This window comes from Periplaneta americana, chromosome 2, assembly GCF_040183065.1.
Source record: "Periplaneta americana isolate PAMFEO1 chromosome 2, P.americana_PAMFEO1_priV1, whole genome shotgun sequence".
Taxonomy (NCBI): Eukaryota; Metazoa; Arthropoda; class Insecta; order Blattodea; family Blattidae; genus Periplaneta; species Periplaneta americana.
This window is the reverse complement of record NC_091118.1, coordinates 174,958,645-175,011,154: the sequence shown is the minus strand read 5'-3', so window position 1 is coordinate 175,011,154 and position 52,510 is coordinate 174,958,645. Positions and strand designations below refer to the sequence as shown.

Here is a 52,510-nt window from a genome sequence, read left to right as displayed (position 1 = left end):
AAGACTGCAGCCATTAGGCCTTATGTACAGCTTCTGTATCAATTGTAATTGCTTAGTTTCTCTAACCTGGCATCCAACACCTAGCAAAGTTACGTGCCATGAACGTTGAGAGTGCAAAAGACGACATTGGTTTGGCAGCTTACAAGCAGTCATTCATATTATGTTTTTTCTATAATTCAGAAACAGCATGAAAAAACCCTCAGATACTCATAAGCATTATATACAAAATATTGCTTCATCGTCATGTTCTTTTATGAGGAATATTTCACTTAATTTTTTTTCCCCCCTTCCTCTTCTTTTTTCTACGAATGAACGTAATTGTTTCTTTCACATGTTACGGAGAATTTACTCAAATTTGACAGGGTTATTTAATCTCATTGTACGTATTTAGAGAAGATCTCGTAATGTAGTTACAAAAATTCAAGTATTTTTAAATAGAGAATCGAAAATTATAAAGAAATTATTGACAGAAGCAAAGATTTTGAAATGTTGCAAAATATTTAAGGTTTTTCAGGATATAAAGATTCTAAAAACTGCTTTCAGTATTTGCTTATAAGGAATCTCATATTTAGAGTTAAATTTAGAAGTATATTGTTCAAATTGTATTTGCTCAAATGTAATTTTAAGTCGTAACATATTTAAAACTTTCAGAATGAAAAAAAAAAGTATTTAAATTTTCTGAAAAATTGTAATATTACACTTGCATTGTTATACTAGTTTATAATAGCACAATATTCTTTGTGAAATATCTGGTATACAGTAAAATTGTAGGCATCATCATATTCGACTTATTACCAGATGAGTTTCTTCCCAAGTTCGTAACAGTTAATTTAACATTGAAAAAGTTAAACTTACATCTTCATTTAACAACAGTAGCAATAACTGTAGGAAAGACGAATAATTAATGATTTATTTGTAAGTTTTTCATGTTCAGAATCGTGTGGTCAACTAGTGTCGAAAACATTTGTTTATTTTAATGTAAAAGTCCAAGTTTTCAGTAATAATTGCAAATAAAGAGCATTTGGCCCAAGATTCTGTCTCGTTCATGAATGCAGAACATATATTAAAATATACCAATTCAGACAGGGAAAATATAAACAAGACAAGAAAGAAAATAATATTTCTATTGTCTTATTAATTAGTCGTGTAGTAGTTATCCTATTTTCAAAATTAATTGGGATTAAGCAACATTACTAATCTTACAGTAAATGTTGAAATGTTTTGAAATAAAGTTAATGATCTATTATTGTAATCACACACACACACACATATATATATATATATATATATATATATATATATATATATATATATATATAGAGGCATATATTGACATGGACTATATTACAAGTCAAAATTCAAATGGGTTCTTCAAGGAAACTTATCTTACACTGATCTTTACTTTCGATTTTAATAGAGATTTTATTTTTATTATATTGTGTTTGAAACACCTGTGTCAGAAATTGTTTTCAATAATGTAATACAATACTCCATCAGAGTAAATAAAATTAATAATATGATGACCTAATTCTTACATTGTTAAACATTCAAATAATTATGTAATATTTCTGTATTTTCTAAGAGTAACTGTTAAGTAAAGTATCGTAAGTATTTTTAGGTTGGTAATGAAAGATGTAATACATATTTTATGTTGTGTCCCCCCCCCCCCCCATTTTCGCGTAAAATCTCTAAAGATATCGTCTTTACATGTTGAATATAATTTTCGCGATAATGTAGTTAAAGATTTAAGTGGTAGGTTTATCATAGGAGCAGTATGCACTGTATCCCCTAATATTTCATTCCAGCATATGACAAGTGTATATTTATTTATTTTTAAGTTTACATCCTTCAATGTGTTTGTAGTATCCAATATGAACTGTACTGTATTTGCCAGTTTTACCCTATTTTTCGTATTTTAGGAGTTTTTAATTGCAAATTCGCATTTTGTGTTTTGTTCATTGCATTATTCACACATTTTTCGTGTATTTTGCCTCTTTAATTATTTTCTATACAAATATCATTTCGTTTCTATTGAACTTTTATATTTATTTATTGAATATCCAATAGAGAACCCTATTTCACCCATAGGTATATTAGAATTATAAGTTCAACAATTTAGTGTATATACATTATTGGGTTAGTACCGATACATTACAATTTAGCAAATACACTATTTACAAAAGACGAAAAATGTCTACAGCTGTACTTATTTACAAATATACAGTTAAGTGACACTGATCTTATTTAAGTATGACGTCAATATGTATCTTTCATACGAGAATAAGAAGAATTATTTGTAAGAAGTGGAAATTCATAGTGAAACATAGGTGGAACACATGTTGTCAGCAAATAGCTGGATACACTACGAAGATAGATACGAGAATAAGGGGCAGTCGAACAGACTGATTCTCTTCTCCACGTTTACAATTTGCATTATTTAAAATGTAAAATCTCTGAAGATATTCGTCAAATTTTCCATGTACTGTCAAAAATTGTGTTAGAATAACATTTCGTTGTAGGTATTTAGAAGATAATCTATCTTGAACTGTTGGAAAAAATAGATCTCTTGTAGTACTTCCCTTTTCACTCTGTCACCAATTTTGGTCCCATTTTTCAAGAATATATTTTCGTATTTGGTTCTGTACACTTGTCAGCAGCCAGCTTTGTCGATTCATCTGCTGTTGTTCCCAGTATATTACATTACAAAATTTAAATTTAATAAAGTTCTTTTCATTTAAATGAAATCCAGATTTCAACATTCCATTGCACTTTGTGATTTTTCCATCTAATATTCAATCCCTCTATACAACATTTACCTTTTGTTTCATAAGAAAACTGATTGTACAAGGACAATGTAAATTACTATGTCAAAATTCCTACCTAACTGAAGCAGGGAAAACCTGAAGGATCAACAGTTTTCAGCAGCAGTGATGATGAAAGTAATTTTTATCAATAAGAATAAATTACACAAATACTCAATTTTTCGCGTTTATGACGTAAACTGCACAACTGAAAGAAATAACTCATATTCTCATTGAAACGTTAATTTATTATTCACATGAAACTTATAAATAACTTTCTACATTGATCATTAGTAGCAAAAGAACACGGCTCTGTTCAAAGTCAGTGGACAGTGTGAGATTTGACATGGCATTAAAAAGGATTTGGTTATTTTTATAATAACTATATTATGTAAGTTACTAATATTTTTCTTTACATGAAATCATAAAATAGTAATTTTAGATATGTGCTGATCAATTTCTTTACTCTCGTAATATGTTACCTATGAAAGTATTGTGTCAGATTCCTGTTTCCTTACTATCAGAAGAAAGTTTTGAGCTATTAAAAATTATACAGAGAAATAATGTTTGTGTTAACATGTTATTAGATTAAATATCTGCTTTGTCAATTTGCCTCGTAAATTCTGAAGTACTGAATCTTCAGTAAACTGTTACTTATGTATTAATGAATGAGATTTCTTTCTTGGTAGGGGAAGTTGGTGAAACTTCTTCCACCACATGCTAAAAATATTAACTGTACTGTTATTTTACAATAATCGGTGAACTCCAACTGTATTAAGTAATATTACATCTTCATTAATAAATCTCAGTTTTTATATTATTTCTGCTGTTCTGATTAGATAAATTACTAGAATGCTTCATTTAGAGGTAGGCTAGGTGTTGAGTTGCTATGTCCAGAGTTAGAGAATGAGTGAGTGTTTGTATGTCACTGTATCAACTCTCATTGTTACTTGCTGCTATAAACATAACCAGTTTTTTCAGCTATTGTAAATTAAGTCTGAATTTAACCATAATCCCTAATATATTTTACATGTTCATGTTAGCAGTAACAGATAAATCGGCCTATGATAATCAATACTGTAAAGTATGAAATGAATTATGTACATATTTTCATTTTCTAACAAGATACTACAATGTTACTATGGTTGAAACATGAAAACAATGTCTTAAAATATGAAGAGTCCACTGCAAGAGTGATGGATGTCATTTGGAATACATTTTTCAGGAGAAGCAATTGAAAGTTTGAAATGCTTAGTGCTCAGAGCTTTTTTACTGAGATTTTCCGATCATTACTGGACAATGACTATCAGTGTTAATGCCATATAACTCTCTATGTACATTCTATATGTCTTAAGCTATACATTGACAGTCTTGGTTCATTTTCGACAAGAAAGTGACATCCATCATTCTTGCAGTGGACTCTTCATATATGAAAGAAACTGTAGACATTCTAAATTAGCAAACATGTTATATCAATATAGAAACATTGTCAGATATTCTCAACATAGGCTGATAGTGTATGAATAAATGTATCACTGTGTTATATGCATTTATGGGTATGAAAGAGATTGAATTTCATATATGTATTTTACCCATAAAGTTCTGTGCTTAACAAAACTTGGCTCTCAGATAATGTTCCCCATCTTCACTATTTATTTGTTTCTCATTGAGACTGTAGAATAAATGAATTGAGATGAATCCTAAGTGGGTAAGTTCATGTAATCGTTACTGCTGGCTTACATTCAGAGTTGAAATTAATGTCAGACATTTCATGTTTAACTTTTAATATTTTAAATTGTTCTTAAAAGAATTCCATCTTGTGTCTCATTGTGTTTTCAGTACTATGCTGATTACATGGAAATAAGACAAATATTTTGATGAAGTATTTCCCAAACTTAGTCTAAGTTAAGAGATGAAATACCATAAAGGAATGAGATTTATCTTTGGAGAATTCTTAAATTATTAATGTCAGAATAATTTGTGAGCTATTCATTTTGTTCCCCAATGAATGTATGTTACACTGAATCGTATTATATTTTTATTTGTGCATTCAGTATAAAATTCCTAAAGTAAAGATTCAATTTATTTTTCGTGGTCTAATGGTTATCATTCTTGTCATTTGCTCAGAAGTCCGTGGATTGGACCTGATTGTGGGCAATGAAAACCTATAACTTGGCTTCCCTTAGAAGCAATATTGTTTCTGTAGGTGCTCTGATGTTTGAATTAGAAAAATAGAAATATTGGCTTCTAGTATCATTGTAAGATAAGAATTTACAAAAAAAATTACAGAAATTAGTTAAGGTTATGGATCATGAAAATAACGAAAAAACAAAAAAGAAGTACTTTTTGTTTTTAACTGTAAGGATGGAGAGTTCCTTTCCCCCTCCATTGCATACATCGCTGACTAGATACATATTACACTAATCAGACTTCAGATACATACAAAGAATTGCTTTTCCTCCGACACATATCATCAAGTGAGATGTACTGGCTGGTAATAGATGTACATATCAGCCTCAGTCAGAGGTTTTATTTTATTTTATATTATATTTATTTCTACATCCTGCTTACTGCTATGGTTCGCCACCACATTTCTGTATATGAGCTACCCTTAGCCTTCTAATTACAATATATACCATTTATTTCATCATAAATGTGTGCTTTTGCTATTTAACTAACATGCCCATAACCTACCCAAACAGTTCATCCACTCTTCTCTGTCCTATATTTGGAATCAGTGTTATCCGGGCTAAAGGGCCATGGTCTGTTGGAGCTGTTGCTATCATACATTTCTTCTACTACTTCGGCAGACATCTTCAGTGATGTGGCACACAGAAGTGCAAAGATCTCTTTAGCGTGCCAGAAACGACTGAGACTGGTTGCATTACAATATTTAGGATCTGGATAGATCGTGACTTGCCATTGTCGTCACGGTCTGCACCAGTGGTCAAAGTGTTGAGATCGGCTACCATCATGTTCGGCTGTTAGATGAACGGTTTAATGTGTATGTTTCTCAGAGACGGGTACCATGCTTGATTGACTTTAAGGTCTTCTTCATTTCGATTGAAGTTGTTCTTGTGCTTATAGATTTCAATGGCCTCTCGATGTAATATGGTATAGAAGTGTGGCGTGCTGCTTAGGATGTCAGTGTTCTCGAACCTGATGTTGTGATCCCATTCCATTCAGACCCTAAATACCATAATGCAACCCAGTCACGGTCTCAGTCATTCCTGGCACGCTAAGGAGATCTTTGCGCTCCTGTGTGTCACACCACTGAAGATGTCTGCTGGAGTAGCAGACGAAACTTATAGTAACATCAGCTCCAACAGACCATGGCCCTTTAGCCCAGATAACATCAATCTCAATGACGCCAGCTGTGAAAGCCTACATTCCAAGATTAACCTATATCATCCCCACATAACAGCAGTACCTTCTCCATTCTCTTTCCAATCACATCACATTATTATTATTATTATTATTATTATTATTATTATTATTATTATTATTATTTACTGGCTTTTAAGGAACCTGGAGATTCATTGCCGCCCTCACATAAGCCCGCGATTGGTCCCTATTATTATTATTATTATTATTATTATTATTATTATTATTATTATTATTTACTGGCTTTTAAGGAACCTGGAGATTCATTGCCACCCTCACATAAGCCAGTGATTGGTCCCTATTATTATTATTATTATTATTATTATTATTATTATTATTATTATTATTAACTACTCATAAATCTTCTGATATTACACTCGATTTGCGATGCATTATTGTTTAACTACGTTTATATATGTATATTATTTAAAGCCAGTCTGAATGTAGGGAAGAGATATGGTTTACAAACTGATAAAATAACGATTTTTCGTAACACTCAAACCTCGGAATGCAACAATCATGTCTTACTGGTATGGCCATGGCAACTGTTAATACTACATTGTCAGCATTCAAAACCTGGCTATTGTTTTATTTATTGTCTTACTATTCGTCGTACATTTTTTAGAAAGTTAAACTGCAACATGTGCTTAGAAACAAAACGAGTTGACTGGATATTTTGCAGTCATTTGTTGCATAATTGTGATAATTTTGTAAAGTTATCTATTCTGATAAGTCACTCAACCATTTCAAATACCAAGGTCTCTAGGTATCATGTAACAAGGAATGAGCTGTCTATTGCCTAGTAGTTACTTGTCCTAACACAAGTTCATAAAGTTGAACAGATGCTTATTTGCATCATGTTAGGAGGTAAAGCTGTACCACTTAAACATTACAAAGACATGTGAGAGCAGGGAGCTATAGACTTCTTTCATAATCTCAACGTTAGTAGGTGAGTTAACACTGTAGTTCAGTTGTTTTTATATCAGGAAAAGTTAAAGATACTTCCCTCCCCTGTTGATACTGAATGGAGTCCACACTTGTGGAGTAAGAATCAGCGCGTCTGGCTGTGAAACCAGGTGGCCTGGGTTCGAATCCCGGTTGGGGCAAGTTACCTGGTTGAGGTTTTTTTCAGGGTTTTCCCTCAACCCAATATGAGCAAATGCTGGGTAACTTTCGGTGCTGGACCCCGGACTCATTTCACCAGCATTATCACCTTCGTATCATTCAGACGCTAAATAACCTAGATGTTGATACAGCATTGTAAAATAACCTAATAAAATAAATAAAAAATACTCAATGGATGGCATTCACATTTTCAGATTTTAATCTATTAACCCATATAACATGTACTAATTCATTTACCTTCAAAATTAAAATTTGACGAAAATTACGAGAGAAAATTAAATATCTGAAGTACTGATAAAATTTAAAAAACCTTCTTCTACAATGGCACCACAGCCCGCAATCGAGTCTTGGCCTCCTCTATTCTTTTCCTCCATATAAAATCCTACGTCCTGTAATTCGGATATTCGTTCTGTAGTAAGTGCTTTCTACGGAAGCATGTTTATCAGTTAGGCGTTGAAATGATCCTTTTTATTACACTTTTAAGTTGGAATGCAGAAAATGTGACCCGAAAAATAGACAAGTTTGGGAAATTTTTGTATGATAAAAACACCTTTTATTTCTGTGGCCGGGAGGAAAAAGGTCTTAGGTCAATTTTTTGTGAAAAAGATAATTTTATATATTCTGAAAGCAAAAACAATTCTCTACAATCTGGTAAAACAGTTAACGTCAAATAAGACTCCTCACTGAAGTTATAGAGCATTACCAAATGTCTAAGTACTTTTTGAATCAAATAAAGGACTTAAGAATATTTATTTTAATACTTAATTCCTTTTTATATTATAAAAATCTCATTTTCACAAAAAATTGACTTAAGACCTTTTTCCTCCCAGCCACAGATTTATATTACGTGCTTTTATTGCATTATCTGTGCTTTTTTTTATCCAGATAGTTCTTGGTACAGTGTACATTTATCTATAGTACAGAGGGTAAAAGAAAAGCTGTTTCCTGATGGTATATCTTAAGATTGAATTTCTTCATTCTATTTCTCTTTGTATGTTCGTGTGTATGTGTGTAACTGAAGCTTGTAAATAAATAAGGAACTACGAAGAATCGTGAGTGAAAGACTGGATATCATTTTTTTAATATATAATGTCATTGAGAGGAAAAGTACAGAATGTGTAACTTGTGTGCCTCGGGTTAGATGTATGTGCAGGAAAATAATTTTTCAAGACCTTCTGTACTGTAGCAGCAAGAGAAATGAACAGTGAACTGAATTGTCAAGTTTTATTGTGAAAAGAGGAGATTTGTGTAAATTGAAACTATAAACAATCTATCATAAAGTCGCTGACTACTACTTTTTATATGGATATATCGACAGCCGCACTTTCCTCTGTATCTGGTGTTGTTACTATGAGAATTTGCGTGTCACAACCCCTGCATCCGTAGCAGGCTTCTTGACCACCAGGCTGCTGAACGAGCTTCATTCCATTTTGCAAAATATTTTTGTGTATTTATATATATTATAATATAAATAGCATATATGAATATTTATTATATACGATATGTTGTCTAGATTGATGCGAACTGTCACAAGAATAATTGAAATATTAATTTTATTTTCCATAAGAAAAGAGTTAAGCCCAATGTGATAGTCATTTGTCTGCTTCATTTCTTAATTTGTGTAAGCACTGGCAGTCTGTCTTAAACTTATCTCGACACAGCACAGATTTCTTGACGTATGATTCACTTTGAAGAAGTGTTAGGTAGTACTTATGACTGATAATAAGAGTATGATAATGATAAAGAATTTATCTCTCCATTTTTTACTTCTTAAGAAATGAAGTTCTGAGATGAACATACTTGTAATTATGACTGAATTGTTATTCCCGGAAAATATCATAATAATAAAATGACGTCTAAACATTGGGAAATAATCAGATTTGTTGTACTATTAACATGAATTGTGGACCAAGACTTGCTTCTCTTTTAATGTGGTATTTGGTGTTTTAAATCCGTTTCATTTATGTTCAGCTTAATTTTAATCAACTCAGTAAGTCACTTCTTTTTGTAATATATAATTCTTAATCACCTAACACAGTCGTGGCTTAATAGACTCCAACAGCTGCCAGCACACTTACACAATGTGACAGTCAGTATGGAATTACTCTTCTAGTTAGAGCTGTATTGATATTATTTGGCAATTACTATAGATTGCTGTGACTCACAGAAAAAACGAGTAAAGCCTTACAGTCAAATGAATGTAACTTAGTCAAGCACATAGATGTATGTACTTACTTTTTAAAGTACATAACTTGTTATCTAGGTATCTTTTTTTTTTTTTTTTATTAAGTTTAGTTTACATTCCATTTCTTTACAGTCATTTTTCTTCATGTGTACTCATAGATTTTAATTCTTTACTTATACCGCACTTGAACAAACATGACAGGTTAAAAGGGCTGTGTAAACTTAAGTTTCTGTTGTGCTTGTATGATTAAAAAGATTGACCAAATATTAGGTTTCACATTTTTTTTGTAATTGTTTGTGTATATTTTTGTATATATTGGTAATTTATTCACTGCCATACAGTGTCCGAGAAATAAAGTTTCATTTTGATTTCCTCTGTGTATGAGTGATTAACATTCCAAGAACTTCCTTAGAGTTAGGAAATCTAATTCCATTGATGAAACAAGGTGTGGTGAGTGCACAGCTCCAAAGTCTCGGTGTGATAGATAAGAATTTTTATCAGCAGTCAGTTGAGATAAGCTGCAATTAGCACACATCAGTTTCTTTTACACTAACGGCAAGAGAAGGCATTTGTAACAATCAATATTACGAGGTAATTATTTATTAATTGGTACAACAATTAAACAATTATTATATCTTGAATTTATTGTAATTATAGGAAATCAGAATCACCTCTACTTTGTGTTAAGACTTCTAATAGACAATAAAATTATGTAGTTATGTGTATAGAAGCTGCTCCAGTAACCAGAACGTAATTTGAGTTCCCATTTTGATTCTCAGCTACTGCAGCAATATTTCTGGTAGGTACTTTTTTTCGCATTTCATCTGAGTGAATACAAAATTAGTAACTCAGCAGTAACTTTCCATGACCCTAGGTTGACAACAAAATCTTTCTAAATTCTGCTAAAGTGACAATGTGGTGAATTCTTTTCATGAGATTGGAAAGATGGTGGATTTTGTGATTGTGATGATAAAAGAGTTGGTGGATGTGTTGATGTGGGGGGGGGGGGGTTATGAATATACAAAAAGAGGGAACAAGAAATAAAACTGAAAATTAGATAACAAATGGAAATAAAGCGCTGATAGAAGTGTAGGTGAGATGGGCATGGGGGAATTTTAATTTATATTATTATTAACTTTTGCTGTGAGAAACAGGCTCCACTGGACAATAATTCCCTACCTCATAATCAGGGAACGGATTTATATGGACTAAAAATATATGAAATATGTAAATATATATGTAGTTATTTTTACCAAAATATGGAATTAAATATGGATTTTTACCAAAATATGGAATTAAATATGGACTTAAAATTATAAAAAAATGACTATGTACGTTAAATATTGGTACATTTTAATCAAACTAAACAAAAAATATAATGGACGTACCTTATCTTCCAATGTAGTTTCAACAAAACACAATTTTTATTGTCTGTTACCATAACAATAGGTTACAAACATTTCTTTCAAGTGCTGAAAAGTGAATCTTCTTCTATTGTCTCTGAGGATAGATTTATACTGACTAAAAGAGCGTTCGACGTCACAAGAAGTAACTGGTACATAATTCAATTTCACAATGTCTGCTGGGGATAAATCCAAGTTAATCTTCACTGTTGATTCACCACTCATCACAGCAACAACCTTTTGTAGTTCTTCATATCCAGGGTTTTTTGAAAGTACAGTGTCCACCTTAGCTCTTACTGCATCTGCAACTTTACCTCTACCACGATTCAGTTGTTCCACAGTACTATTTATAATTTCAAAACTTTCAGATAGTGAAAGGTGCCTATTTTGGAGACTTTTGAGCGTTTTTATGATGCATGAAAATGTATGCTGAATGTGAGCTAAGTCATTCTTCACACTTATGTCACAGGTAACTGTTTTCGCAGTATCAATTGAGACTGCATCTTCAGAGTCCAATGCAAGGAGAACATTGTTAATAGAGTCTATATGTTCGGCATAATATTCAACTGCTTCTAGCCATGTACCCCATCTAGTTAAAATTGGCTTTGGTGGCAATGGAATTTCAGGGTACATTTCTTTCAACACGTTAACTCTACTGGGAGCTTTGAGAAATACTTTTTTCACTGATGAAATCAACAAATCTACTTTAGGGAAATTGTCTCTGACCACTTCTGCCACACGATGAAATGCATGCGCCACACAAGTAAAATGAGTCAATTTAGGATATACAACAGATAATGCTTGTCCAGTTTTGACCATATAAGGGGCAGCATCGCTAATAAAGAATAACACATTATCGTACATAATACCCTTTGGCCACAGGATACCCATAGCTTCGTTGAACAGTTTAACTATAGTTTTGTTATTGCACTTTTCTAGAACATCACAATGTAAAAGAATTCGTTCAGAATATTGTTCACTTAACAAACCGATAACTACATTACCAACAAGTCTACCTTCTTTGTCGGGAGTCTCATCAATGGAAACCCAAATTGAACTATCTTTAATTTCATCTCTTATCTTCTGTATTGTCTCATCGTAGATGGATGGAGCATACGTCTTCCTAAGTGTTGACTCATCCGGGATTGTATGTTGAGTATATTTTTCAAGGAATTCCCTGAAGACCTTATTCTTTAGTTTGTAGAGAGGAATATCAGCAGAGATGAGAGAACGGCACAGGTCGATGTTAAACTCAGATCTTACATTCGATGTTGTTGGTTGTGTTAAAAACAATTGTCTCTGCTTGGAATTTAGTTGTTTGTTGGCCTGATGTTTACTAGTTGTAATGTGTTGTTGCACCAGGAACTTTTGTGTAGATGATACTGCACACTGACACAAATTACAAAATAATATTTTATTGTCAGTTGATAAACCATCTTCTTTAAATTCTGAAATGTAACTTGTTAGTTTTGATTTTAAATTGACTGAATGACGTACTTTTGGCATATTTACCGTCTTTATAGTATGATTTACAAAACTGAACCTATGTGTACTCTGACTGGCATTTAACTGTTGAGCTGCACAACTGAAGTCTGTTAAAAATTTTAAATTAAATTAATACAGTTTTGTAACTTACTTTCCCATTGTTGATAGGACTGCTAATTTTCAAATAACTCTGATGTTAAAGGGATTACTGAACATGTGTTTAAATCTCTATTGTTGAAATGTATTTTTAAAAGTTAATGGAATTTTGTTTTGTTTTATTGTTAAACCTAATATAATATGGACTGTTTTATATGAAATATGGAAAATATATGGAAATTAACGAAAATATGTACTAAACTCTAAAATATGGAAAAATATGGAAAATAAAAGTAGGATTTTTCAACCCTACACATTGTGAAACATAAAGATAATGCAAAATATAAATTATATTAGCTTTATAAGTAAATATGTATTTACATATAAATCCTTTCCCTGCTCATAATACTTGTGTATGTGAGACCTATATTCTGAATCACACTGTACAAAACTATACAATAATTTGACAGTGTTATCGAATTCTATTTAAATTAAACTGGGCTTTACTAAGGGTACTAAATTAAAGCGCGAGATAGCACATTTCTCATATGATTATTTTTTTTACTTACTTTCTAAACTACGTTATAACTAGGGCCTGGGTTTTTGGGCCAGTATCTTCGTTGGTTTCCGTATGTTTAAAATAGGCTTTTATAGGTAGGTTTTTCTGGTCATGTTTAGGGACAATATCCAGGTCTTAAAATTTAGATTTAGTTGTTTTAAACAGGTACAGTGTATTATTTTACAATTTTCTTTATCATTCACTGACACACTCAAAACCCATTTAAAGCTTCAGGAGGAAAATCAAAACGAATTCCAAATTATTTCTGTAAAACAGTTTAAAGGTACCAATAGTTACTGTTAGTAGTTTTAAGACAATTAGTAAAAACCGGACCGATTCAAAATAAACCAGTGAGTTGATCAGAGGAAAGACACATTGTTTCCTATAGTTTATGGACGAGTTCCACTGAAAGATACTGGTAATGTCCAGTCTGTTGTCAGATGGTTACCATAATTCATGTTGAGTGCTATAGGCAAAATTTACCGATCGTTTCTCATACACTCAAAACTCAACTCTGTTAGTCATTGCCCTACTATCAGTAGTAATCAATTCCACTGATAAAAGTCTCACCACGGTTCAAAATGATATATTTCACAGCAGAGTGCAGGAAGTTATTTACTTAGCAAAATTTGAAGTCAATTTACTGCATTTTAATCTCTTTCAAGGTTAACTTAACGTCAATCATTTGCTTTAGTAGTATAAACATTATGAGTAAATGGACTAGACCCATATTGAAATGCTGGTTTTGTACGAGTAAGCTATATTGGAAAATGGAAGTTCTGCAGAGTCGAATATTCTAATTGAGTTCTTCTACTTTCTCCTTATACAGAGTGTAAAGCGAAAGTATTGTGATGCTGAAAATACACGTTTCCAACATTTCTGATACAAAACAAAAAAAATTGGCATGGCATTTGTCTTTCTATCTTCCCATATACATATAGTGATTTCTCCCAAACTGAACTTGTTTCTTTATGCAGTATCTACTTATTAATTTAACTGAGAATGATGTAGCTACATTAAGAAGTTAGCTTTAATTCCAGAACATATTAAAATCTTTACTTGAAAGGAAATACGGTAACATAAAATGGTGATTACTTAAAATCAGTTGTAAACTTTTCTTTTTAATTCCTTTTTCTAGAACAACTGTAGAATACAGGTAAGTACAGTAGCTTAAAGCCGTACTGTAACATTGTGAGAAATCATGGCCAACTGTACAAAAAGATTGATCCTTAAAATTTTAAAATACAATAAATCAAAGTCAACTGAACAAAATGACTGGTTCTCGCATCTTCAACCTCTCAGTCTTAAAAAAAATATATATGGATATAAGAACTGGAATACATCTAATCCGCCATGACGTGAATACAAAATGATGTAATAAATTAATAAAATATAGGTATAAATTTCATGTACTCTAGAATCTCATTAATCCGAGGTTTTGTTTAATCTGAGTCACCTACATCACATGCATGCTTATTACCGTAATGTGAATCCCCTCCGTTAAGAGTCCGCATCTCTATCACAACAATCAGAGTCAGTGTATATTGGAGAATACCGCATTCTCGGCAGCGGTGGCCATATTTACTCCTTGCTCAGCACAGAAGCGTATGCAGTAATGCTAGAACAAAGGTCATTAAAGGCGATATGGCTATCATACATGTTGGTGTGGTTTACTGAATATAGGAGACTTGGATTAATAAACAGTATTGTCAAAGTGAAATGACTCATTAGAGATAACACTTTATTATTTGTGTTATGTTCATTTCAATAGGGATAAAATCAGCAATTTTCTACTGCAATTCTCATACCAACACTTCGACTGCCACATTTAGCAGTTTGTTGTAGTGCATTTGCTGTAACAGACAATGTTCTTAACAATAAATACATTCTAGTCCTAAAATACAGTGACAAGACTTTTTAAAAAATATTAGGACAAGTTGGGAACGTAGGAGTTGAAGTGTCAATGAATAAAGACGTCAGAGTCTTTAGTGTCAACTCATTTCCTACCAACGTTTCACTTTTGTTTCTCATACATTTTTCTGCATTTGAAATTATATCAAACACAGACTTACAAGGGTGTACAAGTGACATTTCCTTGTACGACTTGAGAGTCATTAATGTGCTAATAAAATTATAGATTCATCGTGTTATCAGTTATTAGAGATGAAAAACAGTTTTCACAAATGAAGAGTCCACTGCAAGAATGATGGATGTCACTTTCTTGTCGAAAATGAACCAAGACTGTCAATGCATAGCTTAAGACATATAGAATGTACATACAGAGTTACATGGCATTAACACTGATAGTCATTGTTCAGTAATGATCGGAAAATCTCAGTTAAGCTTTGAGCGCTAAGCATTTCAAACTTTCAATTGCGTCTCCTGGAAAATGTGTTCTAAATGACATCCATCATTCTTGCAGTGGACTCTTCAAATATAATACGACTTATTTTGTTTTATTTTGAACAAAACATCCCGACAAATAGTAAAGAGCTTGTTGTTCACTCAAGCCAATATTTATATTTTCAGTTAAATTACAATTTATATCAATATCTCCCTGAGGCAGCAGAAACAATCTTACATTTCTTTTTTCTGACCTCTGAGGGCAGTTAACTGCACAATAACACTGCATTCTTCAAGATAATAATGGAAAATCACATTAGAAACCTGTGTTCCTATGCAAGTCTTGCATTGTACTGTCTCTGCTCTGGAGTAAATATGGCATTTGTCAGATCAAAAGAATGCGGTACTATCCAATATACACCGACTCTGACAACAATGGGAGGCACCCTGTTACTCAAGCCATGGTATGACACTTCTGCGCAAAAACATTGCAACATTCTGAAGCAGAAGTCGCTTAAGTACTTACTAAAAAAAATAACCTCAACATTGTTGTTTCTAAGTTAAAACAATCATTGAGTCATAACACTGTAAAAAAATTACAAAATACCCGTAGCTTTAGTTATTGGTATTATTTCGTGTTTTACGATTTTTCTTATGATGCTCTATGTAGTCCCAGTTATTCCAAACCTGAGGCATTCTCACCCCTCTCTCCCATTACAGTGAAACCTGTCTAAAGCGGCCATCTGAAGTTACCTTGTAAAATGGCCGTTTTATCAGGTGGTCGCTGGATTAAGGTTGCGGTTTTTTTATGAATCAGCATGAAAATACTAAATTTCACTGACTTTTTAGGACTGTATGTGTACAACAATCATGCATATTAATGTCAGCCTCTTCCATTCTTGCAACTAACCTTTTCAAAACTCGCTTGCGGTGCCTCAATTTAAATAACTGGATAATATCTTGATCAAGGGACTGGAGGTGAGATGTATTGGGGGAAGAAACACCAATTTCATGGATCACATTGCGATTTTGTCGTTTAATCTTAGAATTGAAATCGCATAGCTAATTCTCAAACAATGATGATTTCATCCAAGCTTTATTGTTGGCAGTCCACTTCACCTCCAATAAGCCCATGTCAACATTTTTCAAACATCTCGGTTTTAATGATTTCCTTATCATTAAGAGTGGTTCTTTTTCTCCTGCAGCATTAAAACAAAAGAGCAGAGTTATTCTGTCTTTTGCCAACTTCCCCCCCGTTACATTCTTAAGTTTTATTAGATAGGGCCCTGAAGAAAAACTTGTTTCGTCAACATTGTAAATGTCTCTGAGTTGATATTCCGTAAGAATTGAGTTCTTTGGCAATTTCAAGAGCTTTCTCTTGAATCATAGGCCCACTTACTGCAATTTCTTCGCCCTCGCACACTTGAACCATTCGTAAACGAAATCATTCACATTACTAAACACAAATTCTCTCTTCCTCCCATTCTTCTAATATTTCATCTTTATTCTTAATTATACCGTTTATTTGTGTCCTTCCACATTTGAATATTTCTGCAATTTTTCTCGCAGATGTTCCCTTTTCACTTTCTTCAATCATTTTTCGTCTCACCTCTAAACTTAACACCACTCTAAATTTATTGTTAGACATGATTTCTCTCTCAAACTAACTTCACAGTTCCTCTGAATCAAGTGAATGAGAAAAAGAAAAATTCGTAAAATCTGATCCATATAGAGAAAGATAGAACGAGGAGAAAAATTTTTTTTTTTTTAAATTCGAATGGTCAACTACCTAAAAAATACTGTGACATTTTCGATAGAAAATGTTCGTGTTTCAATCCTTAAAAAACGAGTAAGAATTTATAGCTGTGCAGGGTCGGAGTGGAAAGTGACAAAAGAGTCATAAAACAGTAACCAACTAACCCCAAAGATATGGAGGGTCTACTGTTGTACACTTAGCTATTGCTTCCTGTCCTCTAACCATCGAAAAAATAGGTCAGACAGTATCCGTGAAAAGATTTTTTGTTGGACAGTGACTGTTATAGTCAGGTTCCAATCCAAATAGACCCCGGCCGCTGGCTGGCGCATGAGGAGGCTGCTAAATAAAGAGAGAATTTGTATTGATCTTATGGAAAATCCAATTGGTTCCAGAGAAAATTGGCCTTTTGGCCAGGTGGCCGTTTAAATGAAGTGACCATAAAGACAGGTTCCACTGTACTTCGGATTACCGAGATTCTACTGTAATTAACTAATTTTCAAATGATTTAAAATTAACTAATTTCATAACCACAGCTTGAAGAAAGCACTCGTCTCCAACAAGTGAAAATGTTTACTTGACTCGTTACTTATGAAAGACCCTGTATATCGAAAAGAACATGAAATTTAATTGAGAAAGATATATATCAACCAGTAATACATGCGTGTGAAAACTGTCCATTTGTCCCTAAACATGCTTTGTAATGCTCCTGAAGATTACCAATACTAAACATGCAGATATTGAAAAGATATTCATTTTGATATACATTTTCAAGTCCGAGTGCAATACAAATGTATTTCAATTTAAATCAAGTGACTACGCAAACGAAAATGCACCCAATTCACGCATCATTCACTGAACTGACGCTGTCTTCAGATTTAATTCCAGGACTGGCTCTTCTTAGAATAATTTAATTTTTTGAATACCATATCCATGTGTAGTTATCTATAACTGTCAGTACGTCTGAAATTACACACCAAGAATAATATTGTATGGTTTGATGCTGAATTTTTTATGAAATTCCCCTCGTATATTTCTTTCACACTAGCTGTGCAACCTCGAGGAACTGCATATCAACGAAAATAATATTTTACGAGAAATTCTTTTTATAGAATACTGAGTACCATTTTGACGGCATAATAAATCAATAACACTGGTCAACAAAGTAAAACTTTTTTTTTTTCACAAGAACTAAATTAACTGACTCCAAATGTCTTTGCCATGCTGAGTTCAAATACGCTTTCAGTTCTTTTTCCATCAGGCAGGATTTTTTGTGACACACATTTAAAGTTTTTATAGAATTAGTGCTTGCATAATGTTATATGATAAATATATACCTGATGATGAATTTTTAATGAAATTCCCCTCGTATATTTCTTTCACACTAGCTGTGCAACCTCGAGGAACTGCATATCAACGAAAATAATATTTTACGAGAAATTCTTTTTATAGAATATTGAGTACCATTTTGACGGCATAATAAATCAATAACACTGGTCAAAAAAGTAAAACTTTTTTTTTTCACAAGGACTAAATTAACTGACTCCAAATGTCTTTGCCATGCTGAGTTCAAATATGCTTTCGTTTCTTTTTCCATCAGGCAGGGTTTTTTTGTGACACACATTTAAAGTTTTTATAGAATTAGTGCTTGCATAATGCTGTATGATAAATATACACCTCATTTTGGCTTACAAAAAAGTTTTATATGATGATTTTCGGGCATATTTTGTCTTTGGGATGTCTCTCTTCACGGTCCCACAGTAGTCTGCCAGCATACTGGGACTCTAGTTGCCTTGGTACTTCCATTCCATCGTACAAATCTGTTAATGAAAATGATCTCTATGTTCACCACTATAAGCCCCAAAATTTTCTGGAAGAAGTCTAGGTGGGAGTCCAAGAGTAAATTTTTAAAGATATGTTGCTTTGTATGAATTCACAAGATCACTATTTCTACTTTGTAATTTCCGAGAAAACCACAACAGATATTTTTGAATAATTTTCAGGCTGCTTTTTCCAGTAGACCTAACAGTTTCTCGAAACTTTCATCATCCAATATTAGCGATCTTATTTGTGGTTCTATAAAAATTCCTTCCTTTAATTTTGAATCACTAACTTTGGAAATTTAGATTCTAAATAGGTATATAAATGCAGCAGAATTTTTATCAACTGTTTTTACAAAATGTTTCATAAGTCCCAGTTTTATATGCAGGAGAGGTAAATATACTTTTGAAGAATTTACTAATGGGATATTTGACACATTTCTATGCCCAGAATGAAATATTTACCTTTAGATCATTATTTCCTAATGTATTGAGAATTTCTATCCCTGCTGTCCCTTTCACACAATAAACAGCAGAATTTAATGTACAGTATCAAAATTGCAAACCCAGCGATAAAGCTATCATCTTTAAATCTCCATATATATTCCAGTTATATTTTGTATACTGGATTTTTTTCTAGCAGCAATTTCAAATTGTCATATGAATCCTATAGATTCAAAATCCCCTATATCCACTTTCACAAATTAAAGGATTTTGACAGTAACTGATGGAAAATAGAGAAAATTTTCAATGTAACGGTAACTTTTAAAAAACCTTTTGCTTCAAATTTAGTGGCTTTTTTGAATTCAAACTATATAAATCATTAAAATTCATTCCTAGCAAGCAAAATGTAGGCTTAACTCAATTCTGAACAAAATGGTCTTTAGAGGGTTTTGAATCTAGAGGATTCATATGTCTCTTTTTTTTTTATTGGGTTATTTTACGACGCTGTATCAACATCTAGGTTATTTAGAGTCTGAATGAAATGAAGGTGATAATGCCGGTGAAATGAGTCCGGGGTCCAGCACCGAAAATTACCCGTATTTGCTCGTATTGGGTTGAGGGAAAACCCTGGAAAAAACCTCAATCAGGTAACTTATCCCGACTGGGATTCGAACCCGGGCCACCTGGTTTCGCGGCCAGACGCGTTGACCGTTACTCCACAGATGTGGTTCATATGTCTCTTTCATATCATTGCCATTATACAGAAGTACAGCCTTGACTAACTTTCAGTGAGTCTATGAACAATCACAACTTATCTGGCTGATGTCTGAACACGGAGCGTATTCCGAATCTCACCGGTCCGGTGGCATCAATGACATCACGTTGCAGCGAAATAAGGAACAAAACTGCTGGAAGGATCGATGGCTGTCATGACGACTGTACAAGTTGTTGTCTGTGCTACGGTAGCAATATTTTGCGAAATTTTCGTACTCCCATCTCGTTCAAAGAAAAGATAGCATAAACAATTTATTTCTTGAACCGGTAGTAATAACTGGTCCATTGACATGTTCGCTCATAAGCCATTAACATATTGTTTTTACGTTGTGCTCATTACAAACAATACAGCAGAACTAAAGCGGAACACACCGCCATGACACAACAGTGCACGATGTCATTCTTCTGCTTATTCCCGCCCTATACAAGAACCAATCAGATTCACTGATGGAGACTGCCACCACCTCTGCAAGTTGATGGCACCGGTGCGACACCGGTGGAGCATCAATGACGTCATCGGTGGAATTCGGAACACCGTGATGCCATTGGATTGCTCACCAGTGAGATTCGGAATACGCTCATGAATAAGCCTGCACAGTGTTGCCAACCTATTTTGAATAAAATTTCCACATTTGATAAAAAAATTCTTACTTATTATAACTCATTAAAATTATAACAAAGAAAGCCTGATATATAGAAGTATATTATATAAAAAGTGACTGTCACGAAAAAAAATTATACCCGATAGGCAAATTCTGAATGCATATTTGAATTCAGGATAAAAAAACTGCACTAGAATCAGTATTCAGTTTTCTTGATTTTTTTTATTTTTTTTTTTATTAAAGAAAAACTTTATTATACAATGATGTACAATATAATTGTGCTTAAAGGTTATAAATACTGTGCTATAAAAACACACAAGAAACATGTATGGAGGTTGCAGTTCTATGATTGCCCTCTGGCAATAGGTAAAAGAAAACAAAAACAAAAATGTTAAACTTCACACAACAGATCTGAATGTCTTTTTCTTCTTATTTGACGAGACGGTGGAAGTTAATCTGGGATGGTATTAAGCAGGTCATTTGGATGTTTAATCAATGAGGGATGGAGTCGTATGTAGGAGCTGCGCAGCGTGGATTCAACAGTGGGCACGTTCAAGTCTCTGTGCAGGTTGTCACTCTGGATGTACTAGGGTGCATCCACGATTAGTCAAAGGACCCGGTTCTGTATTGTCTGAATTCGTTTGATTTGGGAATTGGATGCAGATCCCCATATGCCACAGCCATATATCCATATAGGTCTGATCAATGAGAAATATATGTCTTTTCAAGTGTAGCGACAGAAGTGATGAACCCTTTAACAGATGTTGAACTTGATATAGTTTATGTCGGAGTCTTTTCACTAGGTTGCTTATGTGTGTATTCCAAGTCAATTTTCTGACCAAGTACAGATCTAGGTACTGCACTGACTCTGCATGCGATACTTCTTCACCTTGTAGAGGTCAGTTTTCTTGTGAAAAAAATCATGTTGACCAGTGTAACCTGTGTGTAATTTGATAGATACACGTCAAAAAAATGACTTTCATACTCCATCGGCAAGTCTATCGTGCTATCAAAAAGGAGTGCGTTATATGGCAGTAAAAATTTTTAATAGCCTCCCTATCGACATAAAAAATGAAACTCAAAACATAAAATTATTTAGGGCCAAATTAAAGAAGTACCTAATTTCTCATGCCTTCTATTCTGTAGGTGAATTCATGACATTCAATAACACTTCATGAAATTGATACTAAAACTATGTGTTGTACTAGTAGACTATATTGTAAATCTCGTCTGTATATATTTCATCTAGACTGTGACTATAAATTAAGATTTTATAATAGTATTAAGTTTTTTGACTTGTTCCATATTCTAGCTGTAAGCACGTATGAATACCATGGAATGTTAATAAATACAATACAATACAATACAATACAATACAATAGTTAATAGGGCCCCTGAATAACTGTCAGATATCCTGTGTAATTTCTATAAAATAAAAAAAGAAGAAATACCAATCTATATCACAGACACACTCATTGCTAAAACTCCAGTTGTGAACGAAATTCCTCCATGGAAATGGGTGATTCCAGAACATAGCATACAAATTCCAGGAAATCATTCCAAAAATGATCCTCCACACATTCTTAAGTTAGATGCCATGGAACTACTCTGCAGCACATATAAGGATCACCGTCATATTTATACAGATGAATCTCTAAATCCTAATAATGGGACATCAGGAGCAGGGTATTATATTCCAAAATATCAAGAAAGTTATTTCATACCATGTTCATCCTCCTCCAGTCTTGACACTGAATTGCTAGCTATTGATGCTGCTCTTCAGTGTGTTACTCAAATTTCTGAAAAATCTATTTGCATACTTACCGATTCAAAGGGGGCTATATTTAATATAATTAAATATGTACCAAACCTATATGCACATAGAATTATTCCAATTCAGAAACAACTAAGTAAACTAAAAGAACTCCAAAAGGAAATAACATTTCAATGGATACCTAGTCATTGTGGTATACCTGGAAACGAGAAAGTCGATAATATTGCAAAACAGGCAACATATTTGCAACCAAGACCTCTTCAAGTGATATCTCTATCCAGTGCTTTTGCTTCAGTAAAGTCTCATTTTACAAACCTATGGATCAACAATAAAATTGGTTCTCTTCTGACAAAGGAAAAATTTTACAGTCTGTACAAAAGAAACCAAATGACCTAGAAATGTACAAAAACTTGCCCAGACATGTTCAAACATTTTTAACAAGAGCCAGAACAGGTCACATTGTCACTCAATTGTACCTACACCGATTTCACATTTCTGATAATCCTACTTGTCTGTGGTGTAATAATCATGATGAAGATCTGGAACACATTCTTCTCTACTGTCCATCCATAAACCACAAAAGAAGTAAATTCTGCATTCAGAATTTGCAGAAGACACAGCCCTGCAGTATATATTGACTACATCCCAACTCTGGCTACTAGCAATAGACATTTATAATGAACACCGATCAAAATACCTCTCATTTCTCGTGAAAATCAACAACTGAATAGACTACAGTAGACTATAGTGGACTTTACGTTGTCAGCAAACAGCTGGATACATTAAGAAGATTGATTGATTGATTGATTGATTGATTGATTGATTGATTGATTGAGGACCCCTGAATAAGAAAAAATACACACTTTCCAGGATAATTTCTATACCGAAATTAAATATAAATGTTATTCATAAAAAATGTATTTTTGTGTGTTTTCAGAGATATCATGAACTGGACAGGTTTATTTGCCTTGCTAATATGCTCGGTATTGGCCAGTGCCGAAGATATATCTTTATGCAAAAAATGCCGCTGTGGAGAAGGAGTGGTGGACTGCACTGGTCTGGAACTTACTAGACAATTCAATGGCTCAGAATGGACAACTGACATGCAAATTACAGAAGTAAAATTTGACAACAACAGCCTAGTCTACGTGAGGAAATTCCCAACCCTGACACTGACCCGCCTTTCATTTCGTCACAACAAAATAATTAAGATTGAAGATGCAGCCTTCAAAAACCTCACAAATCTTACTGAACTTGACTTGAGCTATAATTCTCTGACTTATGACAATCTGAAGGAATCTGTTTTCAAGGTATGTTACATTGTATTTGTTCTTTTATTTTGCTTTCTATTTGTACGAATTATAAAGCAGAAGTGCTGTGATGTTGCAAAAGATAATTTCAAAATTTCCACAAATATACAATTTCAGAATTTCGATACCTGAAAAAAGTAATTTTTATTATGGTGCCTGTTCATCTGTACCAGTAGGCTTACTGACACAGACAGTTTCTGTTCATACCGGTATTCAATATTTGTGGATCACTTCAGATTCTGGAATGATGCACATAAATTGAGGTAGTGGATGGAAGAAGGGAGTAATTCATGAAGGTTTCTTTGAAATAAAGAAGAAAAACTATCTGTAAGCCACACATATTTGTACTACGACTGAAATAAATTTGTATGTTGCAGATAATTCTCTTGTTCTCCTTTTCTGTCCACACCTTTGGAGTAACGGTCAGCACGTCTAGCCGCAAAACCAGGTGACCCGGGTTCGAATCCCGGTAGGGACAAGTTACCTGGTTGAGGTTTTTTCCGGGGTTTTCCCTCAACCCAATACGAGCAAATGCTGGGTAATTTTCGGTGCTGGACCCCGGACTCATTTCACCAGCATTATCACCTTCATATCATTCAGATGCTAAATAACCTAGATGTTGATACAGCGTAGTAAAATAACCCAAGCAAATTAAAAAAAAAAAAATTCTCCTTTTCCAAGCCCTTCACACTTCTACACCTACCTACCTTGCCTCCTGTTTCAGTTACCTGTCGTCATATCATAATCTCTTCACACACACGCAAAATAGCCACATACTAGCCATACCAACACATAAGACATCATCGTATTCATCATCATACACAATCTCGCTCTCGTGTTTGTGGAATACCCTACCCAGTGACATCAGAGACTGTCGGAATTTAGTAGCGTTCAAAAGCAAGCTTATTAAGCATTTTCTTACTGCGTAGAGTAGGTTTAATTTTTACTTAATTAATAAAAAAAATGTTTCTCTCTTCTTAACTTTTACAATAAACTGTCTAGCTTTTATTAATCAGTTAATCTTTTAGTACTTTGATTTTTATTGTATTTGTAAATTTAATATTAATTGTAATTATAATTGTAATTGTATTCTTAATATTGTAGTTGTAATCCCCTGGTAGAGGGTAAGAGAAGGCCTGATGGCCTTATCTCTACCAGATTAAATAAATAAATAAATACTTTGTCAACTTATATATACATATATATATATATATGGGTCCTATGTCTACATTAGATACAGTTACTCTTAAATTATTAAAAAAAACCTACAACAGGTTGAAACTAGTCAACAACAAGGTACCTACCTAATTTTAACAGGTGAAAGAAATACAGTATATATTCCGAAGTGATATAGTGTTAAAAGTTGTGGAATCAAGATGTATAAAAAAAAATTGCAGTTACGCCCATATTCCAAATATTCATGATTTATGAAAAAGATTATTTGAATAAAGAATATTTATCTTTATTTAAACATCATATTAGTACATTTATGGTTCAATACCAGAATACTAACAATAGAAGCTGTCTTGTACCTACAAATTATAACTGAAAACAAAAAATTAAATTCTTCTATTATAGAAAAATATTAACATAATAACATTATGACCTCCTCATACATAAAAAATTAAAAATGAATAGACAATATCAGTCCTCTTCGAAGTCTGTTTCACCTCCTGATGTCTTGGCAGATTGTGCTTCCCCGAAAATACCCATATACCATTCACAGTCATCATCATTTACATATTTTAGCAAATCAGTGACATATTTCACTTTAGCTGCTTTTATGCCAACACGTGGAACTCTTGAAAGATTACTAGCAACAGAGACGTTTTTCTTCCATAATAGAAACTTATCTTGTACCAAATTAGAGTAAGTTTATGATGTCTGAACACTGCCATCTTGTGTATAGGTTAATGCAACATTTTTTTTTTTTGTATGACAAGTTGAAAAGTTAATCAGTGATATATAAGACGTGTTAAAAGTTTATACAAAAGAATGAAGAAGTTAAATCTATGTTGGAAGTTTGACCATCTACAAAATTCTCCGAAACAAGTAGATTAGATGTATAGTGCAGCAAACTTTAATTTCGCGTTCGTCAGTACATAGATTTACAAAGCTTCGTGCTGTCATTAAATATTTTGTAAAAAATGGAATGAGTCCAACAGGAATTAGAGCAGACAAGGATACTACAATGGAGGAATCTGCTCTAGTTTTATACTATGAAAAAATGGGCAGCACTATTAAAACATTGTCGAGAGAGTGTGGAGGACAATCCCTGCAGTGGACGTCCAGTAACAGCAACAAGAAGAGGAAAAAAACACGATGTGGTGTTGAATGACCACCAACTCAAAGTGCGGGAAATTAGCGAGGTTATGCGTATCTCAACTGAACGGGTGTGCCACATCTTCGTTAATGTCTTGGGCAAGTACAAGGTCTCTGCAAGGTGGGTTCTGCATTTGTTAACACTGGAATAAAGGATTGTCTGGCTCGATTTGAGAAAAATACGCCTGATATTTTTAGGTGGTTTGTGAACACTTATGATAATGAATCTACTACTACATATCAGAAACAAAACAGCAGCCGAAACAATGGAAACACAGTGATTGTCCACCTCCAAAGAAAGCAAAAGCTGTTCAATTGGCTGGGAAAGTCATGGCGTCCATGTTCTGGCATGTTAAGGGGAAAATCACGATTGACTATTTAGAAAAAGGGGAGGATAACCGAAGAATATTATTCAAATCTCCTGCAGCAACTGAAAGGGAAAATTCACGAGAAGAGGCTGGGTATGGCCAAGAAAAAAAGTGTTCTTTCTTTCATCACGACAATGCATCTGCTCACACGTTTACAATTGTGGTTGCCAACTACACGAACTACAGTGCGAATTGTTGCCGCACATCCAATGAAGTAGGGGGACTCACCGAATTTCGAACTCTCAGACTTCTTTCTTTTCCCAAACTCACTTCGCTGGGAAGAAATGTTCGTCAAATGAAAAAGTTATGCAGAAGGCTTTTTTTGCAAATCTCGAGGAATCTGTGTACAAGGAGGGTACAGAAGAATTGCAGCACTGTTGGACAAATTGTGTGAATCTCAGGGGGGAAATATGTTGAGAAATAAATATTGTTTCAGAACAATCTTAGTTTAATTTCTATGTCAGGCTACGAACTTTTCAAACAACCCTCATTATATTATTGTAAGTAATATTAATCCAACATTGATCTTTTCCTTACAGGGGAATTTCCTACCAGATGAATACCAACCACTTCATAGTTTGCATATCTTAAATCTCGGAAGCAATGCTCTTCACACCTTGCACCCAGATGTATTTGAGCACACACCCAATATTAAGGTTCTCATCCTGGAATCGAATCCGATAAAATTTATAAGCTCGGAAATGGTGACAGCAATGGGCAATCTACCAGTTCTTGAGGTAACTACCATTTCGTTAAAAAATTGTCTTCGTTATAACTAAGTTACGGTAGTGAGTTAATGAGAATCAAGTTTCGTTTCTAACCTAAGTCATTCTCTAATCTCTACTTATATGCATGGACCATTATTATATAGATTGAAGGTGATTACATTAATTCTTATGGAATATTCAGTTCGTCTTTTATGTTTAGGTTTTGGATTTATCGTATGCAGAGTTAACAGACCTTCCTGAGAATATGCTGCATACACGCAAGAGCATAAAATACCTCAACTTGACAGGCAATGAAATGGTTAAAGTGCCAGATGCTCTAAAACATGGTAAAGCATTGGAAGTACTTCATTTGTCCGAGAACCCTATTGCTGTGATCGACGCAAATAGGTATGTAATATGGTTTATAAGAAGTACATTTTAAAATGATTGTAATTTGGGGTTATTCCACGCAAGATGGCTACTCTCAACTAATATTATGCGTCAACTTAACCCTATTAGTTCAGTTCAGTGTGAAAGAGGATATGTCTACACAAAAGTATGAAGTACGTCATTATCAATCCACCACTATGGAGTAACGGTTTTTTTCTTCAGAGGAGGAGGGCCCATAGGCAAGTACCGTAGCCTGAGGCTTATTCTGCAACCTCCTTATGTTGGAATGATTGTTGAAGTCCACTTAGGATAGCTCTTCAAGTGCATGATTCATTGCATGGTGTCATTGTATTGATTCAGCCACAGCATCCAGTTCTGACTGTAGACCTGATCCTCTGCCTGCCTGCGATGTTATTCTGCAGCCTTCTCAGACCGATCACATCTGTTCACAATTCATGTGACTGTATCTGTTGCATCCTCAACCAGAAAACTCCCTTGGTCATCTGCAGTCTGCTTATTAAAGACCTTGCACTTTCGCTGGAATATGCAGTTCCTGCAGACAGATGCCACCTATAGGCAGATCTTGGAACCACGTCTGCCATGTCCTCCTGGTCTGCCTGTAAACTATTAAGATGATCAATGGAATGATACTAATGAAGGCGAAATGAGTCGAAGGTTCAACTTCAAAAGTTACCTACCAATTCTGCTTCGAGTGGTTGAGGGAAAACCCCAAAAAAACCCCAACCATGTAACTTATCCGAACAAGATTTGAACTTGGGCTTGCTTGTTTCACGGTCAAGAAGGCTATTACTCCACAATGGTGGATGGAGTAATGGTTAGTATGTCTGACTGTGAAACATGTCAGCCCAGATTCATATCCTGGTTGGGACAAGTTACATGATTGGAGTTTTTCCGAGGTTTTCACCCTCAACAAACTGAAGCAGAATTGCTTGGTAAATTTCAGCGTTGCAACTCGGACTCTTTTGCCTTCATTAATTCATTTTAACTTCATCTATCAACAGTCAATAGTTTCAGATCGATCAAAGATGCAGCTGACTGAGGGAGCTGTTCGAGTCATAGGGGACGGATAGGCTTTCATAATGAACTGCGTCGGACCTAGGTGCTCTGTAGTTGAATCGACAGATGGCACCAAATAGTGAATTACGAGACTTACAGTAATGTGATCTTTAGGTCAATCTAGGGTGCAGCAGAATGCAGTACCGTAAAGTGGGGTGACTTTGAACAGTAATTTAGCGCCCTTCTAAATTAAATGCTGTACCCTATTGCGAAAAAACTGAACTAATTTATTGACAACTTAAACAGTTTTTTCGCAATTAGCTACAGCATTTAATTTAGAAAGGAGCTAAATTACTGTTCAAAGTCACCTCAGCGTTCAAAGTCACCCCACTTTACGGTAACATGATTTACGAACAGCTGACATCGATCTGAGGAGGCTGCCGAACTCACTAATGGATGGATGGGCATTTTTGGTTGTTCCGCACGGACACCATCAGACCTGGGAGTTGTGACTGAATTGATGGATGGATCCAAAAAGTGAATCACGATATTTTGTACTTACAGGAATATAGTCCTGAGGACTTTAACAATCATCTCTATAATAAGATAGTTTATTATAACGACTTCAAACTGTGGCACAAGCCTTCGGGCCCTCCTCAGAAAGAAAAAAAAAAGTCGTTATCAGGGATGGCACCAGGCCAGATGTTTTCCCATTCAGTGTTCTGCCCTTCTCCCATCGCATACAAATTTTTAAAGTGGAAATGAAATTTTCAGAGAATTTACAACTCAACTACTCATTTCTATAACTATTCTTACATTTAGCTTAAAAACATTCTATATCAATTATTCTACTGCTTCTCTCATCACTGTGCATAAGTAAGAAATGCTCATGTTTAATAACGTCTCACTGCATGATGGTAAAGCGCAGGTGCTCCATCTTGAAGTAGCCATATGTTTAACTGTGTTGCCAGTGGTAGTTCAATCTGCAGAAAGCGCAAATACGCAGCACCTGTTGACTGACTGTAGCTCTTCTCTCTCTTCATCTGTACTTAATGCCAGCTCACGTGTCCCACAATGTTGCCATATCTCGATAATAGAACTGTCACAGCTATATGTTTGTATGACAAAATCTTTTTTATTTTGGAATATAGAATATTTTTCAATACTTTATAGTACACAATTACGAATCATTCTGTACAGGCCAGGCTTACTGAAATAATTTCAGATTATTTTCTCTAAGAACAAAAAATGAGAAAGAGGGGGAGCACTGAATAAATAAAGTAATCAGTAGGGGAGACTGTTGTACCTTTAGCATAGTGTACCTTTGAACATTTTTTTGTTTTTTATTTTTTGTTACTACCTAGAGGACTCAAACTGAAGTAGACTGTAGGGAAAGCCGCTAAGTAGCTCTGGTCGTAGTTTTGGTTTGATTTATTGCAAAGTGTGAATTCTGTGAACGAAAGAATATTTTTTAGTACCTATCAAAAATAAACATTTCGTTCATTGATATATGTTATCTAACATAAAACCAGATTGTATTTGTTACCATCCATTAAGTACAATGTGTTCCGTATCATCTGGTGAGTAATAACACATTTTAATTTCCATGATTTATTCGAATCTCTAGTTTTGGTAGCCACATTTGTTTAAACGTGCACCCTCTTGTACCTTTGAACACAGAACATCTTGTACCATGGAACATGTTCCAAAGTACAGGATACTATCGGTTTGTTTTTTCCTTTTATTTTAAGATCATGTCACGAAGTAGGTCTGGAGTTAAAGAGGCCCCCAATTGATTTGGATGCCTTGAAGAAAGCTGTTGAAGCAATTCTTGTTCCTCCAGGAAATAAAATCTAAATCAGAGCAGCCTGCTATGGTTTATGATTGCAAATACATTTTAAATATGATTGTCAGTTCTTACAACTATATTCCCAACTATATTACATGTGTTCTAACTTACAAGAGGGTATGTTCTAAGGTACATGAGCCTGTTGTACCTTTGAACATATTACATTTTATTTTTTCCATCCTTAATAGATGTGTAGAACAGGAAAATATATACACGAAATTGTAAAGGAATCTTCAATAATTATTTAAAGTATTTTTTAATTTAAAAATATCATTTCCCAAAATTAAAAAAAATAAAATGTGAAAAGTGTTTAAAGGTACAACAGTCTCCCCTAAGCCACAATTTATACGATAATCCTTTGCTGCTCCATTTAAGCACCATCATCATTAGCAGCATCTACTATTATTCATATTATATGCATATATGAATGATAGATACCTGTATTTTACTGAGGGAACACAATTTTACTACTATTATTTGTTATATTTGTTAAAAAAACGAAGTAAAATAACAATATGTATAGTTTATGTCAACAAACAATTTTAAAGCAGAGGGATCCCTGTCTGCAGAAGAGCAACTATTGCTTAGGTTGACCTACATATGAATTAAAACAAAGGGTTAGTTAATTAATTTAGTTTTTCGAAGTTTAACTCGTTAAAAATTACTTAAAATTAAAATATAATTGTTTTGGTGCATCTGAAATCTCCGAGGGGAAGAAGTTTTAAGTTCTGGATGGGAATATTCCTTTCGACATACCTGCCTGAATGTAACGCTGATTGTATATTGTTATAATACATGTACAGAGTGATTCAAAAGTATCTTGACATTTTCCTGATATCGCTAATGCATGAATTTCTTTTATATATAATTGGAAAGAATACTCACCATACAAGAAAGAATAGCAGTCGTTTCAGCTCGACTACGTGGAATGACCTACGAATAGGTCCAGCAAGATTTCGAGAGAAGATTCAGGAAACAGGGGCCTAGCAGGCAAACTATCAGAGATCTGGTAAACAAATTCCAACGAACTGGCAATGTTGCGGATGAGGAGTGTTCGGGGAGACCGGCTACAACACCACATAACAGTGCAGGATGCCATCACACAAAGTCCCACTGCTTCTACCAGGAGACTGAGTAGGGAGCTTGATATTTCACAAAGCACTGTATGGCGTACCTTATGCTATACGCCATATCACATCCAGATAATGCACAAGCTTGACCTGAGGATTTTGCAGCTCTATAAGCAATGTGTTTTGACTTGTTAGATGCAGTCGAGAATGAAAACCTGATGAACAATGTGCTGTTCAGTGATGAAGGGCCGTTTATGTTCACAGAGCGAACAATTACAGGGAATACCTACCTTGGCATGCTACAACACTTCTTGGCGCACCACCCTATTCTGCCTTAATTGTAAGAGAATACCTCAATGAACACTTTCCCAATAGGTGGACAGGTCGTGTCTCACTGAGAATTTGGTCGTCCCGCTCTGCAGACCAGATACCCTTAGACCTTTTCGTCTGGGGGTTCATTAAATCTAAGGTGTACGGATTACGGGTCGACACCCTATAGGAATTATGACGGCGAATAACTGCAGCAGCAGACGGGATCACATATGCTATGCTGAACAAAATGTTCCGGTCTACGGAAGAAAGATGGAGGCTCTGCCTAGACGTAGAGGGCAACCACATTGAAATGCACTAAATGTAGTCTTTGGTAATGTTTCAGAAGTACAGGAACTTTTGCAATTGCATGCCGTTTTCCATAAAATGCCAAGAGATTTTTGAATCACTCTGTATATGGACAAGTAAAAATGTATATACGAATTCGATACTTTTAAATAACTTTTAAACAAGGGCAACTACTCATGTTTTTCTTAAACGTATAGTAGCAACTTTAAACAAATATAATTTGAAATATAAATATGATGTTTTAAAGCTCAGTTAGTGAGACTACTGGAAGAGCAGGAAAATCTACTCTTATCCCTACACATACAGATAAAAATACCTTCTCATGGCCTGCTATTTAAGATGTCTTTGATTTATATGAGATGACAATGCCTGATATATTGATAAACCAATTGAAAGTGTGTTAACTGTAACAATACTTGAAACTTTGACATGATAATGAAGCAACTATTTAACCAGTTTCGTACAATTATTACAGTTTCGAGGAAGAATTGCCAAATCTGCGTGAACTACATATGTCAAACATGCCAGAATTGACATATATAACTGCTGGAGCACTGTCTAAGCTCACATCTCTGCAAGAATTATACCTTGGTCACAATAATCAGTTAACAAGTATCCACTCAAAAGCTCTCAGTTCACTTGGAGATAATGGTGTGATGCACTGGCCACCAATAGTGAGGGTAAGTAGCCTAGAAGCTATCAAATTTTACAAAAATATTTACATATCAGCATTATAAACAGCCTTTATCGATAGTCAAAATCATGCATAATATGCTACATTATTGTAGCCTACTAGTGTCGTAATATATATTATGAAACAAGTTAATAATGTTATACTTTATGGCATGAGTCAATTTTTAGGGAAGCGAGTTTCCTAATTTTGATGAGTGCAATAGCTGTATAACATTATAAACGTGTTTTATACGTTATTTTTTGTACGACAGCATTATAAAACAATTAACAAAGAAATAACATCACATTTTGTAATGATGGGTAGTTTGATATCATGGTCTATAAAGAAAGAGGTTGCTATGACAACAAATGTTATGTTTTATTTAACGACACTCGCAACTGCAGAGGTTATATCAGCGTCGCTTGACAACAATGATGTATTAAATATTTAGGATGGCAAATCGTTTCATAATGTTAACTTTTACGTTTTAGTTGGCATGGTAATATTTTTACGACAGTAGTTTAATAACGTAGCTAACGAGAAAGTCAGGCTTTGGTACGAATCGAAGTCACATGGTTATCATAATATCATGGTCTAGTCATGGCCACCTTGACAATCGCCTAATTTAAGTACATGTTCAAAGTTCTAAAAAAAAAAAAAAAAAAAAAAAAAAAAAAAAAAAAAAAAAAAAAAAAAAAAGGAATTTCTATATTAAACTCATGTTGAACAAATGAACATGCATTTATATATAAACTTGTTCAATGTTGGCCATGTTATAACTAAGAATGTGACGCCATACCGTAACCTGTCTTTCTCGTTAGCCACATTTAATGATGTGGCATATTATTTACGATTTTGACTAACAATAAAGACTGTTTATAATGCTGATGTACAAAAAAAAAAAATATTACCATGCCAACTAAAACGTGAAAGTTAACAATAGGTTCGTTCCAGCAAGGTTCAGAAACAATTCTGAACTGCCTGCTCGTGCACAGTATCTCAATGTACATTCTAACAAAACTTGAACTGATTCTGAACCTATTCTGAACTTTCAGTTTCTCGTTCAGAACGAATGAAATTGGTTCTCCATTAAGAACAGGAACTGGGAATTTTTAATTGTTGATGCATGCGCAGATGGCTTAATCTGAGGTTGAGGTTAAAATCAGTGCTGTCATGGTAATTTTTCTCTTGGCCATACGCCCCACCCCTTGTTTTCTCCAATGAAATATATTTTACTCTCCTCTCTCTATCTCTCCGACTATCATTTAATGATTTTGTTAATATTAAAGAAGAAGTAAATAAATTATTTTGTTTTACATTTTAATTGTACAACAAGCTTGATTTAAAGAATACACCGTAGATGCACACTTGTCTCGAATCTTGGAGTGTGTATTTGCAGCACTTCTTCTTTATCAACCATTATTTTATATAATTCTGGATTCCAGTGCTGCAGAGGTGGGCAATTTTTGTTTATGAACAACAAACAAAATACATTAGGAACAGCAAGAGATGATCTAACACCTGTACAGATCTCCACGTACAAAACTTAGGCATCCATATGCCTTATGGCTCCATATAGACAAAATTTTCTTTTCCCCATACGATTAATTAAAAAAAAAATTATAAGTAGGTATCCACGATAAGTGGCAATTGAAGCTTTCCTTCTGGAGAATGGAGCACACATTTTTCATTTTTTAAAACCCTGGATTCCTCTGCAATACTTTCTTCAGTTTTAAAGTGATGGCTTCACCCACGGGTCTTGGTATTTGTTTCTGTAGACGCAAGTCAATGACACCAATTGCATCTTTCAGTTGTAGCGACGAAGATTCCAAGTACTCAATATATTTTGGAAGGACATTGAAATATACCTTGAGGAAAGCAAGGGAGCCATAGACATTGTCACTCTAAGTACAGATTTTGGCTTAGGGAAATTCTCCCTCTCCCTCTCCCCTCTCTCTTTCTCTCTCTCTCTCGAAATATATTGATATTTCTCTCAAAATAAAAAAAAATTAATATATATAACGCAGTAAATACAGGATAATGCTTATCAACAATGATTTAGGTTTTTTAGGTACTAAGGTCCAATTTAGGTTTTTTTAGGTTCAACAGAATTCACATATACAACTTCTACTATCATGATTCGGAAAAGTATTGCAGAAATTACGAGTTCAGGAGCAAGGAAAAAAATAGGTAAGAACCTACAAATCCGGTCCCTAATAATAAGTAATAACAATAACACGAGAAGGCTATCAACAACAATTGAACGAATTTAAAAGTCATATCAACAACAGCCAATACTCTTGAGGCATTATAACAAAAAATAAAATCTTTCTGAAGGAAGAAAACAATTAACAAAAAATACCATGTGAAATTCCTTCTCAAGGAAGAAAAAGATTTCCCTATCCAGAAAATTTGAGGACCCCCAAAATGAGCTTCGGGCCCAGGGGTCTGCAGACCCCACTTTGAGAACCACTGACCTAACATATAGTATGAGACATATAATAAGGTTTTTATTCACCCTATAGAATAAAGCATATGCAATCAATTAATCTGTGGGTGAAAAATTATGAGTGTGACAAAACTGTCCCTCCTCATTTTCCAAAAAAATCGGAGCTTAGCTGTTAATATTCAGCTAGCTCCTAATCTCTTAATAACCTAGTGTCGGCTTAGGTAATACTGTGTTATCTGTGCTCCTTTAGAATTTTAATAACACCGTTAGAAGTCCTAGAACCTTCGTGATAGTTACAGAATCTAATTTATATTTTGCTACTTGAACATCAGAAAATGCTGCAGTCTTACAAGTCTCAAAGACGCTTGGATCTTTGATCATTTTCAGAGACAGCTATCCCCTTAATAGGAAGGATGAGAGAAAAAAATAATATATTGTTCTTCCAAAATAATAAAAAGTTAAAACATTTTAAGTTTGTACATTCCAAAATCTAAAGTCAGAACAACAATAAAGAAGGATGATGATGATGATGATGATGATGATGATGATGAGTTATTCAAAATATAAAAAAATAACTACAAGAAACAAAAATTTCACTGATTACGTAACAAAAAACTAATTTCAATAATTCATTTTACGGATAATGAAATAGATTTCGTTTGGAAATACAAAATTACACCAGAGCCTCGGTTTCACTTCCTTTCCAAAGAAAATTATGTTACAGATAGTATTGTCTTTTAAAATTCAGCATCCTCTATCAGGGTCTGAATACGCGAACCTGAGACATGAAGGTAAGCATTACATGTTATAACCACTGGACGATTAATGGAGGCAGGCCTATAGATTTGCGTGACGATATCTATTCTCTTTCTAAAGAAGAAAAGCAGTCTAAAATGTACCAATACTGGATTCTGAAAAATGTGCACAAGGAAAATAGTGGCACTACATGTACAGGTACTAGTGTTCTTCTTACTGCGTTATGATGAAAATTATTTGTAATCGCCACACTACATTGCGATTTTAAAAGGATTTCAGATTTTAGGATTGATTTGTATTTGCAGTTGGATCTGGGACATAACAATTTGCCACGGGTGGAAAAAGATTTGTTAGAAAACTGGAGAGTCTTGAAGTATCTGAACTTGGAAGGAAACCCCTGGATGTGCGACTGTGAGAGTCAGTGGATGGTCACTGGACTGTTGCCCCAAGTACAGAAGTTACTCTACAACGATAGTCTCAAGTAAGTGTATCACTTTTGGTCAGCTTTGTGTTGGATATGCCTACAGATTTTGTGGCTACAAAGCGCACTTTAGATCAGCCATGGCACATCAATATGGGGAAAAGATTCGACTGAGATGACGAGCAGTGTCAGTATTTTTAATTTTGGAGTAGGAAGTGTGGAAGGAGCACTTGATTAAAGGGCGTAATGTTGATGTCCTTTCTCCTCTTCCTCCTCTTGTTCTCCTCTTCTTCATCTCCCTCTTGTTCTTGTTCTTCCTCTTCCTCTTGGTATTCCTCATCTTGTTCTTCCTCTTCATCTCCCTCTTGGTATTCCTCATCTTGTTCTTCCTCTTCATCTCCCTCTTGGTATTCCTCATCTTGTTCTTCCTCTTCATCTCCCTCTTGGTATTCCTCATCTTGTTCTTCCTCTTCATCTCCCTCTTGGTATTCCTCATCTTGTTCTTCCTCTTCATCTCCCTCTTGGTATTCCTCATCTTGTTCTTCCTCTTCATCTTGTTCTTCCTCTTCATCTCCCTCTTGGTATTCCTCATCTTGTTCTTCCTCTTCATCTTGTTCTTCCTCTTCCTCTTATTCTTCCTCTTCATCTCCCTCTTGTTCTTTCTCTTCCTCTTCCTCTTCCTCTTGGTATTCTTCATCTTGTTCTTCCTCTTCATCTCCCTCTGTTCTTGTTCTTTCTCTTCCTCTTGGTATTCTTCATCTTGTTCTTCCTCTCCCTCTTATTCTTCCTCTTCATCTCCCTCTTGTTCTTTCTCTTCCTCTTCCTCTTGGTATTCTTCATCTTGTTCTTCCTCTTCATCTTGTTCTTCCTCTCCCTCTTATTCTTCCTCTTCATCTCCCTCTTGTTCTTTCTCTTCCTCTTCCTCTTCCTCTTGGTATTCTTCATCTTGTTCTTCCTCTTCATCTCCCTCTTGTTCTTGTTCTCTCTCTTCCTCTTCCTCTTGGCATTCTTCATCTTGTTCTTCCTCTTTATCTCCCTCTTGTTCTTGTTCTTGTTCTTTCTCTTCCTCTTGGCATTCTTCATCTTGTTCTTCCTCTTCATCTCCCTCTTGTTCTTTCTCTTCCTCTTCCTCTTGGCATTCTTCATCTTGTTCTTCCTCTTTATCTCCCTCTTGTTCTTGTTCTTCCTCTTCCTCTTGGTATTTCTCCTCTTGTTCTTCCTCTCCCTCTTGTTTTTCCTGTTATTGTTCTTCCTCTTCATCTCCCTCTTGTTCTTCTTCTTCCTCTTGGTATTCTCATCTTGTTCTTCCCTTTCATCTCCCTCTTGTTCTTGTTCTTCCTCTTCATCTTTTCTTTCTCTCCCTCTTTTCTTCCTCTTGTTCTTGTTATAACACTGTTTCTTAATTTGAAGAAACTTAAAGTTATTCTTGAGATACAATTTTAATTATTGCTTCACTTTGTGCATTTGGAATGATTTTTGTGCCCTTTTGTTCTGGATAAATATTTCAACATTGACCCGTTGTGCAAAAAGGGACCTAAAGTCGTGAAAGGAAATTTTACAGGAGAACAAAATAACGAATTTGCGGTGTAAAAATTGCATTTCTATGTTTTGATATCTTGCACTACCTGTAGGCTTTTTTACATACTAAACTAGGACGTAGTTTTACACAATGCATCTTAAATACTTAAATCTTTCTTATAGCTGCTAAGAAAACAAATGAAAACTTTAATTTGCATTTTTCTTGAAAAGTACATTATGTAATATCAATATTCAATAAATAATATATTAAAACTATAGCACTTAGAACCATGATTTTTTTTTAATGCTCAGTATTTCATTCTCTTTTTGAAACCACAAGAAACAAAAAAATGAAAAATCCGACTTTAGGTCTCATTTCCTGGAACTAGTCACATTTGGTATTATGTTCTGTATATTATTGAGTCGAAAGATTGACTTTAGATTTTTCATTGTTGCGGTAAGCAAAATAGTGCCTCACTCAAATATAAGTAAAGCCGAACATAAACAATTGAACAGGTTACATCAGTTGCTTGTTTATGAGGACGACGTGAATATATTAGGAGGAAATCCACAAACTATTTGGGAAAACATGGGAAATTTAATTGAAGCAAGTAAGGTGATAGGTTTGGAAGTAAATTCCGAAAAGACAAAGTATATGATCATATCTTGTGACCAGAACATAGTACGAAATAGAAATAAAAATTTTATCCTTTGAAGAGGTGGAAAAATTAAAATACTTTAGAGCAACAGTAACAAATATAAAGTCCACACCTGTGGAGTAACGGTTAGCGCGTCTAGCCGCGAAACCAGGTGACCCGGGTTCGATTCCCGGTCGGGACAAGTTACCTGGTTGAGGTTTTTTCCGGGGTTTTCCCTCAACCCAATATGAGCAAATGCTGGGTAACTTTCGGTGTTGGACCCCGGACTCATTTCACCGGCATTATCATCTTCATCTCATTCAGACGCTAAATAACCTAAGATGTTGATAAAGCGTCGTAAAATAACCAACTAAAAAAAAAACAAATATAAATGACACTCGAGAGGAAATTAAACGCAGAATAAATATGGATAATGCCTGCTATTATTCGGTTGAGAAGCTTTTATCATCTAGTCTGCTTTCAAAAAAACTGAAAGTTGAAATTAAAAAAAAAAGTTACATTACCGTTGTTCTGTATGACTGTGAAACTTTTGGACACCCACTTTGAGAGAGGAACAGAGATTAAGGGTGTTCGAGAATAAGATGCTTAGGAAAATAACTTCATCTCTCTTAGCCCCAAATAATTTCCTAAGCACCTTATTCTGAACACCCTTAATCTCTGTTCCTCTCTCAAAGTGGGTGTCCAAAAGTTTCACAACCATACAGAACAACTGATAATATAACTTTTTTTTTATAAACTCTAACTTTCAATTATTTGAAAGTAGATTAGATGACAAAAACTTCTCAACCGAATAATAACAGACATTTCCCATACCGGTATTTATTCTGCGTTTAATTTCCTCTCGAGTGTCATTTATATTTGTTACTGTTGCTCCAAAGTATTTGAAGTTTTCCACCTCTTCAAAGGATAAATTTCCGATTTTAATATTTGTATTTCGTACTATGTTCTAGTCACAAGACAATCATATACTGGTACTTTGTCTTTTCGGGATTTACTTCCAAACCTATCCCCTTACTTGCTTCAATTATAATTTCCGTGTTTTCCCCTCATAGTTTGTGAATTTTCTCCTAATATATTCATGTGATCAGCATAAAATGCAGCTGATGTAACCTGTTCAATTCCAAACCCTCTCTCTTTTTCTGGAATTTTCTAATGGCATATTCTAGAGCATTATAATAATAATAATAATAATAATAATAATAATAATAATAATCCGTGGCGCTACAGCCCGTGAAGGGCCCAGACCGACTAGCCGGCTGCTGGCCTCACGCCCACATGTCGAAGTAGAGGTGGACGATCATCCAACCAGAATGGAAGTATCGTGTGGTTAGCACGATGATCCCCTCAGCTGTTATAGCTGGCTTTCACAACCGGATTTTGCTACCTATCGCAGCTCCCCAAATGCATCACAATACTGGGTGGGCACTGGTCCCATACACTGGCCGAAATTGCATGAAAAAATTTCTTCCCCATGAGGACTCGTACCAGTGCGCATTCTGTAACGCGAGTCCTAGACAGGATGTCTTAGACCACGACATCACAGATTATGCACATACATTATATAAGCCTTTTCCCTAACAGTAATATTTCTGACTTCATGTGTTTTGCTTGTAAGCCGACGAAATTGTACTTCCTGGCGAATTTGCTTAGTTTGTAAATAGCCAACTGCAGATCATCTCAGTTCTCACTAAAATTACCTCGTTATAAAGCAACAGGAAGACATTTTAAATTCTTTTATGAATTTCAAAGTTATTTGTTAAAAGCAACTGACATTTCTTGATGACTAAGGCAATATATACATTAAATAATGAAATGTTATGTGATAGATGTGTGGAACCAGAAGAGATGAGAGGCCGCAAGTTAGTTGACTTGGAAGTGCGCAACTACCACATGCGATGTTTGGATGCTGACGGAAATCACCCCGAGAAGGATGCCAAATTGCTTGTTGGAATGCTGGTGGGAGTTCTGATTGCCATTCCTCTCACGTTGGCAGCATTATTCCTCTTCCGCAAGACACGATTTGGAGCCAGCTTCTTCTCCCGTGGGCCGGCTGACTATTCTCGAGCATTTTACAGTCGTGCAGATACCGGTGATAACTGAGGCAGATACTGTCATGGATTGAAATGAAGTTACATTCACGCTCCAGCCTAGGGAACTATCACTATTCAGTTCCGAGTTCTGTGTCCGTGGCTTATTTGTGACGTCTGCTACTGAGAGATGACTAGCTAAGCATCATATGAAATGGGATATTCTCGTAGCTACTATTGATACAAGAAGCATATTGCACCCTATAGATATATGGACTCTTCTCATGAAATTTCAGCACTCTCTCTTACACTTGTTTTCAATATTTCATATGATTACACAGGAAGCAACATCTTGTCACCATCAGCTGAGACTCTGTTTTCATGTAGTGCAACAAACTGACACAAAATTTAAGTTCCCGTATGTTCATCGCTTTAAATTTATCACCAGTGTATTTAAAATACAAATATTAAGATATATTGTAGTAATAATAAATTTAACTGTAATTTAGTTGTAATAATTTAGGGCATATGAACTAATTGCTAGTACACAAAATGACTTGCATCTCACATGGTCTGGCAAGATAAATTTTGCTACACTTTCTCCGGCATCATGTTGCCGATTTAAAGCTAGAAGCACAGTCTAGTACATACAGTCACGAAGCTCAATATGTAGGGAATATGCATCCAATGACAGTTGAACTTTTGTTGCTAGCCACTAGGATCGCTACTATCGCACAGTCTATTGTTCCTAGTATTCTCAGTTGCTAACTGCTTGGAGCGCTGTATCGCGAGAAATGCAAAAAATCACTTCAAGCTTGGTGATTGTATGTACTAGACTGTGCTAGTAGACAATTTTAAGAAGAAATCCCGTAATCTGGTCTGTTCTCTTTCTGTCAACATTGTACTCATCCAGCAAGGAAGTCTGTATCTGAAAATCCTCTTTTTCTAGAGAACAGTAATGCTGTTTCGTCACTAAAACTGAAAACCAGTATAACAATCACTGTCAGAATCATGTTGCCAATCAATATGCTGTCTCTTTCCCAGTACGCCTACTTCTACATTTCCACAGTCTGTCCACTTATGTTTATCACTCTAGCCCACTACTTGAACTGATATCCTTGGTCATTATCCCGCACATAAACTTGACTCTTCTATCGGACCACAGAACTCGGAACTCTTTTCATATGTCAAAAAGAACTAATTTAAATATTTCATTTATGAACTATACAGAATATTCCCGTGAACTTCGAAAAAGAACTCAGATCTTGTTCTAGGGAAGAAAATAAACCAGATGTCCGTATACATTTTGCTGAAGATGTTTTATTCTCCATTAAGAGAAAGAGAAAGAGAAAGAGAAAGAGAAAGAGAAAGAGAAAGAGAAAGAGAAAGAGAAAGAGAAAGAGAAAAAGAAAGAAAGAAAGAAAGAAAGACGGAATGAGTGATAGACACTTTTTGTCACATTCTGTGACTGTCTCTTTCGAATTTAAATCCTTCAGAAATTTGTAGTCAATCGTTTTTTCTTCACACATTACTTTCAAAAGTTCGACTGCATTTCTTCTGCATAAAAAGTCCACTGTATATCTAATGTCTCCTCTAAGTTACGCAGGTGCATTCTCTTACTCTGAATTGTTGCTGCACAATAATTATGTTTTTAACCAATGCTGAGTTCTTGGCAATACAGCCATTAATTCTTCTGCTCTCCAATAAAGGAAAGTGATAAATTTCTCCTAAAGTGCCACGCAATCTTCAGGTCGTGTAAAAGCTTTTGTTTAGAGAATTAGGAGGTCTACATAGCTGGAAAAATAATTAGCAGGAATGTAGGCCCTATCTAAGAAATGTAGACCACGTCATGTACAATGCATCTTGGAAATGTTAGGGACTATCGAAAATTAAAACATTCTCAACAAAACATGTCCTCAATTCTTTACAAATTCACCGCAATGCCTTATATGTAACGCTAATGGTAATAAGATACACGTTTTATAAAAATGCGATATTAAAATAACTTTATGAAAGTTGTATAATATATCATTATATGAAAAACACAAAAGAAGTCACCTGTATGTCCTAGTGCAGCCCTGGACATAAAGGGGAACGGAAAAGGAAAGGAGATACCCCCTCCCATTTTCGCTTCACCGCCCCAGAAACAAACCATAGTAAAGCAATGTGCATCAGTGGTGGATTTTAGGCAACCAACAAGAGTTGAAAGCTATGATGCATGCCTTATACAATCCGTCACTCGGCAATGCTTTCCTTCAGATCTACTCGTATCAGTCCAATACATAACTGTCTCTGCAAAGGAATGTGGAGTGGGAATTAAGGGGTAATCTGCAGTATCTCAATTGTGATCAACATCCAGGCCTCTCCTAGTGTAACCTTAAATCATAATTTTCTTGCCATGATAAGAGAATATTTTCTGTCAAACTTTGTAAGACAAAGTTGTAGGTACATAATTTGAAAAATGGAACAAATTGAAACTATTTTAGAAGAACTTAGATGGAATTAATAACTATTTTTATATGTAGTCGTTCGTAGTGAGTTGGTTGTTCTTTACCATAAGTACTTGCCATTAGCTCCAATATTTCGGATTCAAACTTGGCTCAGGCAGACTGATTTTTAAGAAAGAAAAAAATCTCTTTAGCAAAGGGATTAAGACAAGAATTTTATGACATAGACTTACAGTAGAGAAAATAACCCTGTCCCTATACGGTAGAGAGAGCTTCAGGTTAGATTTAACTAGCTAATGTCAAAATTCAGCTTTACTAGTCATCTTCCTTGTCTGTCACCTTATCATAGAGAGTAATGCATTTTGCCTTATAAATGCTCCATCTAAGAAAAGGGAGTTCAACTGCCAGACCATCAATCTGGAAAGGTTTTCATTCATCATACCTAAAAGAATCATTTATTAACCATTATTAGTAGTAAATATGAAACTGATGGGAAAAAGCCATTTGTATTAGACATTCAATATCTATGGTTAACTATTAATAACCCACAAAGAAAGGAAAATACCTTTAGGAAGGTAATATAGTGCATACATTTTATCTTTCCACACTTGCGTACGGGACTGGTGTCGACACTAAGTAGTTGCATATATGCTGCCATACAAGAACATACATAGTCATTGATAAGGTGGGGTCGACCTGGTTGGCGAGTTGGTATAGCACTGGCCTTCTATGCCCAAGGTTGCGGGTTCGATCCCGGGCCAGGTCGATGGCATTTAAGTGTGCTTAAATGCGACAGGCTCATGTCAGTAGATTTACTGGCATGTAAAAGAACTCCTGTGGGACAAAATTCCGGCACATCTGGCGATGCTGATATAACCTCTGCAGTTGCGAGCGTCGTTAAATAAAACATAACTTTTTTTTTTTTGATAAGGTGGGTTATCGGTTACTGTGTGCAGTAATGAGTTGAGTTTTCGAGCAGTAAATTTGTTCATTTCTCTGTTTGTATTTGCTGTTTCAGTCATAGTTCAGAGATTTAACACAGAACAAAGAATTTTAAATTGAAAACAATGAATCACCTACTCAGTGTCACAGAGAATTTCAAGAACTTTTTCTGGGGTTGATCCTGCTATATAAATTGTTCATGAGTGTAAAACATCAGCTGCTGATACAATAATTCAAATGAATGCATTTATGGGTAATACTTCTCGATTATCAACATTTAGTGTTCGGAATATCAGTTTCTATTTCGACTTCCGATCAAAAAGCTTGTATAAAACAAGATAAATTAACAAGTTATTCTATCATAGTTCATAAAATAGTGAATAAATTCAAAACTACGGGATCAGTATTTGACAAGAAAAGAAGAAGGCATTATGTTTCAAAAGGGGAAAAGCTAGAAGTATCAGTGGTTGATTAGAACAATCACCACGAAAATCTCTCACGAAGTTACCACAACAAGTGGGGGTCAGCCATATTGCCATATATCAACACATGATGCTGGAGAATTACTAAAATTCATCCATATAAGGTTGCATAAGTGAACGCCTTAGAGCCTGGAGATCCATACAGGAGAATCAATTTTGCAACTAGTTTCTTCACTCTGTAAATGACGGCCATTTAAACCCACAATTAGTGATTTTTTAGTGACAGGACATAGTTTCACTTGCATGGACGAATTAACATTCAAAATACTTGGTATTGGTCAATAAATAATCCAAGACATACACGAAAGTTGGTGTGTAGTTTCTCATAAGTGCGAAATGAATAATTGCTCTATATTTTCCCATGCAACAATTAATGCTAACCGATTTCAAGTCTTAATTTTGTATCGGTTTTTTCTCCCAAACGAAGAAGAATGAAGGTATAGTGTTTTCCAGCAAAGACGTGGCTAGAGCTCATATAGCTGCAACTTCATTGCTTGCGATTGCTGACGTCTTTGATGAGCGGATTATTACTGAAGAATTGTGGCCTGCTCGATCCCCAGACCTAACGCCCTGCGATTTTTATTTGTAGGGCAGTTTAAAAGACAGTGTACCGGTATAAATTAAATCCGTTAACACTGGGCGAACTGCAAAACAACATGCAAGAATAAATAGCCAGTATTTCGGGAGCAGAGCTGCTATGTGTGAATCAAAATGTGTTTAGATGCACTTTCAATATCGTCTTTGAAACGATGAGCATTTCTTTCAGCACTTTCACGACTTCAAAATGTAAAGAACTGTCAGTTCTACAGTTTATCTCGTGTGTTCTTGACTCATAACCGAGTACTAAGTGCAGGTCGTTTATGGGCAGCTGCCCTGTGCACTATCACTCTACTTCCATAAGCGTGGAAAGATAAAATGTATGTACTGTATTCTGAGGCTGTAACATGCCATTAAGATCATCCAGTACACAGGATGATGATGATGATGATGATACCAAAACAAAATTCTGTTCAGAATTTTAATCCAATAATAAAATGTAGCCTACTATTATTGTGTATGACAATAGTAATTCTTATTTTAATCTATTTATAAATCCTATAAAGAAGTTTATGCTCGATCATGCCGAAATGTAGTAATTATACACCTGGTAGCAGACCTTTAATGTATGTCATTAAAGTACACCTACTCATTAAAGGTCAGGTCTTTCAGCCAATGACGACTCAGGTTACAACTGTTCAGCCAATGACAGGTCAGCTTTCTACCGTTATAAAACCGCAAGTATCGATTATTCTCGGATATGCAATCGAAAGAGAATTAGCGAAAAGTCACGGAGGCTGGAAATCCAATACTGTCGCAGAAGGTTATGTTCTGTTACTATAATAATTAGCGTTAATTGTAAATAATATTCAAATAAATTCAATTTGTCATCTCGTTTTTCAATGTCTAATTTAATTTCAATGTTATCTCTGTAGGTTCTTATGGCCTAGCAAGGTCAATGTGGACATCTGTTCCTCGGAAAAAAATCAATACTTTCTCGTCTGCGCACATCTCACAACATACGGGACATTGCTAAAAAATTAATAATATCAAGTTAGAAATATGGTCGAGCATAAAAAGTCGTATGAAACTCGCCTATAATGGTAATTAAGAAGCTCGTATGAAAATTATGAAACTCGCACTCGTTTCATAAATATCCATACTCACTTCTTAATTACCTTCATTATAGGCTCGTTGCATAATGTACTATTATCATATGACCATAATTACATTCGCATACAGAAGCTACTGTGCATTCTTTCTTTATATCCTGGCAGCTATATCTCAGCTATCATTAAACTTTGTGCAAGCGTAACTCTCGACAATATTTTAATAAATTGAAAGTTGAGAATGATATAGTCCTAAGCCACAAAGACAAAACTTTACAGGAGAGTGTATTAAAAGTTTAGAATCCAATGCTATTAGGTGCGGTATCATAAATTCTTCAGCATATATTCCTCTCCTTTGTTGAGTCAATTTTATAATTTTTTACTAGTGGCTTACCCATTTATGAAAGAAATGAACCCGCACAAAGAACTATCTTTGTTAAAAGTGTGGCTTTGGAATATCTCATTCTCACCATTTCAATTGGAATAACTTTGTCTTGCAACCATTGTCTTATATTCTATTTATCAGATAAGTGGCCATAATGATGGCAAATTAAGTCCATATATAGTATGTGTGTAGTCACAATGTGATAAATGTCTGCTAATGAATTCATTTTATTCTCTGTGTTATAGTGTGTAATGAAATTAATTCTTTCTTTTATCCTCTGTGAAACTTGTATGTCTGTCACTGAAGTATGTTTTATTTAGTGAAAACATACTTTCCATGTCACAAGACGTTACTGATAGTCGCATAATACAGAAACGAAAAATAGAATATCTCTAATGATAATACTATCTTCAGGACCTAGTACAAATATAAAAGTAATATGATTTAAGGATTCAACATTATTCGACATGGAATTTTCCATCATGTGGTAGATGCAGAAATATCCAAAATTTTGAAGTTGCATATTAGTTCATTCATAAGAAAAAGCAAGACAATGGGAACCTACATATTGTACCTATTATTACAAGTCTATATATTATTCTACGTTCAGTTCAAGCCAATATGTAACTATGATACAGTGTAAAATCCAAAAGTCTTGCATCATATAAATAATTTATCAATGGCACAAATATTCGAGGTTCTGTAAGAACATCTCTAGTAATACAACTACTGTATAACATTACGTCTCTAAATAATGATGGTCATTTCTTCAGAAACTTTTTCACTGAAATGTTCTTTTTTTATTTAACTTCCTATTGCTCGAATGTAGAGTATAAGGATGATTCAGGAGGAATAGTAAATATTTTAGGGGGGTGGTAGTTTTTTTGTCAAATTTATTTATATATGCTTTAATATCTGTTTTCATATCGTGTGTTAGGATCTGTGGATATATCAGTAGGCTATTGTTACTGTTGTTGAGTTTCTGTTTTCTATTGTGTGTTGTAGATGGATTGTGTTGATGTAACCGATTTTAGATTTTGATTAATGTTTATGATATTGGTGATTGAGGCGGTGATGAATTATGGTATGTAAATTTCCAATCCGATATTTGCCTTTGTGACTGAGGGAAACCATGAAAAACTCCAGTCAGATTGGCCGGCCACAGAGTTTGAACTCGGGACATTCCGAATACAAGTATCAAATGCTACTGTCTGAGCCAATTCGCTTAGTTGGGGTGATAGTATGGATTATTTTGAGTGAAAAAGTTCATATAAACTTGTATCCAATGCTCAATGGGAGTGGAGATAGAGCTGTTTGAATATTACACATAACAAGCATTACAAGTAGCAAGAAGGAAAGACAAATGACGTTTAATGATTACATGTATTTCTTATTTATATGGTATCAATACATTTCAACAGTTCAATGCACTTTTCAGCTTTGTTGACAACAGTAAGTATTGCTCTTCTGAGGTCCTCTCGTAGTTTTTTTTTAGGGCAGCACTACCCATAATGCGAGCAACCAATTCATTCCTTGTGTTTACTTTATTTATGTACACTTCGCCTTTGATCCAACCGCACAAGTAAAAATCGACAGGAGTAAGGTCTGGAGACCTTGGTGGTCAATGCACGTGACCATCACGGCCAATCCATCAGCCTGGGAATGTGGAACTTAGATGATGTGTTCTCGACGACTAAAATATACAGGAGCTCAGTCAGCTGGAATAACATGCCCATCTTTGTAGTTACAGAAACTACAAACAGCCATTTATCTACACTCATTATGAAGAGTGCTCCCCTCAGCCAATCTCAGAAAAGCAACATATAGGCCTACTACTCCTTGTACGTAGTAATTTGTTATTTTTTATACCATTTGTAAGACTTGTTATGTTTAACATTCAAACAGCTGTATCTCCATGCCCATTGAAAATTAGACACATGTTTATATGAACTTTTTTACTCAGAATAGTCTATACTACCATCCCTTAAAATATTTACTATTCCTTCTGAATCACCCACTATATGACAAAAAAAAACATTGTAGTATTTTCCAGAGTAAAATTAGTGTTGCAGAAAGAATTATTTATAATCATGACAATTTTTGTAAAAATTTGTGTGACTGAGTTTGTATGAATGACGATGAATATCAATTGTATTGTTTGCAGTTCGGTATGACCGGATATACAAATATGACTTGTGATGTGAAAATTTCTTCCTATCTGTAACTTAATGTAGTCTATTTATAAGAGTATTTTTTTCTGAAAGGGGTGGTTCGAGAGCATTTACATCAACCTCTTGTTCTTCAGATAACTTCTTCTGAGCTTACCATAATTGACTGTAAACGTTTTTAAAGTGTATGAAAAAAACAGGTATTGTATTACATATTTCAGAATTCTTTAAATAATGAGTCACATACTATTGTTTCTAATATTGTTACATAATTGAAAATAATGAATGTGATACATATCGAGTATGATGTTTCAATTTCACACTTATTCTAATGGATGTAGGATGTACACATTTCACTAATTTTATTATATATACGTATATTGTAATAACTAAAACAGGTAATTTCTCAAAATTTCTGTGTTCCATTATCAGCGCTTATTACTGTTTTCTTGTATATTTACTAGATTACACGAGGCTTACGATTTCGTTGTAATTATTTTTGTTGAGAAAAATATGTTAAATCTGTATTGTTTTGTTATGAACTTGTAGTACGGTAAATGAAAATAATAAAAAGTACAAAGGAAAAAATTACAGTCCTATCAATTTCCCTTCTTCTTTCTTTCATGTACCAGTAGCTACGTCATAAACAGATATAATATGCCTTGTATGTTTTTTGTGGGCCTATAACACATACGAGTACATTGTCAAACTGTTCGTTAAATAATGTAATCCTTTGCAATAGTCACTCACCTGATGAGGTCTTATTAAGTCACTTCTGTGTGATTCATTCCAGGATCCTCGTCAATGCTTGTCTATGAATAAGTTGCTTAAAATTCTAAAATAATAAAAAGACCACCACTATGACGTTCTAATAATAATTAATTCTCGTTATTTAGAGTCGGATTTTATCGAATTTTCTAATAAGATTCTTACTATATACAAAACTATAGAACATAGCTTGTTCCAAAAAAAGAATGCCTTTGTTGTCCCTAACTTCTTGTTAATATCAACATCTACTGGTTCACACCTGTGGAGTAACAGCGTGTCTGACCGTGAAACCAGATGGCCCAGGTTCGAATCCCGATTGGGGTAAATTACCTGGTTGAGGTTTTTTCCGGGGTTTTCCCTCAACCCAATACGAGCAAATACTGGGTAACTATCGGTGCTGGACCCCCCAAACTCATTTCACTGGTATTATCACCTTCATTTCTTTCAGATGCTAAATAACTTGAGATGTTGATACAGCAACGTAAAATAACCCATAAAAATATCTGACATACTTTTTTTTTTTTTATAATTACAACCTCTTATCTTTCCTTCTACAGCTGAATGTGTCATCTGAGACATTCAAAATACAAATAACATTTTTTTTCGGAAAACGTACTACTTGTCATTGTCATTTTTTTTTATTATAAGACATAGACCAAGATGATATAAAAAAAACATCGATTGGAAGGAGATATCTACAGTAAGCATGGTAGGCTTTCTTATCGTGGAATTAAAAATGGAATAACAGTCCCATTACTAGGCCTACTGCCAGAAATGAATATTTTTAAAACTTTGCTACCAGCATGTATTAAGATAGGTGTCCCTGATATGGCCATGCTAAGGTTTGAGAATTTTTCTAGCCGCCATTTTGAAAAAAGTTTAAACCACTTTTTTCTTACTCGTTCTCAGTCTAATGGACTTTCTTAAAACAATTTCCTTTCCCCATAAAAATAGCTTTAATTGCCCAAAAAGTCCCAAATTCCAAAAGTCTACCTAGTGGCCATATCAGGAATATGTGCACATGACATGGCCACCCTTGTTCCATGTTCTACAAATCGTGATTGTTTTCAGTTTGATAGCGCAGTTGTGCTAAAATTGAATAATTTTGGTGTAAAATGAATAAATATGACACTTAATAATCTTTTTTATAATTCAAAAGTGTAGTCAAAACAGGTATTTCCATAAAAAATTTAGCTGTTTTTCTTAAAATACAAAACTTTTGCGTAATCCCAGCTGTAAGGCATGTAAATTTGTCAGGTGAAAAAATAAAAGTGAAATGAACTTGATTGGCCATGGTGCATTTGATATGGCCATATCAGGAGCAGGTAAGCTTTCACGAAAATGGTTTGATTATGAACAACTCGTAAAAGATACGCCATCAACGACAACACCAATCAACAGAACATTAAATACTGAATGGAGTACGATGGTTTTCATGAAACAAGTCTTTGAAAAGCATGCATAAAACAAAGGAGACTTACCAGAGAAAAATAAGAAGAGGTCACATGAAAACCGCAAAACAGGCAACTGACGCCATATTGCTCAACCTAACTGGATGGAAAACGATCAAGTGACATATCAGGATGTACTTTCACTGGATGCTGCTGCAATTTAGCGGATTTTTTGGTTAACTAACTCACAATAGGTGGGTAGCCATATCAGGAACATGGCCATAACAGGAGCACCCACCTTGTAAAATATATTATTTCAAGTTCTGTGCATTTTAAACCGAACAAAAACCACGTAAAATCCTTTAGAATTCACTAGAGTGCACGCTCACTCCCCCGAGCGTAATACTCCTCCCTTAGTCTGATGTTGTCTGTGCATCTGACATAGTACCAGCACTATATCTCACCATATCAAAATTATGTTATAATGAATATTGAAATGGAGTGTGACAGTGGAATGATGGAGGGCAAGAAAAACCCTGAAGAACCTTGGCTTTGTTCACCACAAATACGACTCAATGGGATTTGAACCCAGGCCAGCAGTCGCCATATTTCACTGCTTTGCCAACTGATTTACCTAGGAGCCACCTTACAGTTGTGAAAAACTTCGGTAAAAATCTAACCAGGTTATCAGCCCGAGGACAGCCTCTGAGCAAGAATTCCACACGTTACTACTAGACCACGCCAGTAGGCCTATCCAGTTTCTTTCATACTAAATGTACCAGCAGAAAGAAGAAAAAGAGAACGTCCAAAAAAGATCTGACTAGGAGGAATTGAAGCAGCAATGAAGTCCAAAAAGTTAAAAGAAGACCAGTAATGGATGAACAGAGAGGAATGGCAAAGACGACAGCTGTTATGAAATCATACATACATACAGGCCTGGCCCAAACGAACTTCTTACATAGGGCCACTTATGATATTGACGCCCTGCGCTCCCATCCGGTTTTTCAAGGTTTTGGGCCTCCTAACACTGAAACCTAAATAATCCATTACAATAATTAAGGCTACTTTAAGTGACTTACCACCCTTGAAGACTCCATCCAGTGACATCCCTGATGAAAGTTAATGTTATTATACACTGCTTCGTTTCTTATACTGTCTGTTCATTTTACATGCTCCATCCTCCTCCATATCCATATTTCAAATGCTTCTAGTCGCTTCTCTTCACTTTGTCGTAATGCCCATGTTTCTATCTCATACAATGCTACACTCCACAGTCGACCTGGTTGGCGAGTTGGTATAGCACTGGCCTTCTACGCCCAAGGTTGCGGGTTCGATCCCGGACCAGGTGGATGGCATTTAAGTGTGCTTAAATGCAACAGGCTCATGTCAGTAGATTTACTGGCATGTAAAAGAACTCCTGCGGGACAAAATTCCGGCACATCCGGCGACGCTGATATAACCTCTGCAGTTGCGAGTGTCATTAAATAAAACATAACATTTAAAGCTACACTCCACACAAAGCACTTAATTAATCTCTTCCTTAGTTCTTTTTCCAGAGGTCCGCAGAAGACGTTTTTTC

At 34.8% G+C, this 52,510-nt stretch overlaps 1 protein-coding gene across 2 annotated transcripts; it reads left to right on the top strand.

Moving 5' to 3' along the window:
- The first annotated feature begins 6,539 nt into the window (after window positions 1-6,539).
- On the top strand, window positions 6,540-41,404 carry LOC138694850 (leucine-rich repeat neuronal protein 1-like). Of its 2 annotated transcripts, none has more exons than XM_069818973.1 (7): window positions 6,540-7,134; window positions 23,486-23,858; window positions 27,088-27,285; window positions 27,476-27,663; window positions 32,675-32,879; window positions 36,383-36,558; window positions 40,502-41,404. In XM_069818973.1, exons 2-7 carry the CDS (start codon window positions 23,493-23,495, stop codon window positions 40,773-40,775), a joined length of 1,407 nt encoding a protein of 468 aa, XP_069675074.1. In that variant the 5' UTR covers window positions 6,540-7,134; window positions 23,486-23,492; the 3' UTR covers window positions 40,776-41,404. The 2 variants fall into 2 exon arrangements, with proteins under 2 accessions (XP_069675074.1, XP_069675073.1); XM_069818972.1 differs by lacking the exon at window positions 6,540-7,134 and adding an exon at window positions 9,953-10,086 and having other exon boundaries at window positions 40,502-40,923.
- Window positions 41,405-52,510: the final 11,106 nt, after the last annotated feature.

Coding starts and splice junctions, on each gene's coding strand:
- LOC138694850 (XM_069818973.1), top strand. CDS start 23,493: ATGAACTGGACAGGTTTATTTGCCTTGCTAATATGCTCGGTATTGGCC. Junction 32,880..36,382: donor ACTGGCCACCAATAGTGAGG/GTAAGTAGCCTA, acceptor TTGTATTTGCAG/TTGGATCTGGGACATAACAA. Junction 36,559..40,501: donor CTCTACAACGATAGTCTCAA/GTAAGTGTATCA, acceptor GTTATGTGATAG/ATGTGTGGAACCAGAAGAGA.